The sequence below is a fragment of the Bufo gargarizans genome, chromosome 2, assembly GCF_014858855.1.
Source record: "Bufo gargarizans isolate SCDJY-AF-19 chromosome 2, ASM1485885v1, whole genome shotgun sequence".
NCBI lineage: Eukaryota > Metazoa > Chordata > Amphibia > Anura > Bufonidae > Bufo > Bufo gargarizans.
In genome coordinates, this window is record NC_058081.1 from 585091587 (window position 1) to 585163675 (window position 72089).

The window sequence follows — 72089 nt, forward strand, 5'->3', positions numbered from 1 at the left end:
CAAGAAAAAAGCAGCTAACAGTCTATTCAGTGGGACTATCAGCTGTGTATCCACCTGACTTCTCCACAACGCAACTGATGGTCCCAACCCCATTTATAAGGCAAGAAATCCCACTTATGGGCACACCTGTGAAGTGAAAACCATTTCCGGTGACTACCTCTTGAAGCTCATCAAGAGAATGCCAAGAATGTGCAAAGCAGTAATCAAAGCAAAAGGTGGCTACTTTGAAGAACCTAGAATATGACATATTTTCAGTTGTTTCACACTTTTTTGTTATGTATATAATTCCACATGTGTTAATTCATAGTTTTGATGCCTTCAGTGTGAATCTACAATTTTCATAGTCATGAAAATAAAGAAAACTCTTTGAATGAGAAGGTGTGTCCAAACTTTTGGTCTGTACTGTATATAACATTTTATTATGTTTTATCCTTATAGACCATAGCAACCGCACTAAGTCTTGTGCATCCAAGCCACCTGGGTGGTGGCCAGTTGCGCACCTACAGGGCCGCACCGCCGATCACCACAGGCGGCGCGGCCCTGGATGTAATGGCGGCGGCGGCGGTGGTGGTGGGGGGGCAGTAGGAGATGAGCGCTTCCATTGTGGAAGCGCTCATCTCCATATCTGTGCTGCGGCAGGGGAGGGAGAGGTGTCCCTCCCCTGTTCTTCTGATAGGCCGCAGGCACTAATGCCTGCAGCCTATCAGAGGCCGGCTCTGGCGGCGCGATGACGTCATCATCGCGCCGCCTGAGCCGGGCAGCACACAGCAGGGACACGGGCCGGAAGAGGCTGCATCTCATCGCTGCTGGTAAGTATCGGTGTATTTTTATTTATTTTTTTGGGAGGGGGGGAGCTGGCACTATGGGGGCACTAAAGGGGAGAACGGCACTATGGGGGCACTAAAGGGGAGAACGGCACTATGGGGAGCACTAAAGGGGAGAACGGCACTATGGGGGGCACTAAAGGGGAGAACGGCACTATGGGGGCAGTAAAGGGGAGAATGGCACTATGGGGAGCAGTAAAGGGGAGAACGGCATAATGGGGGGCAGTAAAGGGGGGAACGGTACTATGGGGGGCAGTAAAGGGGAGAACGGCACAATGGGGGGCAGTAAAGGGGGGAACGGCACTATGGGGGGCAGTAAAGGGGAGTACGGCACTATGGGGGGCAGTAAAGGGGAGAACGGCACTATGGGGGGCAGTAAAGGGGAAAACGGCACTATGGGGGCACTAAAGGGGAGAACGGCACTATGGGGGCATTATTTGGGGGGCACCATGGGGTAGAGGAGCACTATGGGGGCTCTAAAGGGGCTTTTTCTTTTTACACATTATGGGGGGGCACTATAGGGGAGAATGGCACTATGGGGCATCTGGTGGCACTATAGGGGCATTATTTGGGGGCACTAAGGGGAAGTGGGGGCTCTAAAGGGGCCTTTATTTTTATTTTCACATTATGGGGGCATTATTGCATCTGGTGACACTAAGGGGGCATTTTTTTACTGGCACATTATGGTAGGCACTATGGGGGAAAGGAGCACTATTGGGGCATATGGTGGCACTTAGAAGGGGCATTTTTTGCTGGCATATTATGGGCGACACTATGGGGAAGGGGAGAGGAGCACTATGAGGGCATTTACTGGGGCACTATATAGGGGTATTTTATACTGGCATACATTATGGGGACATTAGCTCAACAGCGGGTACTAAGCGGGGGTACAATAATTTTTGGGGGACATTATCTTTATACTAGTAGTGTCTGGGCGCAGTTATTTTTTTAGAGCACTGTGTGCCAATAATTGTTGAAGGGGGCACTATCTGTGTGGTAGCAGTATTTCCAGGGGGACTGTTTCTGCAGTATAGTATTGGGGGCACAGCGGGCACAGTATTGGGGCACTATCTGTGTGGTAGTAGTATTTCCAGGGGGACTGTTTCTGCAGTATAGTATTGGGGAGCACAGTATTGGGGAGGCAGGAAAGGGTGTTTAGAAGATGTGAAGATGATGGAAATGTGGGAAACTAATGTCTGTTTGTTAATCTCTGCAGAGATGGGAGATGGCTGAAAAATCATCATGGCGGTCTGGTCTGAATGGAGAAGATGAGGAAAGAGAATGTCTACAACAAAGGTGACATCACTGGATGTAAGAGGTATGGGGCGCTATGCAGGAGAGGAGATGCTCCGGCTCCTGCCCTGCCATTTGCAGAAGGAGGATTCAGAGCTGGGTGAGGACAGCCAAAGGGGGCAGCAGGCAGATGGTGGGGGGAACCACAGGCCTTGAGCAGGATCTGGGGAGGGAGGAGAGCGGAGGAGCTTCCTGGCTGCAGCCTGCTGTCTATTGTATGATTTGAAGCAGGCAGTGCAGCCAGGACAGACCTCCCCCTCTCTCCGTATGATGTGTAGAGACAGGCTGCAACTATAGAATGTCAGCTGTACAGTGTTTGTTGGGAGTGGCCTATTATATGTAGGAGGGGCTTTTAATAATGGGCGGGGCCCAAAAAAATGTTTTCCTGCAGAGCTTTTACAATCGCCAAGTAAAAGAATCAGCGCAACACGCTACACCCCCATCCCTGCAGTTTTAAATATAAAGGGAGCTTTAAAAAATTGAATTAGCACAGCGCACTACACATGCCACATTTCTTTGCCTTTCGGACCCCCCCTAGACAAAATTCCTGGGTGCTCCCCTGACTGGACCTGAACCCAATCGAGATGGTTTGGGGTGAGCTGGACCGCAGAGTGAAGGCAAAAGGGCCAACAAGTGCTAAGCATCTCTGGGAACTCCTTCAAGACTGTTGGAAGACCATTTCAGGTGACTACCTCTTGAAGCTCATCAAGAGAATGCCAAGAGTGTGCAAAGCAGTAATCAAAGCAAAAGGTGGCTACTTTGAAGAACCTAGAATATGACATATTTTCAGTTGTTTCACACTTTTTTGTTATGCATATAATTCCACATGTGTTAATTCATAGTTTTGATGCCTTCAGTGTGAATCTACAATTTTCATAGTCATGAAAATAAAGAAAACTCTTTGAATGAGAAGGTGTGTCCAAACTTTTGGTCTGTACTGTATGTGATAGTATACTTCTAAATAATGAAGTCATACAGTTAATATCACTATACAAGCAATAAATATTATCACCATACTGAACAACACCCAATAAACCAAGACCAATATTACCAATCATAACACTAGCCAAATAATACCACCAGCCTATGAACACAATTGACTGAACACCTCCATACTGACACTGAATAGAAACCACTGTTCTATGATAAAAAAAAAGAATAACCGCTATACAGGGACCATATACACTACGTGCAAAATTATTAGGCAAATGAGTATTTTGACCACATCATCCTCTTTATGCATGTTGTCTTACTCCAAGCTGTATAGGCTCGAAAGCCTACTACCAATTAAGCATATTAGGTGGTGTGCATCTCTGTAATGAGAAGGGGTGTGGTCTAATGACATCAACACCCTATATCAGGTGTGCATAATTATTAGGCAACTTCCTTTCCTTTGGCAAAATGGGTCAAAAGAAGGACTTGACAGGCTCAGAAAAGTCAAAAATAGTGAGATATCTTGCAGAGGGATGCAGCACTCTTAAAATTGCAAAGCTTCTGAAGCGTGATCATCGAACAATCAAGCGTTTCATTCAAAATAGTCAACAGGGTCGCAAGAAGCGTGTGGAAAAACCAAGGCGCAAAATAACTGCCCATGAACTGAGAAAAGTCAAGCGTGCAGCTGCCAAGATGCCACTTGCCACCAGTTTGGCCATATTTCAGAGCTGCAACATCACTGGAGTGCCCAAAAGCACAAGGTGTGCAATACTCAGAGACATGGCCAAGGTAAGAAAGGCTGAAAGACGACCACCACTGAACAAGACACACAAGCTGAAACGTCAAGACTGGGCCAAGAAATATCTCAAGACTGATTTTTCTAAGGTTTTATGGACTGATGAAATGAGAGTGAGTCTTGATGGGCCAGATGGCTGGATTGGTAAAGGGCAGAGACCTCCAGTCCGACTCAGACGCCAGCAAGGTGGAGGTGGAGTACTGGTTTGGGCTGGTATCATCAATGATGAGCTTGTGGGGCCTTTTTGGGTTGAGGATGGAGTCAAGCTCAACTCCCAGTCCTACTGCCAGTTTCTGGAAGACACCTTCTTCAAGCAGTGGTACAGGAAGAAGTCTGCAAGGTAAGAAAAACATGATTTTCATGCAGGACAATGCTCCATCACACGCGTCCAAGTACTCCACAACGTGGCTGGCAAGAAAGGGTATAAAAGAAGAAAATCTAATGACATGGCCTCCTTGTTCACCTGATCTGAACCCCATTGAGAACCTGTGGTCCATCATCAAATGTGAGATTTACAAGGAGGGAAAACAGTACACCTCTCTGAACAGTGTCTGGGAGGCTGTGGTTGCTGCTGCACGCAATAGTGATGGTGAACAGATCAAAACACTGACAGAATCCATGGATGGCAGGCTTTTGAGTGTCCTTGCAAAGAAAGGTGGCTATATTGGTCACTGATTTGTTTTTGTTTTGTTTTTGAATGTCAGAAATGTATATTTGTGAATGTTGAGATGTTATATTGGTTTCACTGGTAAAAATAAATAATTGAAATGGGTATATATTTGTTTTTTGTTAAGTTGCCTAATAATTATGTACAGTAATAGTCACCTGCACACACAGATATCCCCCTAAAATAGCTAAAACTAAAAACAAAGTAAAAACTACTTCCAAAAATATTCAGCTTTGATATTAATGAGTTTTTTGGGTTCATTGAGAACATGGTTGTTGTTCAATAATAAAATTAATCCTCAAAAATACAACTTGCCTAATAATTCTGCACTCCCTGTACAGTGGCACTTGAAGGTTTGTGAACCCTTCAGAATTTTCTATATTTCTGTATGAATTTGACCTAAATCTACATCAGATTTTCACACAATTTCTAAAAGTAGAAAATTGTGTGAAAGTCAAACAAATTAATCAAAAATATTAGACTTTTATTTATTTAGATATTTTAGTTACACATTTATTTATCGAGGAGAATGATCCAATATACTGTCTGTCAGTGATAAAAGTATGTGAACCTTAGTTTTCAGTATCTGTTGTGACCTCCTTGTGCAGCAATAATTGTAGCTAAACGTTTCCGATAGCTATTGATTAGTTATGCACACAAGCTTGGAGGAATTTTTGCCCATTCCTCCATAAAAAACAGCTTCAACTCTGTTATGTTGGTGGGGTTCCTTCCATGAACTGCTTGCTTCAGGTCTTGCCACAACATTTCTATTGGGTTACAGTCAGAACGTTGATTTGACCATTGCAAAACTTTATTCTTTCTTAACCATTTGTTGGTGGAATGACCTGTGTGCTTAGGGTCATTGGCTTCCTGCATGACCAATGTTCAATTCTGAATTCTTCCAGGAAATTCTCACAATTTACTGGTATAATTCACAATTCTACTTGCAAATTCTAAAGGGTACACAAACTTTTAAGCCCAACTAGTGGTTGATATCAGTTCTACACAGGTACTCTACAATACAATTATATCTAGTGATTTACAGGTGATGTCCACTCTAAATGAGATCATTGACTTTCCCTTTCCTAAACCATCTATCCCATACTGCTATAAAAACTTCCTCCAGCCACGGTTTATGACTGCACAGTGTAATGCACAGTAATTATGTCCCTGTTTGTGTCCCTATACAATAGTAACCTTTTACAGTAGTAGTGTCCCCATGAAGTCGGAATGTCCCCTTAATTTGCTTCTTCCAATAGTAATATCTGCCTTTGTGTCCGCATACAATAGGACTGTCCCACTTTGTCTCCTTACATAGTAGGGATGTTGCTCTTTTTGCTTTCATACAGTAGTAATTTAACCCTTTCTATCCTCATACAAGTAATGTAATTCAAGTAATGAACCATTAGACTAGTAATGTCCCACACTGTGCCTCATTAAAATAATGATTTCCCCACTTTGCCCCATCAGACTAGTAATGTCTCCCACTGTGCCCCATTAGACTAGTAATCTCCCCCACTGTGCCGCATTAGACGAGTAATGTGTCCCACTGTGCCCTGTTAGAATAGTAATATCTACCCATGTGCTACCTTTGCACCAATAAAACATTTTAAAAAATCTAACTCACTTAACCCTATTCCAGAGATGAGCATTCCACTTTTGTTCTCTGTGAATAGTCCAGCACAGGTGCCGCGATCAGGTGACATGCATATTGATTCACACTAGGGTGGCTAACTAACTCACTAAGCTACTATCAAACTGCATTGGAAAAAATTAATGTGTTTTGTAGCAGTTTCCAATGCAGTTGCTGCTTTTACAGGTGAAACACATTTATTTGCCATTTTTCACCTGCAAAAAAAGCCACATTGAAGACAATGACAAAAATGCATGCAGTTTAACTTTAACTGCCACAAAAAGGGCTTGTTTTTGATTTGTTTAGAGTCGTTTTAACCACACCTCAAATTCTACTTGGGAATATACAGTGTCTCAAATGTCTCATTTGAGACATTAGTGGCATATCCTAGCTAGCTATCTAATATCAAATTGGTACGGCTCCCACCTCTGGGACCCGCACCTATCTCTAGAATGAGGCCCCCAAAATGGGTTCTTAGCTGAGAACCACACAGCAAAACTTCACGAGTTGTTATTGCTAATTCCCACAGTTCCATAGCTAACACTTGTGACACTGGTCATCTTCACGCTGGGGAGATGCAGTGACGACCATGGAAGGATCCAGAAAGACACAGGCATCGGGTACCAGGTAAGTATTCTCTGTATGAGGGGACTGGGCATTGTGGGTGGGTTTTCCAGGTTTGGATAACCCCTTTAAAGGAGTTGTCTCATCTGAGACATTGGTGGAATATCACTAAGATATGCCACCAATGTAAGATAGATGCCATATTTATTTTTATTTTTCTGTCAATCGTCTTGTGCAGGGGCTTGTTTTTTTTTGCAGGAAGAGTTGATGTTTTTATTGGTACAATTTTTGGGTACATATGATTTTTTGATCATTCATTATTACACTTTATGGGGCAAGGTGGTAAAAAAAAATTGGTTGTTTTAGCAGTTTTTATTTATTTATTTTTACAGTGCTCACCTGAGGGGTTAAGTCATGTGATATTTTTATAGAGCATTAAATAATGTCATAGCCAGACCCTTATTTTTAATATTTAAGAACTCTATACTGACAGGGAGTGTTCCACAGGATTGGCGCATTGCAAATGTGGTGCCAATATTTAAAAAGGGTCCAAAAGCAGAGCCTGGAAACTATAGGCCGGTAAGTTTAAACTGGGTAAACAGGCTTCATGAGGGATCTTCATGTCAAACAAATTTTATCAGTTTCTATGATGAGGTAAGTTCTAGACTTGACCATGGTGAATCAATGGATGTCATATATCTTGACTTCTCCAAAGCATTTGACACTGTACCACATAAAAGGTTAGCATATAAAATTAGAATGCTCGGACTGGGAGAAAATGTCTGTATGTGGGTAAGTAACTGGCTCAGTACTAGACTACAGAGGGTGGTTATTAATGCTACACACTCAGATTGGGTCACTAGTGGGGTACCTCAGGGGTCAGTATTGGGCCCTATTCTCTTAAATATATTTGTTAATGATCTTGTAGAAGGCTTGCACAGTAAAATATAAATTTTTGTAGATGACACTAAACTGTGTAAAGTAATTAACACGATAGAGGACAGTATACTGCAACAGAGGGATCTGGATAGATTGGGGGCTTGGGCAGATAAGTGGCAGATAAGGTTTAACACTGATAAATGTAAGGTTATGCACATGGGAAGGAAAAATGCAAGTCACCAGTACCAGAAAAAGACTAAGGAATTTTAGTGAACAGCAAACTAAGCTGTAGAAACCAGTGTTAGGCAGCTGCTGCCAAGGCCAATAAGATAATGGGTTGCATCAAAACGGGCATAGATGCCCGTGATGAGAACATAGTCCTACCACTTTACAAATCACTAGTCAGACCACACATGGAGTACTGTGTACAGTTCTGGGCTCCTATGAACAAGGCAGACATATCAGAGCTGGAGAGGGTTCAGAGAAGGTCAACTAAAGTTATAACTTGAATGGGTGGACTACAGTACCCTGAAAGATGATCAACATTAGGGTGATTCACTTTAGAAAAAAGGCGACGAAGGCCTCTTTCACACTTGCGTTGTCCGGATCCAGAGTGTACTCCACTTGCCGGAATTACACGCCGGATCCGGAAAAACGCAAGTGTACTGAAAGCATTTGAAGACGGATCCTTCTTCAAAATGCTTTCAGTGTTACTATGGCACCCAGGACACTATTAAAGTCCTGGTTGCCATAGTAGGAGCGGGGAGCGGGGGAGCGGTATACTTACAGTCCGCGCGGCTCCCGGGGCGCTCCAGAATGACGTCAGAGCACCCCATGCGCATGGATGACGTGCCATGCGATCACGTGATCCATGCGCTTGGGGCGCCCTGACGTCACTCTGGAGCGCCCTGGGAGCCGCACGGACAATAAGTATGCTGCTCCCCGCTCCACTTTACCATGGCTGCCAGGACTTTAGCGTCCCGGCAGCCATGGTAACCATTGAGAAAAAGCTAAACGTCGCATCCGGCAATGCGCCGAAACGACGTTTAGCTTAAGGCCGGATCCGGATCAATGCCTTTCAATGGGCATTCATTCCGGATCCGGCCTTGCGGCAAGTCTTCAGGATTTTTGGCCGGAGCAAAAAGCGCAGCATGCTGCGGTATTTTCTCCGGCCAAAAAACGTTCCGTTCCGGAACTGAAGACATCCTGATGCATCCTGAACGGATTTCACTCCATTCAGAATGCATTAGGATAAAACTGATCAGGATTCTTCCGGCATAGAGCCCCGACGACGGAACTCTATGCCGGAGTAAAAGAACGCAAGTGTGAAAGAGCCCTTAGGGGAGATCTTATAACTATGTCAGTACAGATATCTCTCCCATCCTCTATTTATCCCCAGGACTGTGACGAGGGGACATCCTCTGCGTCTGGAGGAAAGAAGGTTTGTACACAAGCATAGAAGGGGGTTCTTTACTGTAAGAGCAGTGAGACTATGGAACTCTCTGCCAGAGGAGATGGTGATGGTGAATTTACTAAAAGAGTTCAGGTTGTTGATACGGGGAGTTATTCTAATTGCCTGATTGGAGTCAGGAAGGAATTTTTTTCACCTAAAGTGAGGCAAATTGGCTTCTACCTCACAGGTTTTTTTTTTACATTTTTCTGGATCAGCTTGCAGGAAAACAGGCTGAACTAGATGGACAGTTGTTCTTTTCAGTCTTATAAACTATGTTACTATGTTACAGTTGAAGTGTACCTACGATTAAAATGACAGACCTCTCCATTCTTTGTAGGTGGGAATACTTGCAAAATTGTCAGTGTATCAAATACTTATTTTCACCACTGTATGTTATCAGCTTGGTTCTGTATTTATGTTCTAACCTTGGTTTTGGCACTTTAATGTTAGAAGCTTGGTTTTGGTGTTGTATTTATGTTCGGAGGTTAGTTCTGGTGCTGTATTTAAGCATTATGATTGGTTTTATATATATGTTATGAAATTGGCTCTGCACTGTATTTATGCACAGAGATGAGTACTGAGGTTAGTTCTGGTGCTGTATTTATGTACTTGGTACAGACTCATTACATAAATACAGCATTGGAAGCAAGCTCAGTACACAAGTACAGCATCAGAACCAAGTTCAGCACATAAATACAGCACTGGCACAAACCTCAATACAGAAATACAGTTAGTGGAGAACCAAATGCATACAATAAATACAGTACCAGAATGGACCTCAGTGCCTGAATATAGCAATATAACCAAGTACAGCGCCTGAACCAAGCACGAAACATAACTGCAGCGCGGTTTCTTATTATATACAGTGTCCTCCAATATTGTTTGCAGTGATGTATGGCACTGTGTGTGGTCTGTATTAGTTGAAGTCTAGGGTGTGTTATGTATTTATTTTGGGTGTGATGAAGACATATGTACTAATTATGATTCAAATGCCACAAGTTAGGTCATGTACTATGTAAATGTGTGGTACATAAGAAAAACATTTTGTGCAGCTTGCAATGTGTGCCACTTTTTCCTCTCCTCTTCAGAATCTATCTGATGTCACTCTTGTAAGTTGGCATGTGTGGTAATGTATCATATCACCATGGAAGCAGGCTTTCATAGATTACATGGTGGTCTGGTGTATAAAATAAAAGCTACGCAATACTTTTATTTGCATGTAAAGGGGTCACTCACAGTTTTTTTTTTGCCTTCCTCTGGATCAACTTGCAGGATAACAGGCCGAACTGGATGGACAAATGTCTTTTTTCGGCCTTATGTACTATGTTACCTCCATATGAAGGTTATTTGAGGCCATATTTTAAGTGGTCCCACTTAAGGCAACAAGCTTGATGGTTACAGGGTTCTTATAAATGGCAGCAAGCTTAGCGGCTACAGTCTGTCATAGCGCCACTAGCCTATGGTTACAGTTTTTCAATGAGGGCACAGTCTTAATGACAACAGGCAATCATAATACAGGCAATAGCTCACTCTCCCTCTGCCTCCTGGGCATTGGGAATTTGGATCTGGCCTCCTCAGAGTGGCAGCAATGATGATGGCTGTATCTGCAGTTATCACAATAGCTTACACTCCATGTGGCGCAGTACCACACAATCTGCACAGTCTGGAAGAGGCCGTCGTATATCTCTTCCTCACTCTGGGAGTGAAGAGGAGACCAGAGCCAGAGTTCCAATGCCCAGCATGCCAGGCAGTATTGCACACGTTTGTCTTGCCCTTTTGTTTGTGTCCAGTGGTTGGCTAGTCATTAATCTATGCTTGGTCTCCTTCCCGGACTAATGCTGCTTACAGGATGCAGGGACTAGGTAGTCCCTTATGTTCTGGTCTCAACTCCTCAGCTGCAACTTACCCTATCTAAGGTGATGCATCCTCATGGCCAGTGTCGGATATGGGTGCCTAGGGCCCACCAGTAAAATTTATTTTGGGGGCCCACTGTACGGATACATTAAAATATTACCTGCTCACACAGCAGCAAGATGCTACCAGATGATTGAATATGAGGGTCCCTGCAGCAGCTTTGATAAGGTTGGTCATGGGGAGAAGAGGACACTGGTAGCTTTCCTCTATACCTAGAAGTCGTCTCAGCTCTGATCGTGTCTATATAATAATCTGTCAAGTTTTTTATATGAACATCGTCTGGTTGAGGTGCTGTACACTAAATATATGTATGTAGTGCAGTAAGTGTACTGTGTAATGTGCCACTTGTGCAGGGGGTGGAAGACTATGGGCCCACCGGGGGATTCACCTGTAGCCCTGTGGGCCAGTCCGAGTCTGCTCATGGCTAGTGCCACTCAGTTCTACTACTAGATAACTGCATGCAGCATCTCTCAGTTGAGGTTGTGCCTCTTTGGTTCTTCTGCATCTCGCCAAATTTTACCATGAGGCTCTGTGCACTTCTATTTATCCCCTCTGGGTAACATGCAGCTGGCATGGGGACGCCTGCAGCGGTGCCCTCACGCTGACCTGTGACTCAGCCCAGCCAATGCCGCATCTTCCCATCAGTTAACTCTTCCACTGCAAGCAATGTGCCACAACAGAATACAGTGCAACACAAATGATATATACCGTATATAGCATATTATACAGTGCGCTTCTCATCTCACACTATATGACTCTTTCACAACATACTATCGCAGGATAGGCAACAAAACACTAAAAGGAATGTGTTTTCTTTGAAAGTGGGAGCAAGGCTGTTTTCAACCCTCTTACATGCACACCGAATCAGCCTAATATGTTGAATGTACTAAAATGGCCAAGTACTCAGCCCAGTGATGAGTTCTCTTATTCATACCCAGTCCATCCATTCAGCAAGTAATATCTCTGAGCCATAATATGGCCATGTGCTTGAGCCTTTAAATTCATCTGATCCCACTGTCTTCGCTGAGATACGTATTGACAGATGTGTCTGGCAGCTGCATATCTGCCTCCCTCTATAGAAATAATATGCACCATCAGATGAGCTGAAAGAGCATGCTTATGAAGGAGGCAGGAAGATAGTTTTAACCATGGAAATTCTAAAGATGCATTTTACTGGTAAATCTCGACCAAATCTAATACAAATCTATAAAGTCCATTAAATATTTATTTTCAGTTCTAAAAGATGGATTTTCTTGCATTAGAGATTGATTTGTTTTACCCGGCAAGATTATTTTTTTTTCTTCCAAAGTGACATTATAATTTTTTTTTTTTCTATCCTAAAGCCAAAAATAATATCTGTCATTATCTGAAACGTTTTTATTGGCACAGATAGAGCAGTGGAAGCTTCGTGGGCTCATCAGGTTTTAGTAAGTGTGTAACCATATGCCTCCCTCCCTGACCACCACCTCCACGTTCCGGATGTGGAGAGCCTGTCAGAGCACACACATAACGCTGTTCCATGACCCTCCCTCCCCAGGGGAGACAGACGCCAAGGGAACACAGCGAACTTGTTCCCAGGGACGCATCGGATCCAGACAGGCAGGTTTTGCTTTCATCCTGTGTCAGTTCAGTAAAAGCCTCAATTAACTGCACATTAATTATTAAATCCGAACAATGCAGTCCTGGGCTCCAGCAGCCAGATTCTGTTACCTAGTGTGCGGATGAGGGATTGGCAGTGGTCAAGATAACACAATTTATCTTCTCCCACTGACTTAAACCCAATAAAAAAATATTCCAAAGCCACTTCCGTGTCACTAACGTGCAGGTTAGAGTACAGAAGCGGTAATAACAGAGCCAAGAATAATGCAGGTAGAACACACTGTTCTTTTTTTTTTTATGAATATGTCCATCTTTATTTGAAATCTCACAATCTTAAAATATTTTACCATTGTGATGCAGACATTATAGTGGTGTGCAATCATTGACAGGGTGGGTTTCCACATTAAGGTAATTTATGCAGTTTATAAAGCTAAAGCCAGGAACACAATGTAAACAGACGACATCTGTAAAAGGAGGATCAGATCTTTTCCTCTTTTTGAATCCACCACTGGCTTTGGCTGTGTGAATTCACACACAGCGGAATTTGTTGCAGAATTTTCTACGACTGTCCCATTTATCTAAATGGAACTTGTAGAAATCATTGGGCTTGCCATAAAAACAACTCTATTCAAGAGAATAGAAACTGAAGAGTAGATTTATGACCTAGACACAACATATACAGTCAGGTCCATAAATATTGGGACATCAAAACAATTCTAACATTTTTGGCTCTATACACCACCACAATGGATTTAAAAATGAAACGAACAAGATGTGCTTTACCTGCAGACTGTCAGCTTTAATGTGAGGGTATTTACATCCAAATCAGGTGAACGGTGTAGGAATTACAACAGTTTGCATATGTGCCTCCCACTTGTTAAGGGACCAAAAGTAATGGGACATATGGCTTCTCAGCTGTTCCATGGCCAGGTGTGTGTTATTCCCTCATTATCCCAATTACAATGAGCAGCTAAAAGGTCCAGAGTTCATTTCAAGTGTGCTATTTGCATTTGGAATCTGTTGCTATCAACTCTCAAGATGAGATCCAAAGAGCTGTCACTATCAGTGAAGCAAGCCATCATTAGGCTGAAAAAAAAAAAAAAAACCCCATCAGAGAGATAGCAAAAACATTAGGCATGGCCAAAACAATTGTTTGGAACATTCTTAAAAAGAAGGAACGCACCGGTGAGCTCAGCAACACCAAAAGACCCGGAAGACCACGGAAAACAACTGTGGTGGATGACCAAAGAATTTGTTCCCTGGTGAAGAAAACACCCTTCACAACAGTTGGCCAGAGCAAGAACACTCTCCAGGAGGTAGGTGTATGTGTGTCAAAGTCAACAATCAAGAGAAGTCTTCACCAGAGTGAATACAGAGGGTTCACCACAAGATGTAAACCATTGGTGAGCCTCAAAAACAGGAAGGTCAGATTAGAGTTTGCCAAACGACATCTAAAAAATCCTTCACAGTTCTGGAACAACATCCTATGGACAGATGAGACCAAGATCAACTTGGACTAGAGTTATGGGAAGAGAAGAGTATGGAAAAGGAAAGGAACTGCTCATTATCCTAAGCATACCCCCTCATCAGTGAAGCATGGTGGTGGTAGTGTCATGGCGTGGGCATGTATGGCTGCCAATGGAACTGGTTCTCTAGTATTTATTGATGATGTGACTGCTGACAAAAGCAGCAGGATGCGTTCTGAAGTGTTTCGGGCAATATTATCTGCTCATATTCAGCCAAATGCTTCAGAACTTATTGGACGGCGCTTCACAGTACAGATGGACAATGACTCAAAGCATACTGCAAATGCAACCAAAGAGATTTTTAAGGGAAAGAAGTGGAATGTTATGCAATGGCCAAGTTAATCACCTGACCTGAATCCGATTGAGCATGCATTTCACTTGCTGAAGACAAAACTGAAGGGGAAAATGCCCCAAGAACAAGCAGAAACTGAAGACAGTTGCAGTAGAGGCCTGGCAGAGCATCACTAGGGATGAAACCCAGCGTCTTAATTCAGACTGTAATTGACTGCAAAGGATTTGCAACCAGGTATTAAAAAGTGAAAGTTTGATTCATGATTATTATTTTGTCCCATTACTTTTGGTCCCTTAACAAGTGGGAGGCACATATGCAAACTGTTGTAATTCCTACACTGTTCACCTGATTTGGATGTAAATACCCTCAAATTAAAGCTGACAGTCTGCAGTTAAAGCACATCTTGTTTGTTTAATTTCAAATCCATTGTGGTGGTGTATAGAGCCAAAAAAATTTAGAATTGTGTCGATGTCCCAATATTTATGGACCTGACTATATATATTTTTTTTTCCATTGAAGATATGAATATATGCAAGCTTTTTTTTTTGCCATTGTAGGGTATAAGGATAAATGATACAAAGTGGGTGGGTATATCACTTGAGTTATAAACATATTTGGGACAAAGTCAAACACTAAAATATATATATATATATATATATATATATATATACAGGTCCTTCTAAAAAAAATAGCATATTGTGATAAAGTTCATTATTTTCTGTAATGTACTGATAAACATTAGACTTTCATATATTTTAGATTCATTACACACAACTGAAGTAGTTCAAGCCTTTTATTGTTTTAATATTGATGATTTTGGCATACAGCTCATGAAAACCTAAAATTCCTATCTCAAAAAATTAGCATATTTCATCCGACCAATAAAAGGAAAGTGTTTTTAATACAAAAAAAAGTCAACCTTCAAATAATTATGTTCAGTTATGCACTCAATACTTGGTCAGGAATCCTTTTGCAGAAATGACTGCTTCAATGCGGCGTGGCATGGAGGCAATCAGCCTGTGGCACTGCTGAGGTGTTATGGAGGCCCAGGATGCTTCGATAGCGGCCTTAAGCTCATCCAGAGTGTTGGGTCTTGCGTCTCTCAACTTTCTCTTCCCAATATCCCACAGATTCTCTATGGGGTTCAGGTCAGGAGAGTTGGCAGGCCAATTGAGCACAGTAATACCATGGTCAGTAAACCATTTACCAGTGGTTTTGGTACTGTGAGCAGGTGCCAGGTCGTGCTGAAAAATGAAATCTTCATCTCCATAAAGCTTTTCAGCAGATGGAAGCATGAAGTGCTCCAAAATCTCCTGATAGCTAGCTGCATTGACCCTGCCCTTGATAAAACACAGTGGACCAACACCAGCAGCTGACATGGCACCCCAGACCATCACTGACTGTGGGTACTTGACACTGGACTTCAGGCATTTTGGCATTTCCCTCTCCCCAGTCTTCCTCCAGACTCTGGCACCTTGATTTCCGAATGACATGCAAAATTTGCTTTCATCCGAAAAAAGTACTTTGGACCACTGAGCAACAGTCCAGTGCTGCTTCTCTGTAGCCCAGGTCAGGCGCTTCTGTCGCTGTTTCTGGTTCAAAAGTGGCTTGACCTGGGGAATGCGGCACCTGTAGCCCATTTCCTGGCTCTGGATGTTTCTACTCCAGACTCAGTCCACTGCTTCCGCAGGTCCCCCAAGGTCTGGAATCGGTCCTTCTCCACAATCTTCCTCAGGGTCCGGTCACCTCTTCTCGTTGTGCAGCGTTTTCTGCCACACTTTTTCCTTCCCACAGACTTCCCACTGAGGTGCCTTGATACAGCACTCTGGGAACAGCCTATTCGTTCAGAAATTTCTTTCTGTGTCTTACCCTCTTGCTTGAGGGTGTCAATGATGGCCTTCTGGACAGCAGTCAGGTCGGCAGTCTTACCCATGATTGCGGTTTTGAGTAATGAACCAGGCTGGGAGTTTTTAAAAGCCTCAGGAATCTTTTGCAGGTGTTTAGAGTTAATTAGTTGATTCAGATGATTAGGTTAATAGCTCGTTTAGAGAACCTTTACATGATATGCTAATTTTTTGAGATAGGAATTTTGGGTTTTCATGAGCTGTATGCCAAAATCATCAATATTAAAACAATAAAAGGCTTGAACTACTTCAGTTGTGTGTAATGAATCTAAAATATATGAAAGTCTAATGTTTATCAGTACATTACAGAAAATAATGAACTTTATCACAATATGCTAATTTTTTTAGAAGGACCTGTGTATATATATATATATATGTATATGTAAAGATGTGTCTATCATGACCTGTCCTGACATGTCTGCTTTAGTAAGATGTGTCCACCCTTACCCTTCTGTGAATTTCATTAGGGACTCTAATTTATCTCCATACAAATCCAATACAATCTGACATGTATAGCCTTAACCTACTTTTCAAAGCTGATTATCTTGCACCAGTTGCAGCAAGAATTTGGTCTTCATAAAATATGGGTCTAAAGTAAGCTAACCAAGAGGTCGGGTAAGGAACAGAAAAGTGTCTTGCTCAAAAGTAGTCTAGTCTGCCTAATCTAGTAGCAGTACAAGCCGCCCCACATCTGTACATGTACTGTAGTCCCCATAAAACAATAATTCTGGAGCATCTTTGCTCAAAACTTTGTGTTGTGCTGTTCTTCTAGTATTTACCCAGAAATGTATGAATAAATTGAGACCTGATATTACCATTCCTCTTGTCAGTCCTAGGGAGCATTCGCACGACCGTATCCTTTTTGCATTCCACAAATTGCGGATCCGCAAAACACGTATATCAGCCATGTGCTTTCTGCATTCTGCGGATTTTTATGCGGTGCTGCGGACCGGACTCACGGATGTGGAAGGAACACAGGTTTTTCTGTTTGTATCTTTTGCGGCCCTATTGAAATGAATGGGACTGCATCCAATAAGCAAAAATGCGGAACTGATTCAGATCGAAACTACGGTCTTGTGAATGCCCCCTTATACAGTCAGTGCTGACTTGGACAATGAAAGACTGCATAGAGATACAACCAGGGCCGGACATATCGCCGGTGCAGCCGATTTAGCTGCACAGGGGCCGGCGTGTGAGGGGGCCCATTCATACTAGTATCATACTAGTAAGCGCATCCAGAAGCGCTCAGTATTATGCAAGAGATCGGTGATTGCTTACTTACCCCTGTGGCACTGGTCTCCTCCAGCCGGACTGTGTACAGCACGCACTATGACCTGACGCTGTACGCAGTCAGGTCACGTGTACAGCACGGGCTGTTGGAGGCAGGAGAGGTAAGTTTTAATTATTTATTTTAGTCTGATCTGAGGTCTGATATCATGGGGCCCTGGGGTCTGTCACATCATGGGGGGGGGGGGGGGCTGGGGGTCCGACTCCTGACTGAGCAAGGGGGGGGGGGACCTGAATGAGCATATGGGGGGCTGAGCAACTGACATATGGGGGGGGGGCTGAATAAATAACTGATATTGGGGGGTCCTCCTGAGTAACTCATATGGGGGGGTGTCCTGGGCAACTGACATATGGGGGGGGGGCTGAATAAATAAACAACTGATATTGGGGGGCTGAATAAATAAATAACTGATATTGGAGTGGGCTGAGCAACTGACATATGGGGAGGCTAAATAAATAAATAACTGATATTGGGGGGTCCTCTTGAGTAACTCATATGGGGGGGTGTCCTGGGCAACTGACATATGGGGGGGCTGAATAAATAAACAACTGATATTGGGTTGGTTCCTCCTGAGTAACTGATATGGGGGGCGGTCCTGGGCAACTGGCATATGGGGGGGGCACTATGGAGGGGGAGCAATATGGGGGCCTATCTTATATACTGGGACACATGGGGGGGCACTATGGAGAGGGAGGAGCACTATGGGGACCCTATCTTATATATTGGCACACATGGGGGGCACTATGGAGAAGGGGGGAAAGGAGCACTATGGGGGCATATTCTGGGGCTCTATCTTATATACTGGTAGACATGGGGGGCCCTATGGAGGGGAGGAGCACTATGGGGACCCTATCTTATATACTGGCACACATGGGGGGCACTATGGAGAAGGGGGGAAAGGAGCACTATGGGGGCATCTTCTTCTGAGGCCCTATATTATATACTAGCACACATGGGGGGCACTATGGAGAGGGGGGAGCACTATGGGGGCCTCTACTGGGGACCCTATCTTATATACTGGCACACATGGGGGCACTATTGGGGTCATTATATAGGGAAATTATACTGGCACACATTATGGGGGCATTTTATACTGGCACATTGTCAGGCACCATGGGGATAAAGGGAGCCGCACTATTGGGGCACGATATAGGAGTATTTTATACTGGCTCAAATTATAGGGCACTTTGGGGACCTTGTCTCAACTGGGGGCACTAAGAGTTTTTTGAGGCACACAGTAAGGGGCATTGGCACACATTATGGGGGTACTATGGGGACATTGGCTCTGCAGGGGGCATTAAGAGGAGGTAGTTTTTATACTGCCACTAAACAGGGCACTTATTTTTACTGTAACACATTATAAAGAGAATTATCACTACCGGGGGCATTATGGTGGGCTTTATTACAGTTGAGGGACTTCGAGGAACATGAATACTAGTATGAGCACTATGGGAGCATTATTACTTCTGAGACACAGTGGGGGACCACTATTAGTGTCAGGGACACTGTTTCCTGGGTGCAGTTTTTAGGACACTGTGTGCCAATAATTATTGAAAGGGTACTATCTGTGTGTAACTAGTATGGGGAGCACAGCGGGCACAGTGTTGGGGGTGGCAGGATGGGGTGTTCAGAAGGTGGGAGGATGATGGAAAAGTAGGAAACTTAGATGTCTGTCAAACTCTGCAGAGAAAAGAGATGGCTGAAAGAAATCATCATGGCGGTCTGGTCTGAAAGGAGAAGATGAGGACAGAGAACATCTACATCAAAGGAGACGTCACTGGATGGAAGAGGTATGTGGACCTGTATTAGGCTACTTTCACATCTGTGTTAGTGATTCTGGCAGACTGTTCCAGCTGAGAACAGCCTGCTGGAATTCACTGGATTCGACACTGCTGAATGCAGACGGAATGCCCGCAGGCCCCATTGACTATAATGAGGTCCGGCAGAGATCCGGCTACAATCTGGCAGCTCCATGCTGCGGTTTGTGTCCGGCCGATTTCTTGCATTTTCAGCGGGATCAGGTGGTCGGAGCATAGTGTCGCAGGTGTGAAAGTAGCCTTACCCTGTATGTTTTGTATTGCTCTAAGTAATGGTAGGACGGAATAGGTTAGGTTGCGAATTTGGGGGGGGGGGGGGGCAGGCACATTCTTTGCACAGGGGCCCTCTGCTGTCTGTGTCCGCCCCTGGATACAACCCTGACTTTACCACAGAAATAACAGAGGAACAGAAAAAGAAAATATGCTCCAGAATTGTTACATTACGGCGGAATACTTTTTCATGTACAATCCATTTGTCAATACATATTCCATTGATCTGCTAGATTTTACCAGGAAATCAAAACAACTTTTTCTTGTTCTTTAATACCCTGTGCAAAGAGGTGAAAAGGAAAAAAAAGTGACAACCATTCTGAGCACATTTCTGGCACTGGTAAATAGTTGTCATCTCTCAAGCAATTGTCTATTGTAACACCACACTTAGGGTCCATTCACACGTCTGTGTGTGTTTTACGGCTCCACGGACATCGTGCTGCCCCATAGAAATGAATAGGTCCGCAATTCCGTTCCGCAAAATGCGGATTGAAATTGCAGACTTTTGAATGGACCCTTATGCATAAGGCTCCATTCACACGTCCTCCGCAAGTGTGGTCCGCATCCGTTCCGCAATTGTGCGGAACAGGTGCGGACCCATTCATTCTCTATGGGGATGGAATGGATGCGGAGAGCACACTATGTGCTCTCCGCACTTCCGGAGCGCGCCCCTGACCTTCCGGTCCGCGGCTCCCAAAAAAAATAGAACATGTCCTATTTTTGTCCGCAATTGCGGACAAGAATAGGCATTTCTATGGGGGGTGCCGGCTGGGTGTATTGCGGATCCGCAATACACTACGGACGTGTGAATGGAACATTATACACATCATACTGTTGTGCTGATCCTCGTGTGAGAGCTAGTCACACTCATATACTATAAGGTAGCTGTCCAAGTACAATTTTATTCCTGGGTTTCATGTGATTAATAGCCATTACTTTATAGGAATGATGATCAGAACAGTGAAAATAATTTGCCTTCTTTCTGCTGAGCGTGGGAAATCTTGGGCTGTGTATTTCTCATTGAACTAGAAAACCCTATTCCCATCATATAGAGGTGGGCTTTAAAACTACAGATTGTTCCCCCACAAATCATGGTAAAATCACCGGATTAGGCTACATTCACACGACCGTATGAATGAGACCGCATCCGTTCCACAATTTTGCGGAACGGGTGCGGACCCATTCATTTCTATGGGGCCGCAAAAGATGTGGACAGCACACATTGTGTTGTCCGCATCCGTTGCTCCGTGCCGCAACCCCGCAAAAAAATAGAACATGTACTATTATTGTCCACAATGCGGACAAGAATAGGCATTTTCTATGACAGACATGGCATGTGCGGTCCACAGATTGCGGATCGCACATTGGCCGGTGTCCGTGTTTTGCGGATCCGCAAAACACCACGTTCGTGTGAATGTAGCCTAAAGAAAAAAAAAAGTTACTGACACCTTTCTTCTTTAGGGAAACATTGGGGTTGCAACACAGTCACCGCAATCTCACCAATGAAACAATATGTACTGACCACTGAAGTCAATGGATCGAATGCGCTTGTTGGTTATATGGCACTCTGTTCTAGCTACTAGACAGGGAGTCAGTGGCGTACCTCTAATAGAGGCAGACCAGGCAGCTGCTATGGGGCTATGGGAAGAAGTGTACAGCAGTGAACCAAAGACCTCGCCCCTTAGGCTACTTTCACACTAGCGTTCGGGCGGATCCGTTCTGAACGGATCCGCTCATAATAATGCAGACGGAGGCTCCGTTCAGAACGGATCCGTCTGCATTATATTAGCAAAAAAAAGCTAAGTGTGAAAATAGCCTGGGACGGATCCGTCCAGACTTTCAATGTAAAGTCAATGGGGGACGGATCCGCTTGAAGATTGAGCCACATTGTGGCATCTTCAAACGGATCCGTCCCCATTGACTTACATTGAAAGTCTGGACGGATCCGCACGCCTCCGAACGGCCAGGCGGACACCCGAACGCTGCAAGCAGCGTTCAGCTGTCCGCCTGTCCGTGCGGAGGCGAGCGGAGCGGAGGCTGAACGCCGCCAGACTGATGCAGTCTGAGCGGATCCGCCTCCATTCAGACTGCATCAGGGCTGGACGGCTGCGTTCGGGTCCGCTCGTGAGCTCCTTCAAACGGAGCTCACGAACGGAAACCCGAACGCTAGTGTGAAAGTAGCCTTAATTACACTCATTACTGTCCAGCTTCAGTATAGTATCCCTATCATTAGTGGAGAAAGCTAAAGGACCTGTGATGATGTCTTAACCCTTTTCATTCTTCTCAGAGTCTTGACGAAGGAGTTCAAAACTCTGAAACACGTTGCCATAAGAGTGCATTAATAAAGAAAAAATGGTATCATTCAACAGTGGTCATGTCAAGAGGTGTCAGAACATTGTTGAGTGCTGATCGATTCGACTCCTATGCCTATGTTGTTTACTTTCCTCCTGAAGGTTGGGTACCCCTTGGGCTGAGAACCTCCGTCACTAGAAGCATCGACCTGTTGCATTTATATGCCTTCTTCTAGTGTTGTGCCTATGTTGCACAACACCTAAAGGTGAGTGTAATCATCTAGTTTTAAATTCCAACTAATTATACTTACTACCCTATGAGTGCCTGTCCCTTTTTGTATCACCATATGTTAAAGAGGTTTGGGGTCAGAGGGGTTGGCAGCAGGGAGGAGCGGCTATGCCTGATTTCTTTCTGTATTTCCTGGCAGGACAGCTTAGATTCTTGACTGCATGGGTCACGCAGACTCCCATACCGAATTCTGAATTTTACTTAAGATACCATTTAGGTCTCTCCACCTTGTGGCCGGTTCTAGAAAACTTACAGTCAATAGAGGGCCGATTATTACCCATACACAGGTTAGCTCATCAGGTGTGGAGAGCTGCCAAGCTCCAACAATACCAAGACTTTCCTGATGATATAGTATTATGTAACAATCCTATGTTCCCTCACCTGAGACACTGTGAAGGAAGGGTTATCTGGGAGAACTACGGCATTTTCACTTTAAGGGATTTGTATGAGAAGGGGGTCCTTTACTCGTTCTCTTAGCTCCAGGAGAAGTTTGGAGTGTTAAGACCCCAATTTTATAGGTACCTACAGCTACGACACGCCCTCCAAGCTCAATTTCAAGGGGCAGTGAGGGCAATTTCCAAATACCCACTGATAGGCATTCTCAGGACACAGGGACCAAAGGGGATGATTTTGACGTTATACACGCATCTTCTGGATCTAAAAATACGTTCCAAACCCCTGATGATGGAGACAAGGTGGAAAGAGAAGGTGTCACAGTTTACTGATGAGGAATGGGCTGAGGCTTTGTGCGCACCATCAACTGTATTGCCTTCTCTCAATAACAGGCTTACTCAACTATTCATTCTCCACAGAAGTTATCTAACACCTACCAGGCTACACAAAATGGGAAGGCTTGACCACACGAGATGCCATAGATGCGCTCAAGATAATGCGGATTTCTGGGATCTTATCTGGGACTGCCGGTACGTACAACCCTTTTGGAGGAAAGTAGTGGATATTTTATCTACCCTGATCACAGAGGTGATTCCCTGCTGCCCTAAGATTTGTCTTTTAGGGATAGTGGACGGAGATACCCGTTCCCTGTACGTTTGTACCTTCTTAAGAGAAACCCTATTTCTAGCCAGGAAGGCTATAGCCCTGCGATGGATGGCGGACAGACCGCCGACAATAGGTCAGTGGAAGGCACTGGTGAACCAAATTTTGCCCTCAGAAATTTGATAAAATATGGGGATCTTGGTGCTCTTCACCAACCACTGCAATGCCATCCCACATGCACTCCGTGCAGTCCACATAACACATATTGCAATATTTCATAGTATACGTTAGGTGGGGGGGGGAGAAAATGTACTTTACCAGAAGATGACACATGCTTTTTTTTATCTTTATTGCTCTCAGGATGGAAATATGTCACATTCTTTCTGTACTATACCATTTCATGGCAATGTATGTTTGTTCACATGTATGATTCTCGATTTTGTCATATGTAAAAATGTACCAATTATGGTTGCTATTCTCAATAAAACGAGTTAAAAAAAAATAAAAAAAGAGGTTTGGGGTCTTCCAGGCTCTCAGTATTGACACTTTAAAAGGAGGTGAGCCACAGTAACCCAGCACAGCCACTAAACATTGAACTGAGCTATTCTTGCAGCTCTGCTCAACGTGGTAGATCCTGCAGCTGCAGGGAACAGCTGATTGTGAGGGTACAGGGTTTTGGACCCCCATGGATCAGATATTGATGACCTATCTTGATCTATCATATTGGGAGCCTGGAAAATACAACAGTTGTTTATTTCTGAATTACATATCATAGCAATCCGTCAACCAGTGACTATGGTAGATGCTTTTACTATTGTTTTTAAGACCAAATAAAGTCACTGTACCAACTACATTAAAGTTTTACAAGTTATTCCTAACCAATCCCATGGGTTCTTCTACTTTAAGCAAGGTACTTGAAAAGTAGGTAAGGTGTAGAGTAAGCAGTTCAGTGGGGCTGTAAATGGGTGAGAGTGGGAGTGATGAAAAACAGAGCAGAACAGAGAGCCAGTGAGCCTGGTAGAGGTCTGATCCCCATCGGCTGCGCTCCTTCCATCCTTAAATTGACGGTTTCACGCATGACCTGGAATTCCACTTACAACATGGGAATTGGTTTCTCTTTGAACTTGAATCTATCAGAGCTCATGGCTTATAGCGACACATCTCCTTGTAACATAGAGCCACAAGAAAATAGAGCACAATGGGGGTCATGTGCAAAGTTTTCCACACAACAATAGTTGGAAAAAGGTGCCAGACTCGTCATTTTTATAAAATGAGTTTTGAACAATATGTTACAATTCTTATTGTGGTACTTACGTTCTTTCTAATGTCTGTACAGAGAAGTTACCTGTCACATTTCATAGGTGCTGTAGATGGGTTCCCTAAGACAATATAAATAGCATTTATTTATTACAATACTAGATTACCACCAAATTCTCTGAGCTAGAAGCCCACTGCTGACTAGAAAAGGGAAGAATTAGCTGTTCAGTTTGTCCTGACTCCATCTGAGTCGCTAGCTATCACCACTAAGTTAAACTAGCCCAAATTCAAGTAGCATGAACCACAATCCCTTTTATGATATATTCAAAATCCCATCAGGGGCATACATAGAAATCATTGGGTCCCATAGTGAAAATATTATTTGGGTCCCCTTGCCCCATCCCTAGCATCTCCTACTACCCAACCCTGGCCCCTCACCTATGAACTGTGTCTGCTGCTGCATAATATATACTGTGCCACACACCCATTAACTGTGATTGCTGCTGCTTATATTGTCTACCATCCCCCCATGAACTGTGTCTGCTGCTGCATATTCTATAGTGTGCTATACCCCCATGAACTGTGCCTGCTGCTGTGTAATATGTACTGTGCCACACACCCATAAACTGTGATTCCTGCTTCATATTATATAGTGTTCCATACCACCCAAGAACTGTAATTGCTGCTGCATATTATACAGTGTACTATACCCCCAATGAACTGTGCCTGCTGCTGCATATTCTATAGTGTGCCATACACCTCATGAACTGTGCCAGCTGCTGCTTATTATGTAATGTCATACATCTCGTGAACTGTGCCTGGTGCTGCATATCATATAGTGTGCCATACCCTTCATGAACTGTGCCTGCCACTGTGTAATATATAGTGTGCAATACCCCCATGAACTGTGCCTGCTGCTGCATATTACATAGTGTGCTATGCTCCCATGAATTGTGCCTGCTGCATATTATATAGTGTGCCATACCCCCATGAACTGTGATTGCTGCTGCGTACTATATAGTGTGCCATACCCCACCCCTTGAACTGTGCCTGCTGCTGATGTTGTTTTTGATACCCCCATGAAATGTTCCCGCTGTAACATATTATATAGTCTGCCTGCTGCTGCATATTATATAGTGTGTGGTACCCCAGATGAACTGAGCCTGCTGATGTTATATAATGTGCCATCACCATACTCCCCCACGAATTTTGCCTGCTGCTGTTGTATAGTGTGCCACTACCTTACCTCCCCCATTAATTGTGCCTGCTGCTTATTACACATTGTGTCACCTTCCAATCCACAGCCTTCGGGCCTCCAGCTTATGAACTTCAGTCTGTTGACTTACTGTGTAGCTGTCTGTCACTGTGGCAGAGAGGCCAAGACAGATCTTCACAGCACTGGAGTCACTCTGGTGATGCTGTACTGACTCGGGTCCCTGGTCAGGTCACTGCTTGGGCTGGCAGGAATGAAGTCCCATGGCTCCTCTCATACAGTTTCTCTACTGGGCGCCAGGCTAGCCAATCACCGGCAGGCTCTTATGGCACTGTTAATGCCAGCCCAATGCCAAGCAGAGACAGAGTATTTATCGGATGTCGCCCAGGGACTGAATCATGGAGCTACCGATGCACTGGGTAAGCCTCAGGACAGGAGCCATTGAATTAAGTGTGATTAGAGGGTGGGGCCTTCATGGGCTCTATAGCAGCTGCATGGTCTGCCTCCATTAGAGGTATGCCACTGCCCATCATTGTTTATGTTCCACATACAGAAATCAGCCACAACATTGTCACTGTCACAAAATACCTGTCAAGTGAACTATCAGCTCTTGACATTGGAATTATGGAAAATGGGCAATTGCAAGGGACTGAATGACTTTGACAAGGGAAACATTTGGGTGGCTAGATGAATGGGTCAGATTGTCTCTAAAACAGAAGGTCTTGTGAGATATTCCCAGCATGCATTCTGGATGGCTGGGTGCATGCGTCTCACCTGGGGAACATGTTTCACTAGGGTGCAGTATAGGAAGAAGACAAGCTGGTGGAGGTGTGTGATGCTCTGGGCAAAGCTTTGCTGGGAAAAGTTAGATCCTGGCATTCAATGTGTTTGTCCCCTACCATTGACTCTAAAATTCAGCAAAAAAATAAATAAAATGGTGTATCAGCGTTACGTTTATCATCAGGGATAATGTAGAGGGGTGTGAGATTAGTGATGGGAGTGACAGAGGTGTAAACCTATTACTAGGGGCTGAGAATGAATTGACTAACCATTAAAATCTCATCCAAGGAAGGTTTAATGGTCTGTAAAATATAGTAATTTGTTACCTCCTCTGTCAGACAGTGTGCCGGATTATCAAGATATTACCCTTTGACTGTTTATGTAGTTTACTAAAAGCTCTCATAAAATACATACTTATGTTCTTAACGGTTACATAAAATGCATACAGGATACATAAAATACTACATGGCATTTTATTGTAAAGTGTTAATTAAACATGCTTGTATTTCTGTTACTCTTGATTTTTCCTGAAGCTCAGTAATAACCTATTACACCTACCTAAACAGTAAACAGCCCCTGAATCTCCAATTTTCTCATTTCGTGGTAATTTAAATGCATTCCGATATATTTAAATAGATTACATCTAACACATTAAGGGTGATTTGGCAGCCTATTTAATATGCAGATTTTACGAATAAATCTCCGTAAATCCACTACAGTCGTTGAAAGAATCTGTCCAGTTATTAAGGTGCTATAAATCACAGCTAATAGATTAAATGACGAGATTCTTCACAGTCTCTCCAGAGACAAATAACCGCCAAAATCATATTTTACAGTTGTCATATAATCTATTGCAGGGATGGTTCCTCAAAAATTTGGAATCTTTTTTGCTTCTATTTTGACATCAAACGTCCTAAAGGTTTGATCCGATTTCACTGATTCCTGACTGTACTCCTGGTCCACCCAAGGTCCATAGAGAATGCAATGTTAGTAATTATTACTGTAGGGTTAGTCTTTCATGTACCATTTTGCCACATTTTGCTTGCGTGGTCATTTCCCTTAGCAGCCAGATTTGTCCTTGTGTCCTTTCCCATTCTGCATTTTTTCCATTTTTTCATATTGACTTCAGTAGTTTAAAAGGCGCATTTTGTTTTTTTAAGGCCTTTACTGTGATACCACTTTGCATAGAGGCAGTTTTAGCAATTGAACTGATTCTTAAAGGGTTCAGAGCTCAACCCGGACATATTCCTATCTTCACCCCCCTGATATGAGCATCAGAGATTTTCATGCTCCAATGCTCTCCCTTGCCCTGCACTGTATCTTGCAGGGCAAGGACTTATTTTATTTACAATGGCACACTGCTAGGTGGGTGGGCTTTAGCGCTGCCCTAGCCATTTTACAGGTTAGTGCAGCGCTAATGCCCACCCATTAGTGCCGGTGACGTCACCAGGTTCACTGCTGGGCGGGAGTCCCAGTAGTCCCAATACGTCACCGGATCTCCTAAAAATGCCTTTGCCCTGTGTGATTCAGCGCAGGGCAAAGGAGAGCATCAGAGCATTAAATGTTCATATTAGGGGGACCGGAACGGTGAAGATAAGGATATGTCCGGGTTCAGCTCTTAACCTTCCAGATCGGACCATTCTCCCCCTTCCTGACCAGGCCTAATTTAGCAAATCTGACACATATCCCTTTATGTGGTAATAACTTTGGAATGCTTTTACTTATCCAAGCCTTTCAGAGATTGTTTTCGCGTGACACATTGTACATCATATTAATGGTAAATTTGAGTCAATATAATTCACCTTTTTTTTAATAAAAAATCCAAAAGTTAACGAAAAATTTTTTAAAAAATCACTGTTTTCTAAATTTGAATCTTTCTGCTTTTAAGACAGTTATACCTCATAAAATACTCATTAAGTAACATTCACCGTATGTCTACTTGATGGTGGCATCATTTTAGTAATGTAATTAATTTTTTTTAAGGACCAGTTCAGTTCTGAAGTCATTCTGAGGAGCTCACATAATAGAAACCACCCATAAATACCCCATTTTAGAAACTACACCCCTCAAATTATTCAAAACTAGTTTTAAAAATGTTGTTCACTTTTTTGTTAACAGGAGTTAAAGCAAAATAGAGGTAAAATTTCACTTTTTTTTTGCAGATTTTCCATTTTAATAAATCTTTTCCTGTAACACATCCAGAGTTAACAACAAAACAAACCTCAATATTTATTACCCTGATTCTACAGTTTACAGAAACACCCCATATGTGGTCGTATACCGCTGTATGGGCACACGGCAGGGCACAGAAGACAAGGAGTGCCATGGTTTTTGGAGGGCAAATTTTGCTGGAATAGTCTTAGGACGCTATGTTGCATTTGAAGAGACAGTGAGGTACCTTGAGGTACCCCCACAGTGAAAACCCGAAAAAAGTGAGCACATTTTGTAAACTACACCACCCAAGGAATTTTTAAGGGGTGTATGAGCACTTTGACCCAACAGGCGTTTCATAGAAGTTATAACCCTTGAATCTAAAAATGACTAATTACATAATATTTTTTTTACAAGAAAATGGAGCTTTAGGACAAAACTTTCTTTTTCACAAAATGTAACCAGAGAATATCCCAATTTGCTACCCATTTTCTCCTGAATACACAACACCCCAATTGTGGTCGTAAACTGTTATTTGGGGATACACCAGGGATCAGAAGGGAGGGAGCTGCATCTAGCTAACATGGAATTTTTTGTCCTGGTGTTTAAGAGCGATAAGTTTTAAAAAATGTTGTTGACTGAGCTGCGTATTGGCCACTATCCAGCAGTTTAAGAGCGATAAGTTTTAAAAAAATTTGTTGACTGATCTGCGTGAGGGCTAATTTTTTGTGGGACAAGCTGTAGTTTTTATTGGCACCATTTTGGTGTACATTTGGCTTTCTGGTAGCTTTTTATCTAATTTTTTGGGAGGTAAACTCACAAAAAATGCTGTTTGGTGTTATTTTTCTATATTTTTTTTTACACCATTCACTTGATAGGGTAGATCATGTCATATTTTTGTAGATCCAGTCGTTACGGATGCAACGATACCAAATATATGTCTAGTTTTTGTTATTTTTACGTTTTACACAATAAGAGCATTTAAAAAAATCATGTTTTTGTGTTGCCATATTTTTCAAATTTTTCTGGCTATGGTCTTGTGTGGGGACTTGTTTGTTGCTGGATGAGGTGACGTTTTTAATGCTACCATTTTGGGCTACATACGACTTTTTGTTTGATTGATATTATGTTTTTCATGAGGTGACTAAAAAAAGCTGTTTTACGGCGTTCACCTGATCGGGTAGATCATGTGACATTTTATAGAGCCGGCCGTCACGGACGCGGCAATACCAAATTTGTAAAAAAAAAATTTAACATTGTTTAAATGACTTAATTGAGGATTTTTTTTTTTTTTTTACTTAATTGAGGATTTTTTTTTTTTCATGTGAAACTGTTTTTTTATTTTAGAGAAAACACTTTATACTTTATTTATTTATTTATTTTTCTTACATACATCATCAGTCATACAAGACTCCTGGGGGACATTTAACTTCACTTTTTTTTTTTTTCCCCCAGAGAGGCTGTACAGCAGAATACAGTGCAGGGCTAATCGTCGTCTATGGAAGACCCGACAGCTCCTGCACTCTCCCGGCCCTGGCAGTCACATGAACACCGGGCCGGGGCAGAAAGCGGCATGGTGCTTCCTTGCTGTATACACAGCGCTCATTCAGCGCTGTGTATACAGCGATCTAGGAGGTAGGGACACCCAGGAACGGTCCCTGCCTTCTCTCTGGGGTGCCCTGCCGTCACTGACAGCGGGGCCCCCACTCGGCAGCTGCACAATTAGCGTGCAATCTGCCATCTCTGAAAGGACGTTTCAAAATGTCCGATCAGAGATAAACCCGACTGCCCAGGATGTTTATAATCAATGGGCAGTTGGGAAGTGGTTAATTAAAATTGCATATTGCAGTCTTCAAAAAGCTGTTACCACCATATTAGGTGTTTTTTTTAATATAGCACTGAAGAAAAAAAAACTAGCATTTTTTTATTTTTGCTCTGGGAACAGTTTCCTAGAATGCATCGCATGTGACTTACATGCACCTCTCTGCCGCACCAGCACTTTAAAAGAGGGGTGGGTACAAACTCTACCTAATCAGGCCTTTTGCTCATTAGCGACCAGGTGCCCCTGTTTTCGTCCTAGGGCTTGGATCCCCAAATTGGATGGCCAAATTGTGCCCAAAGTGTCAATATTTTTGGTGGCCCCCATTATTTTCCAGCACTGCCTTAAATCTCTTGGGCATCGAGTTCACTAAAGCTTCACAGGTTGCCACTAGAATCCTCTTTCACTCCTCCATGACGGAGCTGGTGGATGTTAGAGACCTAGCGCTCCTCCACCTCCCGTTTTTGGATGACCCACAGATGCTCAATTTAGGTCTGGAGACATGCTTGGCCAGTCCAGCACCTTTACTCTCAGTTTCTTTAGCAAGCCAGTGGTCGTCTTGGAGGTGTTTTTGGGTTCGTTATCATGTTGGAATACTGCCCTGCGGTCCAGTTTCCAAGGGAGGGGGATCATGCTCTGCTTCAGTATGTCACAGTACATGTTGGCATTCATAGTTCCTTCATTGAAATGTAGCTCTCCACAGCGGGCAACACTCATGCAGCCCCAAACCATGACACTCCCACCACCATTCTTGACTGTAGGCAAGACACACTTGTCTTTGTACTCCTCACCTGGTTGCCACCACACACACTTGACACCATCTGAACCAAATACGTTTATCTTGGTCTCATCAGACCACAGAGCATGCTTCCAGTAATCCATGTCCTTAGTCTGCTTGTCTTCAGCAAACTGTTTGCGGGCTTTTTTGTGCATCATCTTTAGGCCTCATGCACACGACCATTCCGTTTTTTGCGGTCCGCAAACCGTGGATCCACAAAAAACGGAAGCCGTCCGTGTGCCTTCCGCAACCTGCGGAACGGAACGTGCGTCCGTCCGTCAATATAAATGCCTATTCTTGTCCGCAAAACGTGGACAAGAATAGGACATGTTATACTTTTTTAACGGGGCCGCAGAATGGAGCAACAGATGCGGACAGAACACAGAGTGCAATCCGCATATTTTGCGCCCCATTGAAGTGAATGGGTCCGCATTCGAGCCGCCAAAACGGCGGCTCGGATGCGGACCCAAACAACGGCCGTGTGCATGAGGCCTTTGAAGAGGCTTCCTTCTGGGAGGACAGCCATGCAGACCAATTTGATGCAGTGTGTGACGTATGGTCTGAACACTGACAGGCTGGCCCCCCCCCCCCCCTTTTAACCCCTGCAGCAATGCTGGCAGCACTAATATGTCTATTTTGAAAAGACAGCCTCTGGATAAGGCCTCATGCACACGACAGTATTTTTTCACGGTCCGCAAAAACGGGGTCCGTAGGTCCGTGATCCGTGACCGTTTTTTCGTCCGTGGGTCTTCCTTGATTTTTGGAGGATCCACGGACATTAAAAAAAAGTTGTTTTGGTGTCCCCCTGGCCGTGCGGAGCCAAACGGATCCGTCCTGAATTACAATGCAAGTCAATGGGGACGGATCCGTTTGATGTTGACACAATATGGTGCCATTTCAAACGGATCCGTCCCCATTGACTTTCAGTGTAAAGTCTGGAGTCCCCTTTATACCATCGGATCGGAGTTTTCTCCAATCCGATGGTATATTTTAACTTGAAGCGTCCCCATCACCATGGGAACGCCTCTATGTTAGAATATACTGTCGGATATGAGTTACATCGTGAAAACTCATTTCCGACAGTATATTCTAACACAGAGGCGTTCCCATGGTGATGGGGACGCTTCTAGTTAGAATATACTACAAACTGTGTACATGACTGCCCCCTGCTGCCTGGCAGCACCCGATCTCTTACAGGGGGCCGTGATCAGCACAATTAACTCCTCAGGTGCACACCTGAAGGGGTTAATTGTACTATCATATCCCCCTGTAAGAGATCAGGGCTGCCAGGCAGCAGGGGGCAGACCCCCCCCCTCCCCAGTTTGAATATCATTGGTGGCCAGTGCGGCCCCCCCCTCCCTCCCTCTATTGTAATAAATCGTTGGTGGCACAGTGTGCACCCCCCATCGGCCCCCCCTCCCTCCCTCTATTGTAATAAATCGTTGGTGGCACAGTGTGCGCCCCCCATCGGCCGCCCCCTCTTTTGTAATAAATCGTTGGTGGCACAGTGTGCGCCCCCCATCGCCCCTCCCTCTATTGTAATAAATTGTTGGTGGCACAGTGTGCGCCCCCCCTCCCTCCCTCTATTGTAATAAATCGTTGGTGGCACAGTGTGCACCCCCCATCGGCCCCCCCTCCCTCTATAGCAGTAACAACATTGGTGGCCAGTGTGCGGCCTCCCATCTCCCCCCCCCCCCATCATTGGTGGCAGCGTAGTTCCGATCGGAGTCCCAGTTTAATCGCAGCCCTGGTTGCCATGGTTACTTAGCAATAGTACAATAGTAGAAGATTCATACTTACCTGCTGGCTGCTGCGATGTCTGTGACCGGCCGGGAGCACCTCCTACTGGTAAGTGACAGTTCATTTAGCAATGCGCCGCACAGACCTGTCACTTACCAGTAGGTGGAGCTCCCGGCCGGACACGAACATCGCAGCAGCCAGCAGGTAACTATAAATCTTCTACTATTGTACTATTGCTAAGTAACCATGACAACCAGGACTGCAGTAGCATCCTGGTTGCCATGGTTACCGATCGGAGCCCCAGCGATTAAACTGGGACTCCGATCGGAACTCCGCTGCCACCAATGATCGGGGGGGGGGGGGAGATAAGAGGCCGCACACTGGCCACCAATGTTGGTAATGCTATATAGGGAGGGGGGGCCGATGGGGGGCGCACACTGTGCCACCAACGATTTATTACAATAGAGGGAGGAAGGGGGGGCGATTGGGGGGCGCACACTGTGCCACCAACGATTTATTACACTAGAGGGAGGAAGGGGGGGCGATGGGGGGCGCACACTGTGCCACCAACGATTTATTACAATAGAGGGAGGAAGGGGGGGGCCGGGGGGCCGCACACTGGCCACCAAGCTATTATTACAATAGAGGGAGGGAGGAGGGGGGGGCCGCAGTGGCCACCAATGATATTCAAACTGGGGAGGGGGGGGTCTGCCCCCTGCTGCCTGGCAGCCCTGATCTCTTACAGGGGGATATGATAGTACAATTAACCCCTTCAGGTGCCGCACCTGAAGGGGTTAATTGTGCTGATCACGGCCCCCTGTAAGAGATCGGGTGCTGCCAGGCAGCAGGGGGCAGTCTTGTACACAGTTTGTAGTGTATTTTAACTAGAAGCGTCCCCATCACCATGGGAACGCCTCTGTGTTAGAATATACTGTTGGATATGAGTTTTCACGAAGTGAAAACTTAGATCTGAAAAAGCTTTTATGCAGACGGATCTTCGGATCCGTCTGTATGAAAGTAACCTACGGCCACGGATCACGGACACGGATGCCAATCTTGTGTGCATCCGTGTTCTTTCACGGACCCATTGACTTGAATGGGTCCGTGAACCGTTGTCCGTCAAAAAAATAGGACAGGTCATATTTTTTGGACGGACAGGATACACGGATCACGGCCTCGGCTGCAAAACGGGGATTTTCCGATTTTTCCACGGACCCATTGAAAGTCAATGGGTCCGCGAAAAAAAACGGAAAACAGCACAACGGCCACGGATGCACACAACGGTCGTGTGCATGAGGCCTAAGACGCTGAGCAAGTGCACCCAACTTCTTTGGTCGACCATGGCAAGGCCTGTTCTGAGTGGAACATGTCTTGTTAAACCGCTGTATGGTCTTGGCCACCATCCTGCAGCTCAGTTTCAGGGTATTGGCAATCTTTTTTGTAACCTAGGCTCTTTATGTAGAGCAATAATTATTTTTTCAGTTCCTTACAGAGTTATTTGCCATGAGGTGCCATGTTGAACTTCCAGTGATCAGTATGAGGGAGTGTAAGAGCAATAACACCAAATTTAAAACACCTGCTCCCTATTCACACCTGAGACCCTGTAACACTAACGAGTCACATAACACAGAGGAGGGAAAATGGCTAAATAGACACAATTTGGCCATGTTCACTTAGGGGTGTACTCACTTTTGCCAGCTGTTTAGACATTAATGGATGTGTGTTGAGTTATTTTGAGGGCACACCAAATATTGTTATACAAGCTGTGCACTGACTACTTTACATTGTATCCAAGTGTCATATCGTCAATTGAAAAGATATAATAAAATATTTACAGAAATGTAAGGGGTGTACTCACTTTTGTGAGATACTGTATATATTCCATGAGTTGTATAGATTTGCACTAATTTCATGTGACTTCTACAGGAAAATATATCAAAATATTAATTGCAAAGGTTGAAAAGGTTACAAAAGTCACATTACATATAATATTGAAGCTCTTGTGAGCCAGTTGAAATTGAAGTCGTCGCCATACAAATGTCTGAGGGTGACTTATACAACTGTATGCAACTTCTGTTGTAGGCAATCTTGCCATATGTTGTCTAGCATATGACTAATTCAGACATAGCCAGTGTCCATCATTAGATTCTGATTTCCACAGACAAACATCATTATTGATCTTGCCTGCTCGCCGTTAATCAATACTCTCAATTATCTGCCAAACGCCCCCCCCCCCTCCCCCTGAAAACACACACTGATGACATGATGTCCATGGCCATCATTTCATTACAGCATTCCCCATGCTTATAATGATTAACCACAGCCGCATACAGGCTAGCTGTGCCCCCTGCACACACTACGTGCCTTTTATCCTGCAGCTTGACAGGAACTAGTATTGACAAAAAACTGTCATATCATGATTTGGTAAACAAATTGCTTCTATTTTAGACATGGTACCTCTGCGCACCATCGCCTGCTGGTATAACTTTTTATTACATTCTTAGTGGACTCGTTCAATTGGTATTCAGATTAGTAAAATAGCTGCCAACATGTAATATGAAATATAACAACTCTAAATTGCAGACAAAAAAAATCACTTAAAGTAAAAAAAAAATATGAAAAAAAAAATATATATATTCTATGTATGACCTGGTCAAGCTATCTTTTTATTCATTTCTGTATACTATAAGGCCTCATGCACACAACCGTTTTTTTTTAAGGTCCGCAAAAACGGGGTCCGTGATCCGTGTCCGTTTTTTCTTCCGTGGGTCTTCCATAATTTTTGGAGGACACGGACATGAAGAAAAAATCGCTTTGGTGTCCGCCTGGCCGTGCGGACCGAAACGGATCCGTCCTGACTTACAATGCAAGTCAATGGGGACGGATCTGTTTGACGTTGACACTATAGGGTGCAATTGCAAACGGATCCGTCCCCCATTGACTTTCAATGTAAAGTCAGGAGTCCCTATTATACCATCGGATCTGAGTTTTCTCCAATCCGATGGTATATTTTACGCCTCTATGTTAGCATATACTGTCGGATATGAGTTAGATCGTGAAACTCAGATCCGACAGTATATTCTAACACAGAGGCGTTCCCATGGTGATGGGGACGCTTCAAGTTAGAATATACTAAGAACTGTGTACATGACTGCCCCCTGCTGCCGCACCTGAGGGGGGTTAATTGTGCCGCACACTGGCCACCAATGAAACTAAAACAATAGAGGGAGGGGGGCCGAACTGGCCACCAATGAAATTAAAACTGGGGAGGGAGGGGGGTCTGAGGCAGCCCCTGATCTCTTATAGGGGACTATGATATGCACAATTAAACCCTCAGGTGCGGAACCTGAGGGGTTAATTGTGCGGATCACAGCCCCCTGTAAGAGATCGGGTGCTGCCAGGCAGCAGGGGGCAGTCATGTACACAGTTCGTAGTATATTCTAACTAGAAGCGTCCCCATCACTATGGGAACGCCTCTGTGTTAGAATATACTGTCGGATCTGAGTTTTCACGAAGTGAAAACTCAGCTCTGAAAAAGCTTTTATGCAGACGGATCTTCAGATCCGTCTGTATGAAAGTAACCTACGGATCACGGACGCGGATGTCAATCTTGTGTGCATCCGTGTTCTTTCACGGACCCATTGACTTGAATGGGTCCGTGAACCGTTGTCCGTCAAAAAAATAGGACAGGTCCTATTTTTTTGACGAACAGGAAACACGGATCACGGCCGCTGATGAACAACGGTGCATTTTCTGAGTCTTCAACGGACTCATTGAAAGTCAATGGGTCTGCAGAAAATCACGGAAAACGGAACAACTGCCACGGATGCACACAACGGTCGTGTGCGTGAGGCTTAAATTTGGGGCTTCCGTTGCTCTAAACATATACATCAGACAGAGGCCTGTAACCAGAGGTTGCAATGATGTGTGTATCTGTCATTTTATGCTGTATAAAGAGTCTCGTGTATTTCTATGTATAAACCTTTCCTTGCACTGAGGAGTGCACATCGATACTTCTGGTGTCCAAAAGGGCCAGTAATAAAGTTCCTTACTCACAGCAAATTGTAGGCAGCGTCAGTGGCAGGTAAGGAGCTTGTGTTACCAACCCCTCAGATGCCACATTCAGTAGCAACCTTGGCATCTGAAAGATTGGACAGAGTGAGGGAAAAAAATCACGGGGTTCTGAACAGTTTTTAGTTGCAGCCTGCGGCCTTGAGGAAGGGACAGTACAAATTGTTTAGACTGCTAATAGTATAATTGTAAGGTTTAAGTAATCAAAGTATTGCATGTTCAAGTCCCCTAAGGGGGGCAGAAAAAAATAAAATGTTTTAAATGTAAAAAAAACAACTAAAATATAAATTCAGATCACCCTCATTCACAGAAATTTTACATATAAAATTAAAATAAACAAGTATGATTTATTTGATGTACTGCAAATTTTGTACTCCCCTTGTCTAAAAATACTGCTCAAAAATGCTAAGACATAGGTTTGTTCTGCCAGAAAAAAATGTAGTGCGATCTCTGCCTGTAACGGATGTCATATAGTGTTCTGAAATGTTTATAGGGATCATAGGTGAAAGCCTAAAGAGCAGGTCATCTTTTACTGGTGATTTTTTTTTTTTTAAATCAGATCGTTTTTATTTGTCTTTTAACACACAGTGCAAAAGTACAGAGAACATATACAGCAATAAACCCCTCCCTGCCTCCCCTGTGCAGTGTCCTCCGTTCCCTCAGTAAGTTCTATACTTGATTCCTATCAACAGCTAACCACTCCATTCTCGGCTTCTTCATCCAATGATCATCTATGGGTAGTCCTACTTCTCTTATCTAGGCTGACTATTCCCATGGTGTCTACCAACCATTATCTCGTCAAGTCCTGGGAGGCTAAACCCGATCTTACTATCCAATTCTCCCATTGTTTCTGGAATTTTTTAAGTGCTCCTCTTTTCAGGTAGATTCCCCTTTCCAACCGAACCAGATAGTTTACAGCCCCTATCAATTCTTGCTTGTTTGGACCAATTGATTGAATCCAATGTTTCGCAACTAGTTTCCTTGAACAATGCAGAGTTTTCGCTATCGCCAACCTACCCCCCATCGTTACTGCTAGATCCTGAGCGTGGCCCAGAACATCAACCACTGGGTTCCTAAGAACTCAATATTGTACACAGTATCTACCATACTGAACACTTCCGACCAGTAGGTACCCAATTCTCTGCAGGACCACATCATATGAATAAGATCTGCCTCCACCTCTGTACAGCGAGGGCAGATAGTGTTGGGTTGGATTCCCATCCTCTGTAGCATTAGGGGAGTTCTATACACTTTATATAACAGGAATAGTTGTGATCGACGATGGGCCTCACTGATGGACAACAATGGTGTATTTTCCAGGATTACTTGCCACTGATCAGAAGTTAAAGGTCCCACATCCTTTTCCCATTTTCCCTTTAGGCCAGGTATTGGATCTCCCAGACTCCTCTCGAGAAGGAACCTATAGGCAAACGAGATGAGTTTATAGGAGGCCGATGCCTGCACCACCTGATCGAAAAAAGCTGTAGGATAAGTTTGTTTTTTAGTAAATTAAGTTTACATTATCAGTTTTAACTCACCTTACCAATTAAATGGTATTTGTCTCGGCACATATATTCTAAAAAAACATACAAAGAAGTTGAGTGCACATGCTCAGCATCATATCCAGACGTATGAGTACTGCCAGGATTGCTGCAGAGGTTAAAGGGGTAGGGAAGGGGGGGGGGGTCAGTCTGTCAGTGTTCAAACCATACGCCGGACACTGCATGAAATTGGTCTGCATGGCTGTCGTCCCAGAAGGAAGCCTCTTCTGAAGATGATGCACAAGAAGGCCTGCAGTTTGAAGACAAGCAGACTAAGGACATACAGTTGCAAGAAAAAGTATGTGAACCCTTTGGCATGATATGGGTTTCTGCACAAATTGGTCATAAAATCTGATCTGATCTTCATCTAAGTCACAACAATAGACAATCACAGTCTGCTTAAACTAATAACACCCAAAGAATTAAATGTTACCATGTTTTTTTTAACTCACCATGTAAACATTCACAGTGCAGGTGGAAAAAGTATGTGAACCCCTAGACTAATGACATCTCCAAGAGCTAATTGGAGTGAGGTGTCAGCCAACTGGAGTCCAATCAATGAGATGAGATTGGAGGTGTTGGTTGCAGCTTCCCTGCCCTATAAAAAACACACACCAGTTCTGCGTTTGCTTTTCACAAGAAGCATTGCCTGATGTGAATGATGCCTCACACAAAAGAGCTCTCAGAAGACCTGCGATTAAGAATTGTTGACTTGCATAAAGCTGGAAAGAGTTATAAAACTATTTCCAAAAGCCTTGCTGTTCATCAGTCCACGGTAAGACAAATTGTCTATAAATGGAGAAAGTTCAGCACTGCTGCTACTCTCCCTAAGAGTGGCCGTCCTGTAAAGATGATTGGAAGAGCACAGCGCAGACTGCTCAATGAGGTGAAGAAGAATCCTAGAGTGTCAGCTAAAGACTTACAAAAGTCTCTGGCATATGCTAACATCCCTGTTAGCGAATCTACGATACGTAAAACACTAAACAAGAATGGATTTCATGGGAGGATACCACAGAGGAAGCCACTGCTGTCCAAAAAAAACATTGCTGCACCTTTACAGTTTGCACAAGAGCACCTGGATGTTCCACAGCTGTACTGGCAAAATATTCTGTGGACAGATGAAACCAAAGTTGAGTTGTTTGGAAGAAACACACAACACTATGTGTGGAGAAAAAGAGGCACAGCACACCAACATCAAAACCTCATCCCCACTATAAAGTATAGTGGTGCGGGCATCATGGTTTGGGGCTGCTTTGCTGTGTCAGGGCCTGGACGGATTGCTATCATCAAAGGAAAAATGAATTCCCAAGTTTATCAAGACATTTTGCAGAAGAACTTAAGGCCATCTGTCCACCAGCTAAAGCTCAACAGAAGATGGGTGTTGCAACAGGACAATGACCCAAAGCATAGAAATAAATGAACAACAGAATGGCTTAAACAGAAGAAAATACACCTTCTGGAGTGGCCCAGTCAGAGTCCTGACCTCAACCCGATTGAGATGCTGTGGCATGACCTCAAGAAAGCGATTCACACCAGACATCCCAAGAATATTGCTGAACTGAAACAGTTCTGTAAAGAGGAATGGTCAAGAATTACTCCTGACGGTTGTGCATGTCTGATCCGCAACTACAGGAAACGTTTGGTTCAAGTTATTGCTGCCAAAAGAGGTTCAACCAGTTATTAAATCCAAGGGTTCACATACTTTTTCCACCTGCACTTTTTCCACCTGGCTTGTATTACCTTTTTTCCACCTGAATGTTTGCATGGTATGTTCAATAAAAACATGGTAACATTTAATTATTTGTGTGTTATTAGTTTAAGCAGACTGTGATTGTCTATTGTTGTAACTTAGATGAAGATCAGATCACATTTTATGACCAATTTGTGCAGAAATCCATATCATTCCAAAGGGTTTACATATGTTTCTTGCAACTGTAGACTACTGCAACCATGTCCTGTGTTCTGATGAGACCAAGATAAACTTATTTGGTTCAGATTGTGTCAAGTGTGTGGTGGCAACCAGGTGAGGAGTACAAAGACAAGTGTGTCTTGCCTGCAGTATAAAACACGCCAGACTACTTCAGGGTTCATTATGAAACAGGGGGACATTATAATACAAGGGGCATTATACATAGAGAGGGTGCATTTAATGTACTGGTACTACAGGGGGCACTATAGGGGGTCCTTATAACGACAGGGGGCATTGCAAGGGGGCGTTATAAATACGTTAAGGACTACAGGGTGCAATATAACTACTGTGGACATTAGTACTAAAGTGGGCAATATGAGGGTGCCTTATAGAGGGCCTTGTTACAGCTAGGGGCACTATAGAGAGGGCCTTATTTCTACTAGGGACCCTAACAGGGCATTATTTATATTGGAGATACTCCGGGGCAGGGCACAATATGGAGGGTGTTACTACTAATAGGGTTACTGTAGGAGCACTATTACTATTGAGGGCATTGTGGGAGCACTGCTACTGTGGGGGGACTATCTGCATAGCACTGTTTTTTCTGTAGTATAGTATTTGGGGGCTGTGGGGAGCACAGCTGACACAATATTGAGGGTAGTAGCAGGATTACACTGTTGTGATACCAGGAAGGGGAGGAAACAATCAGTGTATAATGTGATAGAAAAATGAATCAAGCCAGCAAAGGAGGCAATATGGACAATCACAGTACATTAGTAAGTGGCTTGTATTACCTTTGGCTACATAATAAATGCCATTTGCTTAAGTGACAAACCCCCTTTACGTTTACTGTCAACTAAAATTTCTAAGTCCTATTCCATGTCAGTGTTACCCAGTGTTTTACCATGTAGTATGTATTGGTGACTTGCATTATTCCTTCCCATGTGCATAACCTTACATTTGTCAGTGTTAAACCTCATCTGCCACTTCTCTGCCTCCAATCTATCCAGATCCCTCTGTAGCAGTATACTGTCCTCTTCTGTGTTAATTATTTTACATAGTTTAGTGTCGTCTGCAAAAATTTATATTCTACTGTGCAAGCCTTCTACAAGGTCATTAATAAATATATTGAAGAGAATAGGGCCCAGTACTGACCCTTGTGGTACCCCACTAGTGACAGTGACCCCACCAATACTGACCCCTGTGGTGCCCCACTAGTGACAGTGACCTAATCTGAGTGTGTACCATTAATAATCACATTGATGGTCTTACAATCTGCTAGGCAGAAAATATCAAGGCTGGAGTCTTGTCATAGGCACAGAATGCCCTAAGCTATACGCCACCCGACTGGACAGACACCAGTTTTAGAAGCAGGAACGGGCAAACCAGATGCCAGTAGGAAGTCACATGCGAGCCTCCTGTGATAAGTCACTCCATGTGAGTTCATGCTGTCAGCAGAGGAAGGCAGCATTACCACACCGTGGAGCAGGGAAACATATTGAATTATGGGACTGATTGATAGAGGTTGCAGGCAAATCATTTTACACTAGGGCTGCAGTAAACAATTATTTTAGAAATCGAGTATTCTATTGATTATTTTTTTATGATTAATCGAGTAATATAATAAGAAAACATGAATAGACTGTTTTCCTTTATAAAAACTCATCAGACCCCCTGCCATCAGCCCCCAACACTCTTCCCCCCTGTGCGATCAGCCCAAGTGCATCAGTTCCCCCCAGTGCCATCAGCTCCGTTCCCCCCAGTGCCTTCAGGTCTTCCTCATCCCAGTGCCATCAGCTGCCCCCCTAGTGCCACCAGCTGCCCTCTCAGTGCTACTAGCTGCCACCCCAGTGCCATCAGCTGCCCCCCCAGTCCCACCAACTGCCCTCCAGTGCGACCACCTTGCCCCCTAGTGCCACCAAATTGCCTCCCAGTGCCACCAACTGCCCCCCAGTGCCACCAACTGCCCCTCCTAGCCATGTCCCCAGCGACAGTACTTACCTTTCCTGTAGGAGCTCCACTTGCCCCCCAGTGCCACCAGCTTGCGCCCCCAACTGCCCTACACTGCCACCAACTGCCCCCCAGTGCCACCATCTCCCCCTCCTAGCCATGTCCCTAGCCACAGTAGTTACCTGTCCTGTAGGGGCGCCGCTCCACAGCTCCTCCATCTTCTTCTCTGCGCGCTGCACTGATGTCACACAGCGTCGGGTCATAGTGCGCGCTTACGTGCACTATGACCTGACGATGTGTCAGGAACCAGTGCAGCATGGTACGGGCCAGCGGGTGACCACGGATCGGTAAGTAATAGCAAGCACGTCACTCCTGCTCCGTGGTCACATGACACAAACGAATCCTCGATGCCAAAAATTTGCATCAATAATTTTTTTTGTGTTGAATTACTCGATTAAATCGAGTAATCGTTTCAGCCCTATTTTACACTAATCTGTGCGGATCCCCATACTGTAGTCCACAGACACTGCAATTAAAGGGCTTTTCCCACCACAATACATTAAGGCACAGTTTGGGGATCTTACCTCTATAACCCCTGCTGATACAATAAAGGGGCTCAATTCTAGTAAGCGTTTATTTTCATGCTCAGATTATTGTGATATTTATCGGGAACATTTATATGAACTGATAATTGCCCCGTCTGATAAACATGCCACAGATCACCCAAGAAAAAAATGCTAGTTTTTTCAGGTGATCTGTCATTTATGCAGCACATAAAATCTTCGTTTGTAGGCAGCACATGAATCTGTGTAAGCAATGAATCTGTATTGGGGTGAGCAATCGCACTAGCGATCATTCATCCCCATACATAGCAGCTGGAGCATAGCTACAGTGGAGGAAATAATTATTTGACCCCTCACTGATTTTGTCAGTTTGTCCAATGACAAAGAAATGAAAAGTCTCAGAACAGTATCATTTCAATGGTAGGTTTATTGTAACAGTGGCAGATAGCACATCAAAAGGAAAATCGAAAAAATAACTTTAAATAAAAGATAGCAACTGATTTGCATTTCATTGAGTGAAATAAGTATTTGAACCCTCTAACAAAAAAAGACTTAATACTTGGTGGAAAAACCCTTGTTTGCAAGCACAGAGGTCAAACGTTTCTTGTAATTGATGACCAAGTTTGCGCACATTTTAGGAGGAATGTTGGTCCACTCCTCTTTGCAGATCATCTCTAAATCCCTAAGGTTTCGAGGCTGTCTCTGTGCAACTCTGAGCTTGAGCTCCCTCCATAGGTTTTCGATTGGATTAAGGTCCGGAGACTGACTAGGCCACTCCATGACCTTAATGTGCTTCTTCTTGAGCCACTCCTTTGTTGCCTTTGCTGTATGTTTTGGGTCATTGTCGTGCTGGAACACCCATCCACGACCCATTTTCAGTTTCCTGGCAGAGGGAAGGAGGTTGTCGCTCAGGATTTCACGATACATGGCTCCGTCCATTTTCCCGTTTATGCGAATAAGTTGTCCTGTGCCCTTAGCAGAAAAACACCCCCAAAGCAAAATGTTTCCACCCCCATGCTTGACGGTGGGGACGGTGTTTTGGGGGTCATAGGCAGCATTTTTCTTCCTCCAAACACAGCGAGTTGAGTTAATGCCAAAGAGCTCTATTTTGGTCTCATCAGACCACAGCACCTTCTCCCAGTCACTCTCTGAATCATTCAGGTGTTCATTGGCAAACTTCAGACGGGCCTGCACATGTGCCTTCCTGAGCAGGGGGACCTTGCGAGCCCTGCAGGATTTTAATCCATTGCGGTGTAATGTGTTTCCAATGGTTTTCTTGATGACTGTGGTCCCTGCTAATTTGAGGTCATTAACTAACTCCTCCCGTGTAGTTCTAGGATGCTTTTTCACCTTTCTCAGAACCATTGACACCCCACGAGGTGAGATCTTGCGTGGAGCCCCAGAGCGAGGTCGATTGATGGTCATTTTGTGCTCCTTCCATTTTCGAACAATCGCACCAACAGTTGTCACCTTCTCTCCCAGCTTCTTGCTAATGGTTTTGTAGCCCATTCCAGCCTTGTGCAGGTCTACAATTTTGTCTCTGACATCCTTGGACAGCTCTTTGGTCTTTCCCATGTTGGAGAGTTTGGAGTCTGCTTGATTGATTGATTCTGTGGACAGGTGTCTTTTATACAGGTGACTAGTTAAGACAGGTGTCCTTAATGAGGGTGACTAATTGAGTAGGGAGCCAGAACTCTTAATGGTTGGTAGGGGTTCAAATACTTATTTCACTCAATGAAATGCAAATCAGTTGCTATCTTTTATTTAAAGTTATTTTTTCGATTTTCCTTTTGATGTGCTATCTGCCACTGTTACAATAAACCTACCATTGAAATGATACTGTTCTGAGACTTTTCATTTCTTTGTCATTGGACAAACTTACAAAATCAGTGAGGGGTCAAATAATTATTTCCGCCACTGTATATGGGGTGCAGAGATAGCAGTCGCTACTGGGCCCAGGAGCCTGAGGGGGCCTAAAGACCCTTGTGCCATTTAAGAAGACACCGGGATTATAGAAAGTGCACACTGGTCAAGTTACACCTCTGTCTGGAGGGAAGGGGTAAGGTCAAGAATTTGGCATGGGGGGCTGATTTAATTTTTGCCTCAGGCAGCATGAAGGCTATGTTCTTCCTGGCCACAAAACACTGAGGGAAGGGGGGCCCAAGCTGACCTCTTGCACCAGGGCCCATGACACCCCTGCATAGAAGGTAACTGCTGCATGTAAATATGCATGTAAATACAGCTTTAGCAAACTGGCAACCACCAGGAATAAATATTTTGTTCCCGACCATTATCCTGAATATCGGGTCATGTAAATGGGCCCTAAAACACAACTGATACTTACAGGGGTTGTACAATTTCCAATGTAATTTGTCAAAATTCCATATACAGTCGTGTATGCTCCATAGATACAATAATAGAAGCCCCTGGCTGCTCCGATTTCAGTGAAGTAAACATACTCGCCTGTCATCCTCCGCATCCAAGGGCAGCAAGATGGCGACAACAGCTTCCTCTGGCTGTTCCTAGGTACCTTCTATTCTGTGCATCTCCAAAGAAAAGGGGGTTAGTCAGCACTTCCCAATGCGCAGGTGCACGCTGCCATGGCTGAAGACAATGCAGCAGCCCTCTGCAAACCAGATAAAGTACAATAATGCCATAGTCACAAAAAATATTATAGTGCTAATGCTACTCTTATTTATAAAGTGAGATGCTTGGCAAATGCATTTTGTACAAAACCATCTGAGCCCGTCTGCCGAACGTCAAGGCGATCTCCGTAAGACGGGTCCTAACACTAAATATTACCTGTTATGCGCCATAGTGGCCACCATAAAGTTCAGGAAGTGTTGGATCCACATGCATGCTGGGTCCACTCTGCCTTTTACCATTTTTGGTGCCATAATGGCCTCCATTACTTAAAAGGGAGTGGGCTCAGCATGCATGTTGGTACCTGAATCCCTTGTACCAAGCATCTCACTTTATAAATAAGCGTAGCATTAGCACTATAATATTTTTTGTGACTATGGTATTATTGTACTTTATCTGGTTTGCAGAGTGCTGTTTAAGGGTGGCCCCATCTTCTTGAATAGGACTGGGTTACAGATCTCTGTACAGCACCTGGTCAGAGAAAAATCTAAAGGAACTGCAACGCCATCGTTCTACAGATTGGTGCTCAGACTCCCAACATACAGAGCCACATATCAGAATCCTAAGGCCACTTTCACTCAGATTGTGTTTTTGGACTGAACACTGACCCATTCAACTAAATGCAATGTTCCACATAGACCATTGATCTGTGGGGAGAAAATCACAGCCTGGACCAAAGTGAATGCATCAGCGAGAAAACCAATGCCAACTGTGTAAAAACGTGTCCGTGTTCACCGTCTGGAACACGGATGAGTTTCCTATCACCCTTCTGAAAGGGGACTTACAGTTTTGAAAAAAAAATAAAAAATTGTCTTCAGGTTAAAGGTGTTAGCCCATAAAAAGCATTACTATGCAGTAAAAATAATATTGTTGGGTTTTTTATGTACATTACATTTTCCTCTCTGACAGCACCCCCTGCTGTTTAGCCTTCTGGCCCACCCTTTCAGCATCCCTGCGCCCTTCCCCTCCTCTCAGTGCCAGGCTAGTGATCTCATAGTGAAGCAGTCCAGATGCCTTTCCGTCTAAACTTATATGGCCCTGATTTATCATACCTTCACTTCAGAATTCTTGCATCAAAAAGTCACAAAATAGGGCTTTTGTGACTTTTTTGCACTTGCTTGTGCAAAAATTTGCAGCTTTTTACATGCACTTGCGCAAAATTTTGCTTCAATGAGCCGTTTGGCATCATGACTGGGGCAATACCCGAGGAACACTACCTGTGGTTGGCACCACTGAACCTCCAATTCTGTTTTATATTACTCTGCATTTTGGCTTACTGAAGTATCCAGCTTTTCCTAATGTGAAATTTTAAGAGACTGAAACACAGGACTTCTCATTTTTCATAGGGGTGTCTTGTGTCTAGGGCAGTGATAGGCAAACTGCGGCTCTCCAGCTGTTGCAGAACTACAACTCCCAGCATGCAAAGACTGCCTACAGCTTTCAGCCTACAGCAGGGCATGGTGGGAGTTGTAGTTTTGCAACAGCTGGAGAGCAGCAGTTTGCCTATCACTGGCTAGGGGATGGGCACAAGGGCTGTCGTTGTCTGTAACATCCACCCTGTCCTCCTCCCAGTCATCTAAGTCCACCCCTTCCAGTCGGACAGTGTGACCCTCCCTCTGTCAGTCAGTCTATTTTCAGATGTTCATGAGGACAGATTGCTGATGTTAGCACAAACATTTAACATATAACATGTAACGTCAAACGTTTAAACGAACAGGTCTGACAATACAGACATGAACACATGAAGGGCCCATAAGAAACGTTTCATGGACATCGATAAGCATTCATCAGCCTTCACTTCACACATACTCAGCTCAACTACAACTCAAAGCCACACCCATTCACATTCCACTGAATAATCTATGGCTTCCATACCAGCTACACGGTTTTCTTTGTTTCATTATAAAACTTGCAGCGCAAACACAGCTTTCCTGGAAACAGACACACCATACCCAGAATTGCTGATGATCTCTGTTGTTCTGCCTTGTTTTCCAACATCTTCTGGTCTTCAATCTATAATTAATCAAAATCTTATAACAAGACAGCATAAAGTTATAGGGAAAACTACTTGGGAAAGAAGAAAGAAAATTATTAAGATTATCACATTACTTTACTTAACTCTGTTGTCTTATTCCCCTTCCCCATCTTTCATAGCCAGCTAACCCTCTCCTAAGGAATTTTTGCCTAGCAGGCTATGCCTCTTTTTTAAGACTGGGGGATGGGAACAGCCCACTTTTTCAAGGATTCACCCAGCTTTCCTGAGACTTCGGGATTAAAGGGGTTCCCTCCGGGCTTTTAATATTGATGACCTATCCTCAGGATAGCTCATCAATATGAGATCGGCAGGGGTCCGACACCCGGCACACCCGCCAATCAGCTGTTTTGAAGAGGAGGCCCGTGCCGTGCTAGTGCTGCCCCTCTTCACTGTTTACCTTTTCGCCGTCGCGTCTGCAGCGGTAAGCAGGTGTAATTACACCTAACCGTCCCATTCGTTTTAATTAATTACACCTGCTCAGGTGACGGCGAAAAGGTAAACAGTGAAGAGGAGGCAGCGCTGGCACTTAAGAAAAGTTAACTAGTTACAGTCCTAGAGATACAAAATATAGAAATAAAATTCACACATCTCTATCACCAGCAGCACAAAATACATCCCCAAAAAATGTCACTGTCCGGTTGTGAGGAGGACTCAGGCAGCCCCGTTAGGTCTATGGCCAATCCGCCCCTGAGACAGTGGAAGAGTTGTGTAGGCATTACGTACCATCTCATCTAAATCACTGAATGTATATGTGAGGGGCTGTATTATAAATGTGTGTGGGGGGTTAAAAAGAGTTTGCAATGCATCCTGGGAGGTGCACATGCTTGATGAGCTGCTGCCCACCCACAGGAAGGGAAGAGAGTCCTTCAGATATGTGAGTAAAGAATATTAAATCTGTGGGATAACCCCTTTAATAAGCCACATGGACTGGAAGCCGGGTGGCCGAGTTGGTTTTGTGGGTAAAACTGCTGTGTACCCGCAAAAACCACAGGCCATTAACTAATCTAAAAATGCTGCCAGTCTGCTGTTTGGCTTGGTCTTCAGGCACTTCTCGGCCGGCCAGTTTCAGCTCTGTGTGGCCTTAACCTAACTGTGCCCTTTTTTTTTTCCAAAACTGCCGTGACTGAAACCTGGCCATAGACACAGGATTTTTGTTGGTGGATCTCGCCAACAATCTGACAACTGGCAGTAAAAAAAATATTGAAAACTTTTGGTATTCGTCTGCAATGCTTTCTTTTATGACCCTTTTTCAAAATTACGTGGAGATTTCCATCACTCACGGCAGATGTATTGCAGACATTTCCGAGGCTGCTGATTGAACATGAACGGAGCTTGCAGAAATCTATGCGCTTAGGCTTAAAGGCGTTTTCCAGATTCCCGATATTGTTGACTTATCCTCAGGATAGGTCATTAAAGGGGTTATCCAACTTCTTAAAAGCCCGGGCCCCTAATAAAGATTATACTTACCCCGCTCCCCAGCCATCACTCCTGATACCTACACGGCTGCCGCTGCATCTCCGTGTTGCGCGGATCATAACATACAGTGGGGGGGGTCAGCTAATAGCAGGCCGTGATGGGAATGAGCCTCCCTAGCGTCACCCGTAATGCTAGGGAGGCTCGTTCCCTTTACAGCCTGCTATTAGCTACCCCCCCCCCCCCTTCCTCCTGTATGTTTTGATCTGCGTGACGGGGAGATGCAGCGGCGGCCATGCGGGTATAAGGAGTGACGCTGGTGCCGGGAAGCGTGGTAAATATAAACTGTTTAAGGGGCCCAGACATTTTATGGGGCATTACCCCTTTAATATGTGATCGGTGAGGGCCCGACACCCCCGCTGATCAGCTGTTCCTTGCCTCCTCCCTGGCTGGAATTAGTTCTGTAGATGAAACGAGAAGCACAGCGCGTTCAAAGTGTAGTGGCCGTGCTGGGCTACTACATCTCAGCTGGCTCTGCAGTAAATGGGGGCTGAGCTGCAGTAACCCAGCACCACCACCAGGGGCGTAGCTATAGGGGAAGCCGCTGCTTTGGGGCCTAAACTCAGAAGGGAACCACCCAGGAGGAGGACTAAAATATTTTTATCAGGGGCCCCTCAAACAGTATTATAAAATTAGATTGTATAGAGACACTGTAGGAAATAGACGGAGCGGCTGCCGGGCCTCGTCTGAGAGCGCGATCCTGACTAGTCTCAGGAGCGGGTGTTGCAACAAACTTGCTGGAGGTGTGGGACCCCGTTCTAAAATGTGCTGTGGGGCCCAGTCATTTCTAGTTATGCCTCTGACCACTACACTTTGACCGGAGCTTTGGTTCCCCTCTCTATTAGTAGGAAGCCTGCGGGAGCAGCTGATATGTGTGGGCCCTCACCTATCTGGAGGGCAGGTCATCAGTATTAGGCTCCATTCACACATCCGCAATTCCATTCCGCATTTTGCGGAACGGAATTGCGGACCCATACATTTCTATGGGGCCCCCGGTCCTAGTCTTGTCCACAATAGCGGAACGCACATTGCAGCTGCGCTGCGTGGATCCGCAAAACACACACGGATGTGTGAATGGACCCTTAGGAGCCTAGAAAACCCCTTTAAACAGCCTCATTCAGAAGCAGAGAACTGATTTTCATTTGCAGGAATTTCTGCTATAAATCTGCCCTGTGTGAATATAGACCACGGTGGCGTCTAGATAAATATGGCCCAGTAATATAAGAGTGTAGTCGGGTTAGTAATTCTCCCTATTAATCCCAGAGTCCACAGCCGGCGTCAGGTCCTCGGCAAAAGTTTTGCAGTTAGTTCATCCACTGAACTCTGTGCTCTCCTCCGCTGACGGTTTCAAGTCGCCCTCTCGCTGGCCGTCCCTCACGATCCCCCCTTGAAGAGGCCCCGCCACACACTGCCGGGAGCCCCCGAGCCGCCTCTATCCGCCCGGCCGACAGCTCCAGACGGCTCAGAGCCTCCCCCGCCGGCGCATCGATCCGCTCGCCTTTCATGTGACCGGCGCTGTGGGAGCCAGGCTTCCTGGAATCAGCCCAGAGAGGGTCAGAGCCTTACCGGCCGCGGCGCTTCCAGGCACCGACACACGCAGCCCTGGGACCCCTGCAGTGCCGGCCGCAGCTGCTGACAGCGCCGAGTGATAGCCCTGCACCTCATTAATACACGGCACAGAATGAGTAATTCTTAGTATATGAGAAACATATACTATGTCTAATATAAGGCGCACTTATAAAACGTCTCATTAATTATAATGCCGCTGTAGCTGCTGCAAGGCCCTGGGCGGCCATAACTTTTAACCTGTAAATCTATAGACAAAAAAAAATAATGGTGCAAAGACTTAATTTTGCAGTCCAGCGCTTGCTTCAAATTCTGTTATTTTTAATAAACATCTTTCTAACCGAATTGCGACTGGACGGTGTCCTAGACCAGTCGCGCCAGATTAAGTCATGTGACTTGGTTACTTCGCCCTGTATGTTGGCATTGCCTTTGCTATGGGCACCTGACAACAACCTTTGCTCTATCCGATACCGTTCTGCAACATTTGCGCTCTACAGTAGTCGGTGATATCGCGTCTAACGTCTTGTAAGGATTCTAATCATGTGATGGCGACTGGGCATTGCACACCCCGCGCCGTGGCTTAGCGCCAGCCTAATGACTGCACAGTTATATGTGACCTTTGCGGCTCCAGCCGTTACGGCACTACAAGTCAGGGCATGAGGGCCGATTGGACTGCAGATACCAGAAGGCCCAAAGTGCTGCAAGTATTAACCCACTGTGTGCCTGGACTATAAGGCAGGCCATGAACGTGCACAACAGTAAACGGGTGCGTTCAACCCCAACCAGTCACGTTGTGCCATGGGGTGAGAAATAAGGGGCTGACATACACCTATGATGCCGCTTAACCCAGGGAAAATGAAGGACGCAACCTGCCAGAACCTTGAAGAATCAATAAATAGTTTACGATCAACGTGGCAGGGACTGTCCACAGCTGATCTGCTGGACCTTTGTAGCAGGAAAATAAGCACCAAATGACTGTGATTTTTTTGGCGGAAATGTCACGTTTTTGCAGCACATTTCCCCGTGGTAGAGATCGGCAACATAAATTGACATGCAGCGGATTTAAAATCTGCCCAGCATGTCAGGTTATGTGCAGGTTCTCTTGCAGAAAATGTCTACAGCTTATGGATGAGATTTGTGAATATTTCATCCATTTTCTTGCTACTGCCACATGAAAATCTGCTGCATTTATGCCACGCGTGGACATAGGTAAGGTTGTTAACGGATCTGCCGAGAAAAAATGAGATGTCTGTGGCAGGGGCGTAGCTAATGGCTCATGGGCCCTGGTGCAAGAGTTGAGCTTGGGGGCCCCCCTTCCCTCAGTGCTTTGTGGCCTGGGGCAGGTAGCACAAGGTCTTCGTGCTGCCCGAGGCAAAAATTGAAACGGCACCCCCTTGAGCTAGAGGTGTAACATGCACTTTCTATAATACTGGTGTCTTCTTATGCACCACAAGGGTCTTTGGGTCCCCTCAGGCTCCTGGGCCCGGTAGCGACTGCTACCTCTGCACCCCCTATAGCTACGCCCCTGGTCTGTGGCTGTCAAGCAAAACTGTCAGTAGGAAAATGCAGTCCAGTCTACCGGCAGCATGTTATAGAGCAGGAGGAGCTGAGAAGACTGATATAGAGTTCTGTGGAAAAGGATTGAGTATAACTGGCGGAGCCCGGACCCTCCCACTATGTGGATAGAGAGAGTGTAGCTGATATGTAGAATGGAGGAACTAACGAGGTGGGAAAACAAAAAACAGGGCCGCCTTCCTGTTAATCTGGTCTCCCTGGCTGTCTTCGAAGTATCTAACAAACCCGTCTGACAGTGGATTGTGACTTCGTCCTTACACTTATTGTCACCATTTTCCTTCCCTCCTTTATCTCTTTATAACAATTCTTGGCATTTCTCTACTGGTATTTCTTGCTTTTCATTGTGATAAAAAAAAAAAAAAAGATTCAGTATAATTTATGGATTGAAATTCTGTCTCTTTCTTAGGAGTCTAGTGGATGGTCTCACTCATTATTTGGCTGCCATCCCTAAATGAGTAGGCATACAGTCACTGACTAGAACCACCCACCGGACTCCGAGTCCTAAGCAGGGCTTTCAATTCATAACATATCTATATATGAATCTGCTCAGCTTTTCCTGCTCTATAGCATGCCGCTGACAGATCGGGCTGCATGTCAGTATGACAGGTTCCCATTAAAGGGGTTGTCCCACGAAAAAATATTCTACAACAGCACCTGGATCTGAATACTTTTGTAATTGCATGTAATTAAAAATTTGGCATAGCCACTGAGTTATTCAATATAATGTATCTGTATAGTGCCACCTGCTGTTTTATTTATTTATTATTATTTCTTTGTCCTGCTCACTGAGATGGCCGCACATGCTCAGTTTCATCCTTCAACTGCCTCCTGAGCTGTGATAGGGGGAGCATGGACACGCCCCCTGAGCTGTGATAGGGAGAGAATGGACACACACCCTAAGCTCTGATAGGGGGAGCATGGACACGCCCCCTGAGCTGTGATAGGGAGAGCATGGACACGCCTCCTGAGCTCTGATAGGGGAAGCATGGATACGCCCCCTGAGCTGTGATAGGGAGAGCATGGACACGCCCTCTGAGCTCTGATAGGGGAAGCATGGATACGCCCCCTGAGCTGCAGCAGAAAAGACACTCCCCCTGAGCTGCCAGCTTGATATAAATGTAGCAGAGCAATGAATGAGATCTCTGGATCCATGTGAGGTACAGGGCTGGTTCTGTTAGAAAGAGATTGTCATGTACTATGTGATGTCTGGTTTTAATTTTTCACATTATTCGTGGGATAATGCCTTTAAGAAAGTAAAACTTTACAGAGAAATGTAAACATGTAAGTATTGCTGTTGAATTCTTTAAGGACATGTTGGGCTTGTTCCCTGCATTGGAAACTTGGCGTACATGTTAAGTAGATTGCACGGTTATTGCAAAGCATAACAAACAACTTATTGGGGGCGCTGCCGGCAGCAAAGAATCCCCCAGAAAGTGTCTGTGAACCTGGAGAACCGCGCTCGGCCTGCCATACAGTTCCGCTCCTACCAGAGGCTGAGACAATTTCTTCTTCTTCAACTTTTTCTCAGATTTAGTACTCCCATCTGGCAATGTATTGCGACTTCGTGATGATCTAATTCTGGCCTCTGTATGACCCTTACCATGACTTGATTAGGGACCGGGTAACACAGAGATCCCAGGCCCGCTTCCGTCTTTTTTTTCTGAATGTTTCTTCTACAAAGATGGATAGAAAGCAGAGCATTTTTTTTCCAAGCTCCTGATGTGCAGCCACTGAGCGGTTAATGCTGTAATGAGAATCACGATGCGCCAGTGAACATTGATATCGTTTCTGCGATTAATCAAACTTTAATTAATGACCTCTGGAAATGGGACTCAGCTGAGAACTATACAGGAAGATGAGATTTTACAGAATTGGGAGATTGCAATTCTCTTAGCAAATAAACAACTATATGGCTTTGTGTGGGCCGGTTGCGTAGACATTGCAGGAAGTATATAGGTTCACGTGATTCGGGCCTCATGCACACAGTTGTATTAGGACTTATACAGACCCATAATACAGCAGCCATAGACTTTTGTGGGGTCTTACAGTAACTCTGCATGCTTTAGATTTCATACAGATTCTGATTATGCTGTATGGAACACCATATGACAGGATATTGAGTGCCTATGGCTGCGCTGTACAGAGACATTGTGTGCAAGCAGCCTAAGGCCTAATTACAGCTGGGTCCATACTTTTCACTTCATGATTGTTTGGGTTTTTGATGTGTCCCATACTAATAAGTAAAGTGATTTAGCATGTTTCAGTTTGCTAATCTTGGGCTTGTCCATTTTTATTGTGTAAGATGTTCTTTTAGAGCTTCCACAGGAACCAGAACCAAATACAGTTGTGTGTGAAGGCACTGATAAGCTGAATCAAGTTGAAGGGCTGTTCACTTAGAACTATATTAATACAGGTCAGAGATTTCACATTTTAAAAGTTTTTTCCAGGATCTTTATACTGATGATCTATCCTCTGGATAGTATCTGATCTGTGGAGGTCCGACACCCGGGACCCCCACCAATCAGCTGTTTATAGCCTTCTCTCTGCTGCTGAACAAGCACAGCGCTGTCCATTCGATAGGTATTGAGCCCCATTCACTTCAGTGGGGGCTGAGCTGTGCCTACGTCATATGATGTCACATGGCCTAGGGGAAGAAGGCAGATTGGGTCCCCAACCGTTCAGATACTGATGACCTATCCAGAGGATAGAGAATAGGTCATGGGGAAAAAAGATCTTGGAAAACCCCTTTAACCTGTCTAATAGTCCAGTCCCTATGGTTGACAGGTGAAGAAGCTCCCACCTGCCATTTGATTGACAGGGCCGGACATCTAGTCCAGCTCTGTCAATGATCTGCCTGCACCGCTGCTCTGATTATCTGTGCAAGCGTAGAAGCGCTGGTTCGGCTTTGGATCCAGCGACTGCACTTGCATCACTACTTAGAAGTGTAGTGGCGCATGTGCATTGCTGCCTCCAAAGCTAAATGAGTGTTTCTAAGCTTGCATTACTAAGGCTACTTTCACACTAGCGTTTTTGCTGGATCTGGCAGGGCTCAGAAAAAACGCTTCCGTTACTGATCATACAACTATCTGCATCAGTTATGAACGGATCCGGTTGTATTATCTGTAACATAGCCAAGATGGATCCTTTATGAACTCTATTGAAAGTCGATGGACGGATCCTGCATGCTGTGGTTTGCTCTACGGTATGAGAACGGAACAGAATGCATTTTGGAGCAATCTATTCTGTTCAGTTACGTTTTGTCTCCATTGACAATGAATGGGGACAAAATCGAAGTGTTTTTTTCCGGTATTGAGACCCTATGACGGATCTCAATACCGGAAAATATTAACGCTAATGTGAAAGTAGCCTTATCTAACCTGCGTCGCAGGCAGAAGACTGACAGTGCCGTGCTAGATGTCCAGCCCTGTCAAGCAAATGGCCGGTAGGCACTTCTTCACCTGCTATGACAGCGCTTCCCAGATGAAGAGCTCCTGATAATGAGACGAATCCATTTGTTAGGATCAATTCGCTCATATCTACATTGCACCCAACCCTACACCAGTTTTCTAGCATATAAAAGTAGAAAATTGTTGTGGAAGTCCCATTTGGTGCAAATACAGTATGTGACACTACATTTACAAGAGTGGATGGGGACAGAATGAGGTGGGCATGGGTTGTAGGGGCGGGAGGGCTGTCTACATGGCATGGCAGATGTAACATTATTTATGTTAGAAAATTGGCATAAATTACAGCTGGCATAGATTTCAATTTCTGGCGCATGGACTTCCCAACATGTGCCAAAATTATTAATACATTTGGCGCATTTTACACCAGTACGGCATCAGATTAGGACTGGCATACTGCACATAAATCCTAATAAATTGGCCCTTTGACTAGACAGTCTAAAGATGAACCAAATTTATCGCCCAGCATGAGCCACTGTGACCCATCTGGCACACCTTTTTATACCAAATCTTTGATAGTATTAGTAAATATGCTCCATTATGTAAGTTTTTACGAGGCTTATGATTTTTCTTGCACCCAAGTTTTTTATATTTCTCCTTACTTACTACTCCACATATTGATTAAGATAAAATCTATATAAAAAATTGCCCAAAACCGCACTTAATCAAGAACTCAATTTGGCAGGTGTCTGCACCTTGTAGCTCCCCATAACCTACATAAACTACTGTATATTGTGCACTTAAAGGGGCTTCCGGTTTTTCAATACTGATACTCAGGATAGGTCATCGATATCAGATCGGTGGGGGCACACTCCCATTTCATTTGCGAGCCGTTGACACCTTAGTGACAATGGAGGGAAATTACATCCCAGTGTCCCTACAGTGTCGATGTAAACATTGAAGAGGACGAAGGAAGCTGTGACCCTTTGCAACAGTTAATTAGCAGAGGTGATATTGATGACTGATCCTGAGGATATCAGAAAACCGGACAACTCCTTTCCACACAATTTGTCCTACAGGAAAGTCTTTCCATTGAGACCATCACAAGCAAAAGAATTCCAAAACAGGAGGGAAAAAAAGTGACCTGGCCGCAGATGGAGAGGACGCACTGGTGTTTCTTCATAAGCGTCCTGACACTATCATAGCAGCTTCCAAAAGCTTTCAGTGCATCTGCAGCTTACCACGGAGCTGTCTTCTGTAGCACACTGTTGCCTCCCAATGGTGTATTTCTATCATAGTATGAACTAGTACAGTGGACACAACGCTCGGCAGAACCCACTGCGCCTTTAAAAGTTCACTGGTCCAGAATCACCTTCCATTGCTATGTAGACATGATTACGTTGGAAGTGATCCCAAACAGACACCTGCCCCACGTGCCCTGTATAATATGGCCGGGAACACAGACTATTAAGTATGACATGTTGGCCTGATAAAAAATCCTCTCTCTCTGCTCTTCTCACTGGGGACGCACTCAGTCATGATGGATATTATGCTGTAAATTAACCTAATTCCAGCTTTATTTAATTAACTACCGATCCATAGTCACTCTTACACAGGTACTCTTGTATCCCACAGCTTATTACATTCGTTGGCTTCTGTTGTTCACTGCGTGTAAATATAAGATGCAATCAAGTGAAGCCCCAGGATTCTAGAAAATTAAAGGGGAAACCCAGTAAAAAGTATTTCTCATTTTAATGTTAGGACAGTGATGGCTAACCTCCGGCGCTCCAGATGTGGCTGTGGCAGTCAGAGCTCCATATGAATGAATGGAGCATGCTGGGAGTTGTAGTTTCACAACAGCTTGAGTGTCGGTGGTTAGCCATCTCTGTGTTAGGATGTCCTTCATACTATAGTGGTCCATCAAGTTAAAATATTAATTGGTTCTGTGGTGACCATTGTATGTTGAAACTTGAGTCCATAACTCTAGAAAACTGGTACCAAAGCCCCAAATTTTCATCCTCAGATAAGAGAAAATTAAAATTTTAAGCAAATGCGTCACGGAATTTTTTACTGCCAGCGACACATATCCTTCTAATCTTTTCTGAACATGATTATGGGGCCGGCCATCTTGCCTGAGCTGATCTTAACGAGAGTTTTCTACTCATGTTCTGTGACCTGTGCTGAGGGCAGGAGGGAGTAGATAAGCTGTGATATCACCTATTGTGAATGGTGGATCCTGTGTTATCTATGTAGAGGTGATATGTCATTATAATCCTGCCTGTGATGATTAGCAGATAACTACAGTAAAGTCTTCTGTACAGACAAAGAAGTGGTATTATTAGGCTTAATGGCCAGTACAAAAACTGCAGGATTTAATTTTTTTTAAATAAAGAAGGTATGCAAATGAGCTCTTAGCAAGCACTGCCTCTAATGCCACCAGAGGCAGTGCATTCTAAGAGCTCATTTGTATCCCTTTCTTCCCAGAATTCCAGAGGAGTCTGTATGGCCTATAAGACTCCTCACACTGATTAAGGTGCTCTCCATAAGGAGATATAGTACCCCCCAAATCCAGGCTTTTTAATAGATAGATTTTGACTCATTAGAGATGAGTAAAGTTTTAAAAAATGTAATTCGGTCACTTTGCCGAAGTTTAACAAGTAATTTGATTTGTTGCAAATTAATTTGTCACAAAATGCTATAAATCAGGTATACCCAGGCCAATCTGACTAATCATATTCTTACTACTTGGTGGCCCAAACTCTGTGTGAAGCCTTGGAAGTTAAACTGCAGGGAGAGCGTAGGAGCGTAGGAAACTGCTGAACTTCAGACTCTGCTCCAATTTATCGCCGTGTACATAACTGTGCAGTGCACCAAGAGTCATAGCCAATTCATTCTTGGAGCTGTAGTTACAGTGCCGTCAGTATGACCGGCAGGTCTAATTTATCGCCATGTACATAAGTGTGTAGAGTCTGTCATTCAGCAGTCTCCTACACTGTCTCTGCACGCTCCCTGCACTCTCTGTTAACAGTTTGCACTTTGCAGCAACACTGTCTCTAGCGCAGGAGCACCTTGTCACATCTCCTCCTATGCTCAGCTCACAGCTGGCGACCTGCGCGGGATCAACATTTTATAAGGCTCTGCCTATCTGTGACAACACAGGGGGATGGCTACCTGCAGATTGGCTGGCTGCATGGCATGTGTGATGTCGCGTCCCTGGGCCTGTCTCCTCTACACTTACTTTCACTTTTTAACATGTGCAGCCGCCATTTTAGGAAAACGGATTCATTCCCATGAAGTTTTCCTAAACTTTGGACCGAATTCCGCTTCAGATACTTCGCTCAACACTAAATAAAATCACCAAAAATTATTTAAAAATATTTAACATAAAACAATATTTAAACATTATCTTATGATTGCACATTCCCTTTAAGAAAAGTAATCAGATAACAGACAGATAAAGCAAGTCCTTACATATCACAGTCAGGAGCAGATGCTGGAAGCTGTAAATCACTTTATATGATGAGGACAGGAGCTTCTTCAGGGTCTTGTATAGTAAGCACACAGCGTACCAGAAAAATACCACAAAGCCGCCCTCACCTGTCCAAAGGGGCAGCTCATTCTGGCACAGAGAGGGGGCAGTAAAGGACATGTAATACCGCACTGTACTGTAAAGAGGAGCTGCCAGACAACCAAATACAGGCTTTTTACCAGATAAATGACCATGTTGATTGGTCGGATCTGAGTGTGAGACATTGTATGTTGAGTCTAGTTTCAAGTTACGATGGCCAAGGAAAAACTATTGTAAGTTGAAAATATTGTACACTGAGGCCATTGTGTCTTGAGGAACCACTGTTTTTCATGAATATTTTTCATTCTCCGTTTACTAGGGAGCTCTTCACGGTATTATAGTGAGTGCCTAGCAACAGGTGCAGCACAAGACGACGATTACTCCCGAGCTCCTGTGCGCGGCTCTTAGGCCCCATTCACACCGTGCACATTCACATTCGCCCCATTTTTTGCAGATAGGGTGCAGATCCATTAATTTCAATGGATCCACAAAAAAATAAGTACAGCACACCGTGTGTTGTCCACATCTGTATGTCCATTCTCTTAGCCCCTCAAAAAAGATAGAACGTGTCCTATTCTTGTCTGTTTTGCAGGCAAGGATAGGCATTGTTACAATGGATTCCCCAAAAATCGGATGCAACACAGAAGTCATTGTATTTTTTGCGGACTGCAAAATACATGTGGTGGGGTGAATGCATACTTACGCCCAGCAAGCAGCAATCCTGGTGGAGCATGCCATGAGCGTTTCCACACTCAGGATTTCTCAAGCAATGAGGGGGCCCAATACCCAGCATAGGAACACAAAAGGTTAATATTGATCTTTTTATTTTTTAATGTTGATGGTTTGTGGTGGGTATATGAAGGATCCAGTTGTAATTTTTTCTTTAATGAGTTTTGCTAATGTCTTGTTCCCTGTAGTATGGTAGCTGCCAATTTTTTAAAATCATAATTAAAGGCATACACACTTTGCAGACATGGCTGGCAGAAACTCCTCTGTATTTTCTCCTTATACAGATAGTGCTGCTGAAGATATTATTTCTGCCCCATCTAAGGGGCCAGTAGTCTAGTGATATAGTAGCTGAGTAACAGTTTATAAAGCTGAAAAAAGACATCTGTCCATCCAGTTCGGCCTGTTATCCTGCAAGCTGATCCGGAGGAAGGCAAAAAAAAGCCCATGAGATGGAAACCAACTTTCCTTATTTTATTCCTGACTCCAATCAGGCAATCAGAATAACTCCCTGTTTCAACGACCCCTCTCTAGTAGCTATAGCCTGTAATATTATTACGCTCCAGAAATACATCCAGGCCCCTCCTGAACTCTTTTAGTGAACTCACCATCACCACCTCCTCAGGCAGAGAGTTCCATAGTCTCACTGCTCATACCGTAAAGAATCCTCTTCTATGATTGTGTACAAACCTTCTTTCCTCCAGACGCAGAGGATGTCTCCTCGTCACAGTCACAGTCCTGGGGATAAATAGATGATGGGATAGATCTCTGTACTGACCCCTGATATACTTATACATAGTAATTAGATCTCCCCTCAGTCGTCTTTTTTTCTAAAGTGAATAACCCTAATGTTGATAATCTTTCAGGGTACTACAGTCCTCTATTCCAGTTATTACTTTAGTTGCCCTCCTCTGGACCCTCTCCAGCTCTGCTATGTCTGCCTTGTTCACAGAAGCCCAGAACCGTACACAGTACTCCATGTGCGGTCTGAATAGTGATTTGTAAAGTATCAGGACTATGTTCTCATCACAGGCATCTAAGCCCCATTATCTTATTGGCCTTGGCCGCAGCTGCCTGACACTGGTTTATACAGTTTAGTTTGCTGTCCACTTAAATTTCTAAGTCCTTTACCATGTCAGTGTTACCCAGTTTTACCATTTGGTATGTACTGGTGCATACAGAGTTCATACAATGAGTAGCTGCAGAGTTATAAACTCGCGTGACTCGATCTGTCTCTGTTATGTGGGAATCATGTGATGAGTTGATTCTATGATATGCAGCTTCACACTGCTCTGCCCTGTCTGCTGCTTGTGATTGATAGAGTCCTCACTTTCAGCACAAGGAAGGGAAAACAGTGTGACACTAGATTATCTGCAGTGTGTGTCAGGAGAGTTTTATAATTAAAGGACAATAGTTATATCTCCCCAATCTATCATTTGAAGCGCTTAGACTTAGAATACAGCAAGTGCACAGTGTAGCTACTCTTCTGCCTCCTCTGTCTTTGAAGAGCTAGAGCCATAAAGGGAAATGAAGGTTGCAGGGCCTCACATGAGACTGCAATAAGAAAAGACAAGAAGAAGGAACCAACATTGTCTATGCTAAACTATATAGTTAAAAAAAAAAAATGCTTGAGTTCTCCTTTAAGAAAATATTACTACACAAAATGTAATCTTGTACATAGATGAGAGAAGCGATATTTGTCATTCATATGGTATGTGCACCTTTTCACATCTCCTGACATGTCAGAAGACGTTATCAGTAGTGGTTCTTGAGCCAAGACCCCATTTATTGGACAAATGAACTGTCCCATGTACATTCAGCTTCTGCAGGCTTCTTTGTTTTTCTGTATCTACAAATAAAGCTGACGGCGCTCCATCTGAGATCAATGGGAGTTTAATGCCCCGTCAGCTTCACTTACACAAATCTCAGAGTGAAGCTGACGGAAGCCGAAAGGGCACAGTACTTGCTGGAGCATCGTAGCAGCTACGCGCCAGTGATTTTGGAGGACCTTCAGAATTACATCTTCTGTCATGTGAAAAGATTCTTGAAGGTGCATATACAAATGTACAAATTTATAAAAAATAAAAATATCTGTCGTAATGCACACCATTATTTTAAGTATAACAATGCAAAAAATTATCTTCAGGACAAAACAAAACATACTAACAATATTTTGATTGTGTGTTTTTAAATCAGAGTGAAAATGGAGCTGGACCCTCCATGTTAGAGTAGGTCCCACCTGATAAGAAGCTACCTTGTCGTCTGGTAGGTGGGCCCGACATATTTTTGATCAATAATATGCGCTAAGAGCTTCTTCACTGCATTTGCAGTAAATATTGGCATCATGTATTTGACCCTGTTCACACATTCACCTGTATACTCAGTCTTAGTGCATTTAGTGGTGTGCTGCTACTTTATTTGTTTGAGATATATATATATATATATATATATATATATATGCAATTATCTTTAGGACATGTCTCTTCCCTTACTGTGGGTGGGCAGCAGGTCGAGTCGTTTCTCCGTCCTTTTCTTGTATAGAAAGAGTCCCTCACATACATCCCCACCAATTCCACTAGTAAATAGCACTATGGTACCTAATGCACCCTCCCCCACACACAATTTCCTTCTCCACAGAGAGGCATATCTATATACTTATATGAATTTAGAAGTAGGGACAAATGAATGAAAGGCATCTGGGCTGATTCATTATGAGATCGCCATGCCGGCACTGAGAGGTGGGAGAGAGAATGGAAGCTACTGAGCATATTAGTCCACCACTAAATGCAGGAAAGTGGACCAGAATTTAAGCCATAGGAGAAACAGCAGGGGGTGCTATCAGAGGGGGAAAATGGACATAAAAACAAATTAACAATATTTTTATTGCATATATATATACACTGCAATATTTCATTTGAAATGCCATATTCATTGCATAGAAATACTTTTAATTTCAGAACCCCTTTAGGATAATGTAGTTTGGATGCCTTTATGCCTGTATAAAACTACATATAACACATTGTGGGTTGTGCCACATGGCAAAGTTAGCCCTGCTATTTCTCTGCACATACTCTTATTATCCACAGGATTGGAGCATAGTGGCCGGGGACAGTCAATGCATTTCACACCCATATGTGCGTGTAAGACTACAATGAGGGAGAGCTCCTTGTATTTGTTGAACAGCTGTTTGGCCCATCAGCTGCTGTTGTGCAGGGCTCCCAGCCAAGCTGTATGAGTTGGAACCCTCCCTGCTCACTTGGAACCAAGGCTCGCAGATGCAGCAGCCGGCTGTGAGTCAGCTTTGGCTCCCAGGGAGCGGGGCTGAACCCCCTGCGTAGCTACGAGGTCAGACGCAAAGTCTCTCATTACCCACTGTGCCGTTCCAGATGTCGCGTTAGTGAGGAAACAGCCATAAGAGGGGGTGAATAGGGATTGAGTTTACAAAGGAACACATTGGTCACATTATAGCCTCTCCCTGCAGAAACAGCGCCTGCTAGGGCATGCTTGTAGGCGGTTACGCCGGGTCCCTAGCTGAAAAGGACGTCTTCATTTTAATTTGCAAGGGCAAACTACAGAGATGAAGCATGGTGCCAGCAGTTAACAATAAGCATTGAATGCGGATATAATCTAGGTTATCTCTCATAAATATGGGGGGTCATTCATTAAGACCGGCGTTTTAGATGACAGTCTTAATAAACCCTATATTGCCAAAGTTTTGAAGAGGCATAACTTCGGCGCTTCGATCACCAGTGTAAATGTAAGACAGCTTCCTAACTGTCTTAGGCTACTTTCACACTTGCGCTAGCAGGGTCCGGCAGGGCATGCTGCAGTTTTTGTCTGGTCACCTCTCTGCAAGTTTGCCGTGCTGCAGCCCATTATAGTGAATGAGGCCGGAGCGGACTACCGGCGGCACACATGGGCTAGTGTTAGTTCCCCTGCCGGGACATCCTAAGGGACCCTGCTAGTACAATTGTCAAAGTAGCCTTACACCCCGGCCCGTTCCCGCCCACATCGCACCCACTTTTTTTAGGCCTGGTATAAACAGTGAAAACTAACTGTTGCGCCACAATCTGCACCTGATATACGCCTAATATAGATGTATTTCAGAATAATAAATGACCCCCAGAGTGTCCAGAACACTAACCTTGAGAATGTTATTACCGGAATAATCCGACATGGAGGGTGATGAGAGCAATTCAGAGCTGGATTAGGCTTAATGTCATCTGATGGGCCTGCATATTCAGAGATCAAGACTGTATGGCAAGCAGTGTTTTTGACAGGCAGTCCATACAGTCTGGAAAATAAAAGCTTGTTCAGCACTCCATTATACTTCATTTATTCTTGAAACATATAGAAAAATCTAAAATCTATTTTGCTTACACCAGACATGCTCAACCTGCGGCCCTCCAGCTGTTTAAAACTACGACTCCCATAATGCCCTGCTGTAGGCTGCTAGCTGTAGGTTGTTTGGGCATGCTGGGAATTGTAGTTTTAATGGAGGGCCGCAGGTTGAGCATGTCTGGCTTGTCACACGTTTCTGGTGGACAACAAGCACCCTTAGTCATAGCAATGCTCCACCCTTGGTCATAGCAATGCTCCACCCTTGGTCATAGCAATGCTCCACCCTTGGTCATAGCAATGCTCCACCCTTGGTCATAGCAATGCTCCACCCTTGGTAATAGGAATGCTCCACCCTTGGTCATAGCAATGCTATGACTAAGGGTGGTTGTCCACCAGAAAGGCATAAGCGAAATTTATTTTTACATTTTTCTATATGTTTTAAAACTAAATAAAGTGTAATGGATTTTAGCTGAGTGCTGAACAAACTTCTATTTTCCATATATCAGCTGTGAGCCAGCCCTGTGTTCATGCACCGACATAGTGGATGGAGATGAGCTGATCCAATTTTAGTCCATGCAGTCTGCCATATGGATCTGATATTGTACCCCAAGGCCTCCCTTCTCATGTAGAGAAAGTTAATACAAGCCACTTACTAATGTATTGTTATCATCAATATTGCTTCCTTTGCTGGCTTTATTCATTTCCCCATCACATTATCCATGCTTACGACCACCCTGTAATCCATCAGCGGTGGCCGTGCTTGCAAACTACAGTAAAAAGTGCTGGCCTCTCTGGTGACTGGGACTGTTGGAGCTCACATAAGCTTGTGCTTTTTCCTATAGTTTGCAAGCACGGCCATTGCGGATAGACTGCAGGGTGGTCGTAACCATGGAAACAAGTGTATAATGTGATGGTTAAATGAATCCAGTCAACAAAGAAAGCAATATGGATATTACCAATACATTTGTAAGTGCCTTGTATTAAAGGGGTTGTCCAGGTTCAGAGCTGAACCTGGACATCCCTCCATTTTCACCCCAGCAGCATCCCTGACATGAGCATCGGAGCAGTTCATGCTCCGATGCTCTCCTTTGCCCTGCGCTAAATCGCGCAGGGCAAAGGCATTTTTCTGAGTTCCGGTGACATACCGGGCTCTCTATGGGGCTGACAGGCAGCCCGTGACGTCACCGGCACTGATGGGCGGGATTTGGCTCTGCCCTAGCCAGTAAAACGGCTAGGGCAGAGCTAAAGCCCGCCCCTCAGAGCCGGTGACGTCACCGAACACACTGCTGGGTGGAAGTTACCGCCCGGCAGTGTGTTATTGAAAACACAAGAGCCCGTGCCCTGCGCGATCTAGCGCAGGGCACTGGAGCGCATCGGAGCATGAGATGCTCCGATGCCAGGCTCAGGAGGGCTGCCGGGGTGAAAATAAGGGTATGTCCGGGTTCAGCTCTGAACCCGGACAACCCCTTTAACTTTCTCAACTTAATAATTGCTATTTGCTGAAGTGACAGAACTCCTTTAATGTGTAACTATCATTTTGGTTTAGTTTTTATATAGTGTAGGAGCAGGATGTTGAACATTTTGGTAATATACTTTATTAGAGAAATATGTCTCTTTGTACTGAAAAACAACTTGCAAATAGTCTTCTTAGGAAATATCTTACTGAGTGTTGCTAAGGAGAGTCTGTCTTCAGTCTTCATCATTCTGCTGATTGCTGAAGACGCCTGCGTGTGACAAGTCAGATGGGCAGGGTGATGGGCAGAGAAAGTTAAGCCACATGTACATGGTCACGGACTGGGCTGGTGACAAGGGGCAGGCTCGAAGCCTCTGTATATTACACACAGGGCATCTTCAGAGCTCAGTAGAACTGAAAACTGAAGACAGACTCTCCTTAGTAATGCTCAGTTAGAGGTTTGCTTAAAAGACACCCTGTTTTCTAGCACAAATAAACATCTTTCCCTAATAAAATATAGTTAAAAAATGTTTAATATTTCTCCAGCATTGTTATTTAAAGGGGTTGGCCCACCTGGAACATTGATGGCCTATCTCTGGGATATGCCACCAATGTCAGATAGGTGCAGGTCCCTATCTGTAGAACAGGGCATCCAAAGCAAAGGAGAGCACATCACACGTGCGCAGTGTGCTCTACATTCACTTTTATGGGAGTGCCAAAAAGAGCAAACAAGTGAGCCAAACAGCTAGAAGTGAATGAAGGGTGGCAGAGTTTGTGCTGCGTGCCCTTGTTCACTTGGGGAGCCCTGTTCTTGAGTTAGGTGCGCATTCCAGAGGCGGGACCCGGACCTCTCTGACATGCCACCAATGTGTTGCACAACCCCTTTAAAGACGTATAGTCTGTACTTTTGAGCCCCTCTTCCTACCTTTGCTCCTGAAATGTTCATATGTTAGAAATAATCAGTAGATTAACCATTATTGATTTACTGTATATTGCTGCAAAAAGCTTCACTGTGATTCTGAACAGGACCTTCCTTGTATATTATTTAATGATACTTTGTGCTATTTTGTGTTAATGCTAAAGGAAGAGCATGTTACAAAACCCAGAGGATTGGTCACTGGTAAAAAAAAAAAAAACTTTAACCGTAACGTCCACTAGAAATAAAAATGGACCTTGGAATGGTGAATACCACTGGGCACCAGGTATGAAGAATTAGCCCTTATACTGCTCTAGACCACCAGGGTTTTAGATAATAATGTTTCTCTTACCTAAGCCACCATGGATACTGACATTGACCCCCATCTCTGCTCTAGACCAGCCGGGATGCTGGCATTAAAGGGGCTATCCAAAATTTAAAACATGCCCCTGATGCCCGGGCCCCTCATATAGATTATACTTACCCCCGCACCCGCGTCGCTCCTAATCCGGCCACCAGGATCCCTGCACAATGCTAGGGAGGCTCATCCTCATTGCGGCTTGCTATTGGCGGCTCCCCCACGTCGCTGGATGTTTTGATCCATGCGTCAGGGAAATGCAGTGGTGGCCGTGCAGGGATCAGGAGCGACGCGGGGCCTGGGCATTGGGGGACTTATTTTACACTTTGAATAACCCCTTTAACACCTTCAATACCCTAGGCCACCAGGGATTTAGACATTAACCATTTTCTACCCTTCTATAGGAAGGGTAAATAGGGCCTAAATACAATACATTTGGACAAGCTATGTACTCCATTTTTTAGCTGTATTTTGTTTACTAAATCTGCTTCTTGATAAAGTGTCTCAATTTCTTTTGGGTTGTTTGTATCATTAAATACTCAGTATTTCCTCATTTTAAACTCTGATACTCTGTTGTGACTGTGTAAAATAGTATAAATGTAGGCTCTGGGTGAAGCACAACAGTGTCAAGGCCAAGCAAGATGTGTTCGGGAATTTGCATCACAAACACGTTCAAAAGACCACAGGGATTTGTCTGCACGTCTTCCAGTAACCGCAGGAAATGCAAGGCGATATCCCCTGTGAGCGCCTTCCTCGCCCCACATGAAGGCAGCAAAACGCTCCGTAATGGGATGGCAATTTTATCTTTCATAAAGCAGCCTCATCTGGAGAGTAACCCCTTCAAACCCTGATGTGTTCTTCTAGTTATGTGCTGGCATCTTCACAACACTGCATATATTGCCAATGGTAATATGCTTCAGGAGAAACATAATAACATTATTATATTCCGACAGAAAGGATACATATACTATCGATGTGACATAGGCATGTCTTTGTACTATTGCAATAAAAAATCTAAAAACACATTTACACTGTAAGCCAGAGGTATGCGTTCTTAGTGTGTCTCTGCATGTATGCCACTATATAGGCATACAGTGCCAAACATCGCCCTTAGCCCTCCATTTACTGCACAGTGTACATGTTTTACTGAATAATTTTGACTACTTTATTCTATATAGCAAAAAATAAAAATAAAGTTTACCACCCTCACAAAAGCGACTCTCTTTTGGCCTCCGTCGGGTGAATGGGGGCATATTGATACGTTTGACATATACTCTGGTCACTTATAAGGTACATGTGCGGCGCCAAACATACTCTGCAAACTTGTAACCTCCTTACCTAAACCTTCTCCAGCGGTGTCTGTCTTGGCCAACCAGCGACGATGCTTCACTCTACCCAGCTGCACTGGTGGGAAAGCTGGACAGCATGTGTGCATGGCATGATGCATGGTAGTCCAGGTCAATCAGGAGGCCCAGTCAGCAGGCCAATTACATCATTCTATTTGAATGTGTTTCTGTGCTGTTTTAGTAGATTGGATGGCGTGTATTTGACCACTCTTCTGGATTACCCGTCTCTTTGCTTCTATGCACTAACTTGATCTCGAATATTTTGGCTTCCCGTTTGCCTGCCATGCCATTACTTGTACTCTCCTAGTTTGACTCATATTCTGATTATTTGACATACAGTCCTGGGAGGCTAACCCTTGGCTTTGTTTGTTATTTGCAGTCCACCTTTTTGCGTTGCCACTCAGCGATTACTTTACAGACACCAAAGACACATCCTGGGGACACCATGCATCAACAAGAGACCACATCCCTGTAAAAGGGTTAAAGGATGAGAAAATGGGCTCCCTTAGAATTTTCTTACCAAAGTGGCCAAGGCCAAGTCTGACTGAGGAATCTGATCTTGTAACAGGTTAGCTATATCATTACAAAATCGAGTTTGAATGAACCTTTAACCACTTGCCATCCTGTGCTCCAATTGGATATTTTAGCAGAAAGCTAGTTCCCAAAAGCCGACGTACTGTTATGACACGATGATGGTACAGACTCACTTGTGGGTGCCTGCTGTGTTAGCTGGCGCCCAGCACTCATTGCTGGGATCAGAGCTTACTTCAATCCCGGCAGTGTAACCCCTTAGATGACACAGTCAGTGCTGGCTGTGGCATCTAAGTGTCACAACCAGACAGCTGAGAAGCTCTGACAGAGGCCTTTCAGAACCTCCTCCTTGACTTTCTTTGTTGTGGTATTCAGTTCCTCATCTCGTTAGCCTCTCTCAGCTGTCATGTGTTGGACTAATTGCTTCCCTTTAAATTCCTCCCCAGAATGCTTTTCTGGGCGGCTTATACTTCTTCCTGGAGTGTGTGTGCATGCTGATCTTGTTCTCCTCTCTGCTACAAAGTTAAGTGTTGAACATTTATCTGTTATTTTTTGTTTGCTGGATCCCAGGTGACCCTGACTCCCTCCGTATCTTGTGTAGGGAGCCGGTGGTCGTGTCCCCTCACTATTGTAGGGTGCTCAGGGGTTATATAGTCAAGGTACGTGGATATGCAAACCTCCACCCTTCGGATCTTTGCATAGGCTGGGCAGCCAGGGAAAGTGCCAGGTCTTCTGCAGGGGTCTCCCTTTTGTTCCTTAGCTTTTGGATCCAGCGAGTCATTTATGCATGTTGCTTTGCCTTGTTTCCTGTACACCGTCCGTGACATTATAAGCCGCCAAAACCGTCTCAAGCATGGATCCGGTTTCACTTTTGGCTGAACGCTTCCAGGGTCTTTCATTGGAGGTAGCTGATCTCCGTAAGACTTTTTCTCAGCTTCAAGTGACCGGTTCAGCTTGCGTTCATGGAGTTTGTTCTGAGCCTAAGATCTCGCTCCCGGATACGTTCTCCGGGGGTAGTGAGAATTTTCTGCATTTTAGAGAGGCTTGCAAACTCCATTTTCGCCTTCTTCCCCATTCCTCTGGTGATGAGGAACGGAGGGTGGGGATCATTATATCGCTGCTCAGAGGTAACGCTCAGTCCTGAGCCTTTTTGCTGCCGGAGGGGGCACGGCCTCTCCGTTCAGTGGATGAATTCTTTTTAGCCCTGGGTCAGATATATGATGATCCGGATCGTATTGCTCTGGCTGAGTCTAGACTACGTCTATTATGCCAGGGTAAACAATCCGCAGAAATATACTGCTCAGAATTTCGGAGATGGGCAGTTGATACTGGTTGGAATGATGCTGCACTCCGAAGTCAATTTTGCCATGGTCTTTCAGAGGGATTGAAAGATGCATTTGCCTTTCATGAGAGGCCTATTTCTTTGGACTCTGCTATGTCTCAGGCCGTTCGTATTGACAGGCGTCTTAGAGAGAGAAGAGAGATATCCCCTTCCTGTCATACTCAGTCCCAGGACAGTGCAGCGGTCCCATTCTGTGCGCAGGGGTCTCAGTCGCTGTCAGCCCCTTCTGAGCAGGAGCCCATGCAGCTGGGGTTGATTGCTTCTGACAATAGAAGATTCAGCTCGCATGGGAGGGTTTGTTTTTGTTGTGGAGGTATAAATCATTTGGCAAATATTTGTCCCTCTAGGAGATTCAGGCAGTTTTCTGGGAGTAATAAAGAAACAGACAGGAAAAAATCTTTTAAAAATGTTCCATCTGTTACTATTGGCAGGGTTGAGGCGGAAATTTAAGGTTTTCCGTTTGCTTGTAGTTCCCGTTTTGTCCTGCCGGCTAGGGTGGCGCTAGAGAGCAAGAACATTTTTTGTGAGATTTTTGTGGATAGTGGAGCAGCGGTCAATCTCATTGATAATCAATTTGCGATAACTCATGGTTTCCAGGTGCGCACTTTGGGAAAGGATATTCCTGTTTTTGCCATCGATTCCGCTCTACTTTCTCAGAAATCATTAAAGGGCATAGTTCACAATATCCGTTTAATTGTGAGTGATGCTCATGTTGAGGATGTGTCATGTTTCGTCCTTAGCGGTTTGCCTACCCCTCTGGTGTTGGGGCTGCCCTGGCTCACTAAGCATAACCCCACCATTGATTGGCAAGCGAGGCAAATAAATGGTTGGAGTGACTTTTGCAGAGAGAATTGCCTCATGACATCTCTTTCTGAGGTTGCTACTAAGACTGTACCATCTTTTCTCTCTGAATTTTCGGATGTCTTCTCTGAGAGTGGAGTTCAGGATTTGCCCCCGCACAGGGAGTACGATTGCCCTATTAATCTCATCCCAGACGCCAAGCTGCCTAAATCTCGTTTATACAATCTTTCCCAACCTGAGAGGATCGCTATGCGTGCTTATATCTCTGAGAGTCTGAGAAAAGGACACATACGACCCTCGAAGTCACCTGTTGCCGCTGGTTTTTTCTTTGTTAAGAAAAAAGATGGTTCTTTAAGACCTTGTCTGGATTTCAGGGAGCTGAACAGTATCACAATTCGTGACCCTTATCCGCTTCCTCTGATCCCGGACCTGTTTAACCAGGTTGTTGGGGCTAAAGTCTTTTCCAAATTAGATCTAAGAGGGGCATACAACCTGGTCAGGGTCAGAGAAGGGGACGAATGGAAGACGGCCTTCAATACCCCTGAAGGCCATTTTGAAAATTTGGTTATGCCTTTTGGTTTGATGAATGCCCCAGCCGTTTTTCAGCATTTCGTGAACAGCATTTTTTATCATTTGATGGGAAAATTTGTATTAGTGTATTTGGATGACATTTTGATTTTTTCTCCCGATTTCAAAACTCATAAGGAACATTTACGTCAGGTCTTGCTCATCCTGCGGGAGAATAAATTATATGCGAAACTGGAAAAATGTGTGTTTGCGGTTCCAGAAATTCAATTTCTGGGGTTTCTTCTCTCCGCTTCTGGTTTTCGCATGGACCCCGAGAAGGTCCGCGCTGTGCTTGAGTGGGAGCTTCCTGAGAATCAGAAAGCGCTGATGCGTTTTTTGGGCTTTGCCAATTATTACAGGAAGTTCATTTTGAATTATTCTTCTATTGTTAAACCACTCACTGATATGACCAGAAAGGGGGTAGATTTTTCTTCTTGGTCAGTA